The sequence below is a fragment of the Lissotriton vulgaris genome, chromosome 6 (genome assembly GCF_964263255.1).
Source record: "Lissotriton vulgaris chromosome 6, aLisVul1.2, whole genome shotgun sequence".
In the NCBI taxonomy this organism is placed as follows: Eukaryota; Metazoa; Chordata; class Amphibia; order Caudata; family Salamandridae; genus Lissotriton; species Lissotriton vulgaris.
The window spans coordinates 1684600872-1684672960 of record NC_141694.1 but is presented as its reverse complement, the minus strand read 5'-3'; positions in this window follow the sequence as shown (position 1 = coordinate 1684672960).

The window sequence follows — 72089 nt, the reverse complement described above, 5'->3', positions numbered from 1 at the left end:
TTTGTGGGTTTTCAAGCTGCAGGGCTTCTAATGGTGGCATAGGGTGCTGCAGCCTTTAGATGCCTTACCTAGTAACAGTGCTCTTGGTACCCCTGGTACCTTTTACAAGGGGCTTTTCTGTGGCCAGAGATGTGCCAATTGTGGGTATAAAGGTAGATTTTAAGGAAAGAACACAGGCCCTTGGAACTTGAATGGCAGAGACCCAGTGCACATCACGTCAAAATGAATCAGAGATCTGGCAAGAAGTGTAGGGGGGTTACTGCAACAGAAACCCACTTTCCTACAAAGCGCTTTTGAAGAAAAGTCACTGAGAACCTGGAAACCAGCCAGGAACTCATGAAGCTGTGGCATGACCAGAAGGCCACTCTAGTAGAGTTTCAACCTGGCTAAATAGTGTGGTGATAGAGCCACTGGAGCCCCGGCCTTGTAGGACCAGTGTACCAGGTCCTATGGGGTCAAGAATGGGAAGGTCACCTACCTGGTGGGCCGCCAAACCCCCAGGAACCTTCTGAGGATCCTGCATGTCAACCGCCTCAGGTTTGTGAGGTCCAAAGTCAACATAGTCTTGGTGACAGTTGGCGGTGAGAAGGAGGGGAGCGATCCTCTCCCAGATCACATCTTCTCCAAAGAGCAAGATGGCTCAGTGGACGGTGTGAACCTCTCCTCCCTGTGGCACCACGCCAGAGAGAGAATGCCATGAGTTGACGGAACAATTCTTCTCCATGTTCCCACATAACCCCGATCTCATCACTTTGAGTGCCCCATGACATAAACACAGAGGACAGCATGCCTGTCAAAACATCTACAGGTTTTCAGCCAATGTCACAGATGAGGTAGTTACATCGCGAACCATTACAATACAAGTTGTAACAACGACTTGCTGTAGGGAGCAGAGGGTGTTGGATTTAAAATTCAACACATTCCCTACTGTTGCACAGACTGGATTTGGAATAGTAAATTATACTATTCCAACATCCAGCGCCCCTTGCAGCAATTCAATATAACAACTTGCGTTATAATGGTATGCGATGTAACAATCGCATTGTAATGGCATGCGATGTATTGCATGTGTTGTAACATGGCATATTCACCCAAGACTGCCCCTTCAGCCACTATCCCAGAACTCCTGATCTGTGTGGATTACTGGAGGTTCAACTGTGTCACTAAGACTGATGCACACCCCATCCCCCGTTCCAATGAGCTCACTGATCAGCTACGAGCTGCCAAGTTTCTGAGTACTACGACCTAATGTCAGGGTGCTGACAGGTCACCTTAACTGAGCGGGCCAAGGACAGGTCAGCATTCTCCTCCTATGGGCCATTTTCAATATAGAGTGATGCCCTTTGGGTTAAAGAATGCCCCGCCACCTTCCAGAGGGTGGTCAGTTGGGTCTTGACTGGGTTGAAGGACTTAATTGCCGCCAAGTTAGATGACATTGCGGTCTTCAGCTCCAGCTGGGATGGCAACCTGCACCATCCCTGAGCACTAATTTAAGCCCTGCAGAGTGCAGACCTGACTATCAAGGCCATTAAGTGCCAAATAGGGCAGGCAGTAGTTGTGTACTTGGCTCACAAAGTCGGTGGGAGTAAAGTGCTGCCTCGCCAGCCCAAGATACAAACCATCCTGGTTTAGAAACCCCTAAGACCCAGACAGAGGAGAGAGCCTTCTTAGGCCTCACCAGATATTACAGGACATTGTTTAAGAGATACAGCACCATTGTTGACCCTTTTAGACATCTGACTTCTAAGAGGCAACATAAGAAGGTGAACTGGACAGACGTGTGACAGAAAGTATTCGACACCTTGAAAGAAGCCATTATGCACAGCACAAGTGCTCAAGACACCTGACTTCTCCATGGCATTTGTGCTGTTCTCTCACAGCTGAATGGTGACGGCTGGACCAACCCGTAGACTTTGTCAGCAGGAAGTTATTTCCCAGGGACCAGAGGTGGAGTGCAATACAAAGGGAAACATTTGCAGTAGTCGGGGCACTGAAGTTGAGAACGTACTTGTCTGGGACTTACTTCCAGATTCAGACAGACCACAGACCCCCTCAGGTGGGTGCTGCAGATGATGGGTGAAACTCCCAAACTGTTGTGGTGGTTCATTTATCTACAGGGAATGAACTTCATGGTGAAACATTGCTTTGTGCTGACCACGCCAAAGTTGATTGTTGTTCCAGGTTTTTCTGCCTTAGCGATGAGAGCTCTCATGAGAGTGAGTAGTTCTGCCTGTTTTCTGCTGAGGGGGGCACATGTTAGACCAGACATTCTTGGCATGGTATTCACACAGCATGTTTGCCTTCACTCCCCTACTTTTTCTAAACTCATTTATGTTGCCTTTAGGACTCTGTGCATTTTCCCCCTGCTACCAGTCGTAAACTGCTTGTGCTTTCACCTAAACATGGTAAAATTGGCATACACCGAATTGGCACATTTAATCTAAATATACATATATGTCCCTGGTAATTGATACTACATGTAACAAGGGCCTGTTGAATAATCCTACATATGGGCTGCAGCACTCATCATGCCCCCACTAAAGTAGAACTGTAAAAACTACTGACATTTAACTTCCTGCCTTGGGCACACTTTATACCATATGTTATGGACTTACATGTGAGTTAAGTATGCCACTTCAGAGTATGCAAGTGTTACCATGTTAAAAGGAGAAGCACAAACATGTTATCCTTGGTTAACAGGAGTAAAGTGCACAGAGTTCTACATCAAGCAAAATTATAGGGGCCAGCAAAAGGTAAAAAATCTGGGGTGACCAAGCAGAAATGGCTGATTTCCTAAACACAACCTCCAGTTAAACAGAAAGAGGAAGCTATGCATCTGTCAAAGTTTTTTAGAGTCCTGTTTCTCCTCCCCATAAGAGCAATGTATGGCTCAAAATGTTGCCCTCAACACGGAACTGAGTGAGAATAAATCTTATGGTTACTCAGACTCGACATCATCTGCTCCAACTCGCAACAATTATCCATTAATGATCTTACCCCTGTACTATGGACCGATCACTCACTTATAAATTTCTCTATCAAGCTAAACTCACAGCACCCCAGACCCCCTAAACAATCGAATTTGACCAGATCATGGACAAAAATACAGATAGACACTTTCCAGAGACATTTCATTCCTCCCCCTGCCACTCAATCGGTGAATCAGATGGCAGTGGACTTACACAAAGCCATTGTAAAAACCCTCGACATAATAGCTCCCAAGCGCCCAACCAAATGCCCCACAAAAAGCAGTCCCTGGTTTACCCCGGAACTGAAGAGACTAAAAGTAGCTACTAGGGCTCTAGAAAGGCGTTGGAGAAAAACCAAAAACTCAGACGACAAAGCCAAATACAAAACCGCACACCATGAATATATGGCGAATATAGCAACAGCAAAAAAAAAACTATCTTGCCGACAAAATAAATCCAGCAGGGAGCTGCCAAAAAACACTATATAAAATAGTGAAAGATTTCACGAACCCCTTACCTTGCCAAGCAAACGCACTTGAATCCCAGGAATGGGCAAACCAGCTATCCGTATATTTTAAGGACAAAATAAATAATATATATATGACCTTCCCTAACTCCACCCCCAACACAGATGCTCCACATCCCCTATATCCGTCACATATGGAAAATCCGACACCCACCGTGCAACTACTAGAATTCAACCCTTTTACTACAGACATGGTAATAAAGAATCTAGGAAAGATTAAATCTGGATCCCCAAATGACTCAGCATCATCACAAATTCTAGCCAAAATAGGACCAGCTATAGCGACTGAACTTACCACTATTTTTAACACTTCTCTCGCACAAAGTACATTCCCAAGCAGCTGGAAGGAAGCAACGATTAGGCCCATCATCAAAAAAAACAATGCTGACCACACAACTCCTTCAAATTATCACCCAATAGCTCTCCTCCCCCTGTTTGGCAAAATGATGGAGGCAACTATAAACTCCCAACTAATGAAACATCTAGAAGACAACAAGATACTGGACGCCACCCAATCAGGCTTTAGAGCCCACCACAGTACGGAAACAGCTCTACTCGAAATAGTAGATAATATCCGCCTTGCCATTGATTCAAAGAAATCAGCAATTCTGATTCTGCTGGATCTCTCTGCAGCGTTCGACACCATCTCCCACACAGTACTAATAGAGCGACTGGTGGGGGTTGGTGTCGGGGGCATGGCGCTGGGCTGGCTACAAAGCTACCTGACAAACAGGAAATCTAGAGTTAAAACCGGTCCCTTCCTGTCTGATACTACAGATAACAACATTGGCGTCCCCCAGGGCTCAATCCTGAGCCCAACGTTATTCAACGTTTATATGTCCCCCCTAGCCAAGGGATCATGGCTTCCAAACAGTCTCATACGCTGACGATACACAGATCCTGGTCACCATGGGCCCCGACCCAGGCGACACCAAAATCAGATTTCGGTCCTGCATGGTGGCCATCAAAAAATGGATGACTGAGAATTTTTTGATGCTTAATGCAGAAAAGTCCGAAATAATGCTGTTCGGAAAGGCACATCAAATATGGGAACAGGACTGGTGGCCCATTGAACTTGGTCAATGCCCCCCCCCTAAAGGTACAGTCCGAAACCTAGGAATTACAATGGATGACCAACTTACTATGCAACCACACGTTAACAAAGTGGTACACACCTGTATAGGCCTTATGAGAAGCCTTAGAAAAATATTCAAATGGCTTCCTTTAACTAGCAGAAGACCACTAATCCAAGGCTTAATAACTAGCCGGCTGGATTATGGCAATGCATTGTTTGCGGACATAAATGCTTCTAATATAGCTAAACTACAGACCATTCAGAACAGTGCGGCAAGGCTAGCACTGGACCTTCCACCAAGAACCCCGTCTGCCCCCTGTCTGAATCAACTACACTGGTTACCAGTTAACAGACGCATAAAGTTCAAGGTCTGCTGCCTAGTCCACAAATCTTTAAACGGACAAGGACCAGCATATATCAGAGACAAACTGCACCGATACAGTCCAACGAGAAATCTTCGCTCCTCCAACCAACTACTGCTAAAGACGCCTAGAGTCCGCACAGTGAGGAACGGGGACAGATGCTTTTCAAAAATTGGTCCTTCATTCTGGAACTCACTTCCCCTAGATCTGAGAGCAGAACCCAATCTGATTATCTTCCGTAAGAACCTAAAAACTCTGCTCTTTAAACCTTAGTCATCCACTTCCTATACATACTGGTTCTGTTTTATCCATCTGTCAGCGCTACGAGACCTAACGGGTGAGCTATGCGCGATACAAAAACAAAATACAAATACAAATACAAAGAATATAAAAACTATTATTATGACAGCCTGTTTTGAGGAGTGGACTGATGAATTATTACAAAAGATGGACAGTGAATGTATTGCTAGGTTTTGCTATAATGTACAGAATATATGTTGTCATAGATTGCTGTCAATTCTTCCATTCACTTCATATGATCTTGCTTTGTGACAAAAGGTGTAAAAAAATAAAATAGAGTCTAAAAAGGCAATACACCAAAACATCTATGTGCTGGGATTGGATTCTATCTGCTACCAGATTATGATCTCTGTGGCGTAAAAACACCTCTAGTGACCTATCTTACCTCTTCCTCTATTGATGTTACCATCTGAGCTACAAGATGTTCATCTAATTGTTGAGGAAGATACTCATTCTCCAAGGCTGGCTCTTTTCATTTAGATCCTGAGTATTATTAAATTATCCTATCACAAGGATAGGTAACAAGAAATTCTTGTTTTCAAAACGTTTTTGCACAAAGATGTAAAAATATGTGCATGTGAAAATGTATTACTTGGAGGAACACAGAAACTCTTTCAATGCAGCAAATCACTCGAAAGTGCCTTATGATTCCCATATTCAACCAGCCTACATGGCAAGGATTTGCTGAAAACGATTACTTCCCATATAAATTGTATGTTCTATACCTACTTGACCAACTCCCTACATACTTGGCTTCCATTTCCACGCTGATATTATCTGAAACGGACACATCACACCTTGATAAACCCATATCTGCAGGCGAGATTGTCGAGGTTGCCAAGTAGATATACTAGGACAAATTGCCAGGACCAAACGGATTCCTCATTAGCACAGCCATCTTTGGATTTGTTTGAGGGTGCCTGGGTCCTTGGGTGCTTCCCACCATGTTAAAATAAGCGAGGCTCATATTGTAACCATCCAGAATCCAGATTGTCCCCCAGAGAGGAGTGATTCATACCGGCTAAGCTCCCTCACTAAAAATGAGGTAAAAATTCTTGCTAAGGAAATAGTGACACACCTTGCCACAGTCATAACTAACTTAATACACTCCGATCAAGGCGGCTTCATGCCACATCAGACTTCTAGACATAACATCCACTGCATCGCTAGTGCCCTTCCAATGAGACATAGAGTGGCTGGACTCCTAGCATTCCTGATGATTGACTTAAAAAAAGCCTTTAATAGCATCTCCTGGGGCTACCTCTTTATACTCCTGGGCTTTAGATCAAGCTTTTTAGCTTACACCCATATACTCTGCACCAGACTCTGAGCCTTGGTTTGGGTGAGAGGGACATTGTTGCACCTCTTCCCATTGAAGAGAAGGGTAACACAGGGCTGCGTCTTTATCTCATTAATGTTTGCCATGGTGATCAAGTCCTTGGCCCTAGAGATCTGACAAAGTGAGTGGATCTCCGGGTTGCGAGAGTCAATAACCTACAGGACAAAGCATTGATATAGCTAGACGATATCCTCGTTTACTTAAACAACCCATTACATTCTGGCCCTGTAGCAATGTAGATATTGGAGGAATTTGGTCAATGGTTGGGGTTGAGAGCCAACGGGTCTAAAACAATGATCTATCACCTAGACCCCACAGATATATACATGCCTTGGGTTCAGGCCACTGGGATCAAGGTAAATACACAGATTATCAGATATATGGGGATTAAACTCACTCTTGTTGAAGAGATAGCCATAGCAGATATTGTACCTCCACTGTTGGAATGTGCCCATACAGAAACATACAACTGGGTATCTTTTCAACGGTGGGTATAACAGTTTCGCTAAAAATGTTTATCCTGCGAATATCGTTCACACTTTACAAACCTACACTTTTGTCCTCTCACAAGCCTCTTACACACATTGATGTCTCTTTTGAGAACAGTCTTACGGAACAAGGATCACCCCTGGGTCTCACCACTAGCCCAGTGCTGCAAATCAACATTTGATGGTAGCCTAACAATGATTGACCCAATATCCTATTACAGAGCCGCACACTTGACTGCCATTTATGAGTGGATGTATTCCACCTGAGTCTGATTTATATCAGATTCATCATATGCAGCTGAGCTGTGAGCTAAGGGCAAGGGCTCCTCAATCCAATTCTTGTATGGAGGGAAATGTGTTGCCTCTTCTTTTGTAAACATATAATAGGTTTAAGTTTTAGATTTCTTTTCTATGCTATATTTTGTACATAAACATGTAAATATATTTCTCCTTGGTACATCCTACTTGCCCCCTTCATTGGTTCCTTGTTGTAATCCTTTGGAATGTTGAAGTTCTAGAGGTGACAATTATGACAGTTGACTGTGAACATGCTGAGGAGATTGGACATGAATGTTGCTCCTGAATAAACTTGTCTTCTTCGCCACTTGTTTCGTTGGATTATCTATAATGACAACAAAACTCCTGTGAGGAACACCCCCAGAAGCAAATGTAGTGGTGGGAACATAGAAGGCCTGAACAAACAAACTGAATCAGCCAAAAAGTCGACAGGTCAAACTCACCTGTGGGTCGGAAACACCTTCCTGGTCACCTGTTTGGAGAGTTTTAGGGGATGGAGCCGCCTGGGGATCTCACTGCTGGGCGATGTAGTGGATGATGGAACATAACAATTCTTTTATGATATTTAAAAGGAGACTGAACTCCTCCAAACGCAGTTTCATCATTACCCTCAAATTTGGCATGCTTTCACGCACTAGCTCATCTAGAAGATGTTCCTGGTTTTAGACACCTGGAGGCAAAGTTGATTATGCCTCAGCTCCCCTCACGAGGGAACAATTCCTGTTTGAACAGAACCCTGGACAATAACTCTCCAGAAGCCTTCAATGAGTTCAAGGAAGCCCGGGAAAAGGATATCAGCGATCTCAAAAAGGAGAAATGGACTTTCTCACGTCAGGCCCTGCATGAGGATACAATCGCCACCAGATTTCATTTAAAACCCTTCACATATCTACATAGAATTTACGTGATCCATGAATGAATGTCAGAAACGATCTGAGAAATTGTATACTCACGCTATGTGGTGCCCTAGGGCTATATTTGACTTAACTAGTTTATAACTCAAAGCTCCATGAAAAATATTTATTTTGAAAAGTCACTTATGAATCCCACAGGAATAGTGCAAACAAAAGTGCCTTTCATTGTGTCCTGCACAAACCTCTCCTGATCTTTCTCTGGTGGTTTGAGCCCTTTACTTTGGCTGTGGCAATATTCTTTGGCTCCTTCGGAGTACATCATTGAACTCTGTGCCACCAGGAGGTTATTAGGCAGAAACAGGGCATACCCTGATCCAAAGTCTTGCTGCCTGAAGCAGCATTGGGACCCTCTGCTCTAACCCTCTGGTGAATGGCAGTTTGCCAAGGAATCATTATGGTGATTATTAAAATACCAAGGACTATGGTAATGCTGACACCCTGACTCCAAAGGTTGGGGCGACATTTCGCCCCAGACCAGAGCACAATGTATTATGCTATTTGGCAAATTTTACTCCACATTCAACAATGTATTCATTGTATTCCTGCGATTCTCCTATTTTTTTGTGTTATAATCTCTCTCAAATTGTAGTCCTCTGGTGGAAATATGTGCCATTTTTCCAATTTTCTTATGTTCCAAATGTGTCCATCGGGACCTCTATGTAAGAACACGACTGAAGGAAGCACTGTTCATCAAAGGCAGCGTTTATTCAAATAAAACCCAATGCATTTCGGGCTAAAGGCGCCCTTCCCCAGGGGTCACTGCCACAAACGTTCAAAATCCTCCGACCTCATCTGTGTATCAAGAAGTGAACAGTGATTCAGTCGTGTTTATACATAGAGGTCCGGATGGACACATTTGGAATCTTTTTGCTTCACTATGGAGTCCTTTCTGTCACCCCTATTACATATCTCCCGGCTTGAGTTTTGAAACTCCATTCTTGCAGGCACACCGCAGATGCGCCTCGCTCCATAGAAAGCTATTTTCCACTTCACAGACTGGTTTGGACCATAAAAAATCGACCACATTTCCTAAATTCTTCAAGAGATTCACTGGCAAACTCTACATGCCAGGAACCCCTTCAAGTTTCATTGTTTAGCTTGGAAATCAGTAAAGATGAACAGATCTTCCTAAATACTGACTTTGTCCCGCATCGCGGCAAAAACTCCAGGGAGTGGAGGAGCTGCCCTTTTGTGTGGGGAGCAGGGTCGTCGCCTGTTAGCGACTTGAACCATCAGTGGGGGCATTTCAGCACACGCACGGGACTCCCAGGACCAGAAGTCCGTGCGCCAGCCCACCTGTGTTAGGCTCCGCCCCATCAACACCGGCCCTTAAAAGACAGTAAACCGGTTACGCAGCGAAGCCCGGACAAAGGGCGGACAGTCTGTGACAGTCCGGGACCGGACGTGACTGGGCTGGACCAGAGACTTTGACCTATTCTTGCTGTTGGCTATCCGTTAAGTATGGGCGGAAAATCCGTTACGCTCGCGGATTTTGCGGATTTTCAGTAAATTCGCAATCCGCGAGATTTGCGAATTTCCCGCAAAATCCGCAAATTCGCACGCAGCAGATTTTTTTTTTCTTGGTGATACAATTTTGCGGCGCGCGGCGTTTATCATCGTTTGCCGAGTTGTTTTTCTCGATATTTTGCGAGTGCTGCGCCATTTTGGATCTTGCTGCGGGATCCCGCGGGAATTTGGCAAGCGCGATTACGTAATCGCCGCTTGCCAACTTTTGCAGCGAGCGTTTGTCAACGCGAGTACGCCGAGATCACGTCTCGCGGTACTTCGCAATTGCGAGCTTTGAGATGCGGCGAGCAGCAACAATCTCGCACACGCGAAAATATAAAATTTGCAATTCTGCACAAGAAATCCACCAGCAAGCAGCATAAACCTTCTTGAAATGATGATTTTTATCTGAATAACTCCTTAGGTTGACATTTGCCTGCACTTTTTTTGCGAGGAGTCCATTTTGGGGAGGGGGTAAGGGGGGTGGGAGGAAGGAAGTGCCCCACAGTCTTCAACTTCCTGTTCCTGTCCAGCAGGCTCCTCCCAGTGCTTTGTCCATCTCCTGGTCACTTTTCATTTGGATCTGGAGCTGGAAGGATTACTTTTTGTGGATGCTGCTGGATATTTGGATTTGAGGCCTTTTTGACTTTCTTTGGATCACTTTTGGATTAGAAATTTTACAAGTAAGTTTGTTTGGGGCATTACAGTTGCTGCAACTACAATTTTGGAATTTTCGATTTTTGGGCTGTTTTGGGGCCTTTTGCCCAGGGGTACTCGGTGGTGGGTGGACTGAGTCTTTCTGTGGGGTGTCTTGAACTTAAACATCATGGAGGGCATGGATGGATTGGGATTGTGCTGATTTTTCAGTGATTTTCGTTTTTTGGGGCTGTACTTGTGGCCTTTTCACCAGGGGTATTTGAGTCTAGCATGGGCCTAGTCTTTCTGTGGGGTGGCTTGAACTTAAACATCATGGAGGGCATGGATGGAATGGGATTGTGCTGATTTTTCAGTGATTTTCGTTTTTGGGGGCTGTACTTGTGGCCTTTTCACCAGGGGTATTGAGTCTAGCATGGGCCTAGTCTTTTTGTGGGGTGTCTTGAAATTAAACATCATGGATGGCATGGATGGAATGGGATTGTGCTGATTTTTCAGTGTTTTTCGATTTTTGGGGGTGTTCATGGGGAGGGACAGGCCATGTGGCTGGGGGCCATTTTGAGTGCTGCTACAGGCCCTGGCCATGTGCTGGGAGGCAAGTGGCCATTTTGAATGCAGGCATTGTTGTTAGGCCTGCAACCATTGTGCCTACTTTTCAACCTTTATGCCCAGGGGTAGTGAGTCTTGCATGGGCCTAGTCTTTCTGTGGGTTGTCTTGAATTTAAACATCATGGAGGGCATGGATGGAATGGGATTGTGCTGATTTTTCAGTGATTTTCGTTTTGGGGGGCTGTACTTGTGGCCTTTTCACCAGGGGTATTGAGTCTAGCATGGGCCTAGTCTTTTTGTGGGGTGTCTTGAACTTAAACATCATGGAGGGCATGGATGGAATGGGATTGGGCTGATTTTTCAGTGTTTTTCGATTTTTGGGGGTGTTCATGGGGAGGGACAGGCCATGTGGCTGGGGGCCATTTTGAGTGCTGCTACAGGCCCTGGCCATGTGCAGGGAGGCAAGTGGCCATTTTGAATGCAGGCATTGTTGTTAGGCCTGCAACCATTTTGCCTACTTTTCAACCTTTATGCCCAGGGGTAGTGAGTCTTGCATGGGCCTAGTCTTTCTGTGGGGTGTCTTGAATTTAAACATCATGGAGGGCATGGATGGAATGGGATTGTGCTGATTTTGCAGTAATTTTCGTTTTTGGGGGCTGTACTTGTGGCCTTTTCACCAGGGGTATTGAGTGTAGCATGGGCCTAGTCTTTTTGTGGGGTGTCTTGAACTTAAACATCATGGATGGCATGGATGGAATGGGATTGTGCTGATTTTTCAGTGTTTTTCGATTTTTGGGGGTGTTCATGGGGAGGGACAGGCCATGTGGCTGGGGGCCATTTTGAGTGCTGCTACAGGCCCTGGCCATGTGCTGGGAGGCAAGTGGCCATTTTGAATGCAGGCATTGTTGTTAGGCCTGCAACCATTTTGCCTACTTTTCAACCTTTATGCCCAGGGGTAGTGAGTCTTGCATGGGCCTAGTCTTTCTGTGGGTTGTCTTGAATTTAAACATCATGGAGGGCATGGATGGAATGGGATTGTGCTGATTTTTCAGTGATTTTCGTTTTTGGGGGCTGTACTTGTGGCCTTTTCACCAGGGGTATTGAGTCTAGCATGGGCCTAGTCTTTTTGTGGGGTGTCTTGAACTTAAACATCATGGAGGGCATGGATGGAATGGGATTGTGCTGATTTTTCAGTGTTTTTCGAGTTTTGGGGGTGTTCATGGGGAGGGACAGGCCATGTGGCTGGGGGCCATTTTGAGTGCTGCTACAGGCCCTGGCCATGTGCAGGGAGGCAAGTGGACATTTTGAATGCAGGCATTGTTGTTAGGCCTGCGACCATTTTGCCTACTTTTCAACCTTTGTGCCCAGGGGTAGTGAGTCTTGCATGGGCCTAGTCTTTCTGTGGGTTGTCTTGAATTTAAGCATCATGGAGGGCATGGATGGAATGGGCTTGTGCTGATTTTGCAGTGATTTTCGTTTTTGGGGGCTGTACTTGTGGCCTTTTCACCAGGGGTATTGAGTGTAGCATGGGCCTAGTCTTTTTGTGGGGTGTCTTGAACTTAAACATCATGGAGGGCATGGATGGAATGGGATTGGGCTGATTTTTCAGTGTTTTTCGATTTTTGGGGGTGTTCATGGGGAGGGACAGGCCATGTGGCTGGGGGCCATTTTGAGTGCTGCTACAGGCCCTGGCCATGTGCAGGGAGGCAAGTGGCCATTTTGAATGCAGGCATTGTTGTTAGGCCTGCAACCATTTTGCCTACTTTTCAACCTTTATGCCCAGGGGTAGTGAGTCTTGCATGGGCCTAGTCTTTCTGTGGGTTGTCTTGAATTTAAACATCATGGAGGGCATGGATGGAATGGGATTGTGCTGATTTTGCAGTAATTTTCGTTTTTGGGGGCTGTACTTGTGGCCTTTTCACCAGGGGTATTGAGTCTAGCATGGGCCTAGTCTTTTTGTGGGGTGTCTTGAACTTAAACATCATGGAGGGCATGGATGGAATGGGATTGTGCTGATTTTTCAGTGTTTTTCGATTTTTGGGGGTGTTCATGGGGAGGGACAGGTCATGTGGCTGGGGGCCATTTTGAGTGCTGCTACAGGCCCTGGCCATGTGCTGGGAGGCAAGTGGCCATTTTGAATGCAGGCATTGTTGTTAGGCCTGCAACCATTTTGCCTACTTTTCAACCTTTATGCCCAGGGGTAGTGAGTCTTGCATGGGCCTAGTCTTTCTGTGGGGTGTCTTGAATTTAAACATCATGGAGGGCATGGATGGAATGGGATTGTGCTGATTTTTCTGTGATTTTCGTTTTTTGGGGCTGTACTTGTGGCCTTTTTTTCACCAGGGGTATTGAGTCTTGCATGGGCCTAATCTTTCTGTGGGGTGTCTTGAACTTAAACATCATGGAGGGCATGGATGGAATGGGATTGTGCTGATTTTTCTGTTTTTTTTCCCGATTTTTTTGGGGTGTATAACTGAACTGATGTTCCTCTGTCTTCCATTGTTTTTAGGTGCACAAGACTCAAGAGAACCACCAGTGCCAGGAAGAAGTCCTGCAGCGGTGTGTGTGTGCAGCATAACGTCACGCGACGTCACGTCTGGCCTCAGACAACTCTACAATTCGTGCAACTGCGGCCTGCTGTCTGACCTGCTCTGAAGAAGATGGCCCCAAAAAAAGGTCTCTGTAGCTCCTCTAGCAAGAAAGTTGCTAGTAAGGAGCAGAAGAAGCAAGTTACCAAGGAGGCTGGTGTGCCAACCGCCACGTTTTTTGGGAGCAAAAAAAAAAGTACGCCTGCAGCAGCAGGATCTGCTGGGGACCAAGCTGGGAGCAGCACCCCCGCTCCATTGGGTTCAGTGCCTCCACCACCACGCCAACTTAAGTCAAAGCCCTTGAGTGCTTCAGAGGCAGTCAGTGTACTTCTCCAATCACCATCGACCAGTGATGTTGGCTCATTGCAAGAAAGTAGCAGCAATGTCCCTGAATCAACACAGCTTGTTGTAAGTCATCTGACAAGTGTTGAACAACCACATCCGCAACAACAACACCATGTGCAAGTACAAGCCCAAGTACATGTGGAAGGAGAGGCAGCGCAAGGAGATGCGCAAGCAGAGGTGCATGGAGGGTCACAAGTGCCCACAATAGTTGTTCCTCCCGACATAGGGGCACATCAGGAAATCGACAATCAAGGCGAGGTATCATTTGAGGAAGCCACTCCTCCTGATGATCATTCATTGTCTTTCACATCCCTAGCAAGGAAGAGATCAAGGGTGAGGTCTACATCTTCTTCAAGCACACCTCCTTCTGATGATCGGGATGAAGATTGGGAACCACCAAGGCTGTCTGAGAGTGAGGCACACCATGATCTGACAAAGATACCCAAGCGTAAAAGGAAGGTCGTCGAAAAACTCATACCTATGGAGTGTGATGAGGCTCAACAAGAAGTGACGCATACTGCTGCTGATGAAGCCCTTCACGACGACGATCCAGTCATCATAATGGTGACTGTAGCCCCAGTGGGCATGCAGCAAAGAGACATTTTGACCCTATCCCGAGAAGCTGCTGAGCGTGATGATGATATCGACGAGGAGTCAATGGAAACACAACAATCATTGGATTTGGAGTTAACTAGTACACCAACACCTACCGCTTCCATATTTCTTCCTCGCAAGAAGGGAGTGGGACCTCCATCCACCTCGACCTCAATTAGTGGTGGTGAAAGTGCAAAACGTACTGAAGTTCGGCAATCCACATCCTCCACTTCATCTGGCATTAGCAGCAGGACCACCACCACCAGTATCGCCGCCTCCTCCGGCCCCCAAAGACATTTCAAGTCTCCAGTTTGAGGCTTCTTTAGTGTTCACCCAAAAAAGGAAAACATAGCCATTTGTAGCATTTGTAAGCTTCGAGTTAGTCGTGGTAAGTTTGGCACCAACTATGGTACCGGAGGCCAGAGAGGTCATCTTAAGAGAACGCACGCTGTCCAATGGCTTGCGCACCTAGATGCGGTCAAGGAAGCCCGAATTGCACGTAATGAAAACGTTGATTTTTCATCTGATGATGACGAGGAGGAAGAAGACGATTTAAACACTTCACTTACACCCAGTACCCCTGTCAGCAGCACACCCCATGTGAGCCACACTAAGAGTGTGGGAGAGAGTGAGACATCAATGCGAAAAAGTTCATCAGCGAGCGTAACTGGGTCGAAGATATCATCTTCATCCCGTAAATCCTTGGTCCAGGGCAACATTAAAAAGATGTTGTTTACAGAAGCGCAATATGAACGCAACCACCCACTGACGCGTCTGTATAACACTAAGCTGGCTAAAATGCTAGCTCTGGACCTTCTCCCTTTTTCTTTTGTAGAAGGGGTTGGTTTTCTAGAATTAGTGGCAGCGCTCTGCCCTAAATGGAAGGTTCCCAGCCGGTTCTATTTTGCCCGAGTTGCGGTTCCAGCACTACATGAAGATGTTCTGGAGGTGATTGGGGCAGCTTTGCAGAAGAGTGCTGTTCACACTATACATCTGACAACAGACATGTGGACCAGTGGCGCAGGCGCTGATTACATGTGCATCACTGCACACTGGGTCTCTTTTTCAGGGGCTAAAGCAAAGCTAAACACAGGTGTTGACCCGGACATTGTTTTTAAAGCTGCTCGGAAACATGCAACACTAGCCATGTTTGGTTTGGAGAAACGTCACACAGCAGAAAACATTTTGGATGTCTTTAACACAAAGGTCCTTAAGTGGCTGTCCCCAAAAAAACGCCAGGTTGGTTATGTTTCCACGGACAATGGCGCCAATATAGTTAAGGCCATGAGGCTGGGTGAGTATTTCAGAGTGCCGTGTTTGGCGCACTGTATAAACCTGGTTGTCCAAAAATTCTTGGGTAATAAAGACAGTGCAGCGTACAGAGTATTGGACACCTGCCAAAAAATGTGCAACCATTTCAGCCATTCTTTTAAGGCCACGAAGCAGCTGAGGAGCCTGCTATATCAACGTCAAATGCCAGTGAAAGCACTCATCCAGGAGGTGGTAACACGTTGGAACTCAACCTTCTACATGCTTGAGCGTCTGTATGAGCAGTATACGGTACTCGATCAATATTTCTTAACAGAGGGTACAGCTCAGGAGGACCTGAGGATGGGTGCGGCGCAATGGAACATAGTTCAAAGCCTGACACGCATGCTTCATCCTTTTGAGTTCTTCACGCGTGCAGTCAGCAAGGAGGACTGTAATTTGGGAAAAGCTATCCCATTGTTGTACATGCTGGAGCACCAACTGAAGGAGGTGTGTTCTGTGTTTGAAAAAGATGTAAAAAAACAAGACTCTTTTGTTCTGGCTGAGAAATTATTAGAGCTCCTACAAGGTGATGAACGTCTTAAAATGATCCACTCAGAACAGCATTACATTTGTGCTACTATTCTGGATCCACGCTACAAAAAGGCGCTGGCAGGCCAAGCATTCTTTCCTTTTGATGATGAACATGTTCCAAAGTACAAACGTTGGCTAGCCTTGTCAGCCAAGAGGTTTGAAAGAGAACGGCAGAAAATTGAAGGAAAAGGCAGTACAGCAGCATCAGCAGGCCATCCCCTGTCAAAACAATCCACTTCTGCACCTGTGGCTGTGGCACAAGTGACCTCTCAGCCGTTAAAGACACCGGCAACCGGATCATCTGCACCAGACACAACAGAAACATTGGAGGCTGAAGAGGATTGGCTAGCTCAGCTTGGGTTTGGTTCTCAAAAGGTCAGAGGCACAGCAACAGCTAAGCAAAGTGGAGGAACCTTGGATGAGGACCTTGAGTCGATGGTGAAGGACTATCTGAATGATTCAACAGAGGTCTATGTTAATGCTGACCCATTGGCGTATTGGCATGGGAAAAAAGAATTGTGGCCACAGCTCACCAACCTGGCTTTAAACTACTTGTCTTGCCCACTCGCAAGCGTGTCTTCTGAACGTGTTTTCAGTGCTGCTGGTGGCATTGTAACTTCCAAACGGAGCCGCCTCTCGCCCAAAAATGTGGAGAGGTTAACAATGATCAAGATGAATCAGCACCTCATACCATCAGATTTCAGAGTACGAGAAAGCGCGCCGGATGAAGACGAGGTGGCCAGCAACATAGATGAGGGAATTTCTACTCTGTCAGGTGACACTGAGCTCACCCTGCCTGAATTCGCAGAGTATGATGACGAAGCCTTATTCTTATTCCTGGACCGTGATACCGAGCCCTGAAAATGAGACAACGAATCAATAACTTTCTTTTTCGTCCTTATTCACTTTTATTCCTGTGTGTCTGTCTTTCTTTGTTGTGCACAGTTAATATAATTCAAACTTTAATCAGATAATCACAAAAACAAGCCCATCAGCAGAACTGTCTTCACTTGTTTGCTAATTGATTTGAAGGTACCGCAGTCTGCATTCCTCAGGTTCACAAGTTCAGAAGAACATGCTCCTCTATCCTCCTCCTCCAGACTCCTATTTCCATCAAAGCAGAGGGCTGGTTTACGCCCAATGAAGAAAGACTCAGCACTTGTGGAGGTGTTGTTCTACCTCTTTGCAGGTGAGTTGACGGCTCTGGGGCCATTGTTGGGAAGCTCTAATACCGGATAAAAGTGGTTTGGACCAAATCCGAGGTGCAAATTTTTTAGTGTTTTTGCTGACTTGCTTGCCTTTGAGGTGCTCTTAGGGGGGGTTCCGTCTGTTTGTGGGTGAGTTTCGGGGTCTGTCAGCACTGCTGGGACACTCTAATCTTGATTGCATTTGCTTTTCAGGAAATCCGTGGTGGCAACCCCGACTTATAGCCTAGCTACGCAGCGCGTTTGGACCGAAGGCCGAGAAATATTGTAAGTATGAGATTTTGCTTTTGGCCTGTTTGGGGGTGTTATGCTTTTTGGCGGGTGGGTTGGCGGGTCTTGGGGCATTCCTGGGAAGGTCTAATACCGGGTAGAAGTGGTTGGGACAAAATCCAGGCCGATTTGTTTTTTTTTGCTATTTCTGACATTTTGCTCAATGTAGCGTTTTCGGGGGCCTGTTTGGGGGGCTTCCTGGTGTTTGTGGGTGGGTTTCGGGGTCTGGGCGCACTGCTGGCTATATATACTTTACTTTGCAAGAGGTTTGAAGCAAATCCATGGTGGCAGAGGGGAGTTAGGGCCTAGCTGCAGAGCGCGCGTGGAGTGATTTGGGAAATTTGGAAAAAAATCACAAAGTCCCCATTTTTGTACTTTTGCTCTTTGGCTGTTTGGGGGTCTTCTACTCGTTTTCTCCTGGGTCGACGGCTCTGGGGCCATTGCTGGGAAGCTCTAATACCGGATAAAAGTGGTTTGGACAAAATCCACGCCAATTTTTTTTTTGCTATTTCTGACATTTTGCTCAATGTAGCGTTTTCGGGGGCCTGTTTGGGGGGCTTCCTGGTGTTTGTGGGTGAGTTTCGGGGTCTGGGAGCACTGCTGGGACACTCTAATCTTGATTGCATTTGCTTTTCAGGAAATCCGTGGTGGCAAACCGGACCTATGGCCTAGCTACGCAGCGCGTTTGGACCGAAGGCCGAGAAATATTGCAAGTATGAGATTTTGCTTTTGGCCTGTTTGGGGGTGTAATGCTTTTTGGCGGGTGGGTTGGCGGGTCTTGGGGCATTCCTGGGAAGGTCTAATACTGGGTAGAAGTGGTTGGGACAAAATCCAGGCCGATTTTTTTGTGTGCTATTTCTGACATTTTGCTCAATGTAGCGTTTTCGGGGGCCTGTTTGGGGGTCTTCCTGGTGTTTGTGGGTGGGTTTCGGGGTCTGGGCGCACTGCTGGCTATATATACTTTACTTTGCAAGAGGTTTGAAGCAAATCCATGGTGGCAGAGGGGAGTTAGGGCCTAGCTGCAGAGCGCGCGCGGAGTGATTTGGGAAATTTGGAAAAAAATGACAAAGTCCCCATTTTTGTACTTTTGCTCTTTGGCTGTTTGGGGGTCTTCTACTCATTTTCTCCTGGGTTGACGGCTCTGGGGCCATTGCTGGGAAGCTCTAATACTGGATAAAAGTGGTTTGGACAAAATCCACGCCGATTTTTTTTGTTGCTATTTCTGACATTTTGCTCAATGTAGCGTTTTCGGGGGCCTGTTTGGGGGGCTTCCTGGTGTTTGTGGGTGGGTTTCGGGGTATGGGCGCACTGCTGGCTATATATACTTTACTTTGCAAGAGGTTTGAAGCAAATCCATGGTGGCAGAGGGGAGTTAGGGCCTAGCTGCAGAGCGCGCGCGGAGTGATTTGGGAAATTTGGAAAAAAATCACAAAGTCCCCATTTTTGTACTTTTGCTCTTTGGCTGTTTGGGGGTCTTCTACTCGTTTTCTCCTGGGTCGACGGCTCTGGGGCCATTGCTGGGAAGCTCTAATACCGGATAAAAGTGGTTTGGACAAAATCCACGCCAATTTTTTTTGTGCTATTTCTGACATTTTGCTCAATGTAGCGTTTTCGGGGGCCTGTTTGGGGGGCTTCCTGGTGTTTGTGGGTGAGTTTCGGGGTCTGGGAGCACTGCTGGGACACTCTAATCTTGATTGCATTTGCTTTTCAGGAAATCCGTGGTGGCAAACCGGACCTATGGCCTAGCTACGCAGCGCGTTTGGACCGAAGGCCGAGAAATATTGCAAGTATGAGATTTTGCTTTTGGCCTGTTTGGGGGTGTAATGCTTTTTGGCGGGTGGGTTGGCGGGTCTTGGGGCATTCCTGGGAAGGTCTAATACTGGGTAGAAGTGGTTGGGACAAAATCCAGGCCGATTTTTTTGTGTGCTATTTCTGACATTTTGCTCAATGTAGCGTTTTCGGGGGCCTGTTTGGGGGTCTTCCTGGTGTTTGTGGGTGGGTTTCGGGGTCTGGGCGCACTGCTGGCTATATATACTTTACTTTGCAAGAGGTTTGAAGCAAATCCATGGTGGCAGAGGGGAGTTAGGGCCTAGCTGCAGAGCGCGCGCAGAGTGATTTTGGAAATTTGGAAAAAAATGACAAAGTCCCCATTTTTGTACTTTTGCTCTTTGGCTGTTTGGGGGTCTTCTACTCGTTTTCTCCTGGGTTGACGGCTCTGAGGCCATTGCTGGGAAGCTCTAATACTGGATAAAAGTGGTTTGGACAAAATCCACGCCGATTTTTTGTTGTTGCTATTTCTGACATTTTGCTCAATGTAGCGTTTTCGGGGGCCTGTTTGGGGGGCTTCCTGGTGTTTGTGGGTGAGTTTCGGGGTCTGGGAGCACTGCTGGGACACTCTAATCTTGATTGCATTTGCTTTTTAGGAAATCCGTGGTGGCAAACCAGACCTATGGCCTAGCTACGCAGCGCGTTTGGACCGAAGGCCGAGAAATATTACAAGTATGAGATTTTGCTTTTGGCCTGTTTGGGGGTGTAATGCTTTTTGGCGGGTGGGTTGTCGGGTCTTGGGGCACTCCTGGGAAGGTCTAATACCGGGTAGAAGTGGTTGGGACAAAATCCAGGCTGATTTTTTTTTGTGCTATTTCTGACATTTTGCTCAATGTAGCGTTTTCGGGGACCTGTTTGGGGGGCTTCCTGGTGTTTGTGGGTGGGTTTCGGGGTCTGGGCCCACTGCTGGCTATATATACTTTACTTTGCAAGAGGTTTGAAGCAAATCCATGGTGACAGAGGGGAGTTAGGGCCTAGCTGCACAGCGCGCGCGGAGTGATTTGGGAAATTTGGAAAAAAATGACAAAGTCCCCATTTTTGTACTTTTGCTCTTTGGCTGTTTGGGGGTCTTCTACTCGTTTTCTCCTGGGTTGACGACTCTGGGCCATTGCTGGGAAGCTCTAATACCGGATAAAAGTGGTTTGGACAAAATCCACGCCGATTTTTTTGTTGTTGCTATTTCTGACATTTTGCTCAATGTCGCGTTTTCGGGGGCCTGTTTGGGGGGCTTCCTGGTGTTTGTGGGTGAGTTTCGGGGTCTGGGAGCATTGCTGGGACACTCTAATCTTGATTGCATTTGCTTTTCAGGAAATCCGTGGTGGCAAACTGGACCTATGGCCTAGCTACGCAGCGCGTTTGGACCGAAGGCCGAGAAATATTGCAAGTATGAGATTTTGCTTTTGGCCTGTTTGGGGGTGTAATGCTTTTTGGCGGGTGGGTTGGCGGGTCTTGGGGCATTCCTGGGAAGGTCTAATACCGGGTAGAAGTGGTTGGGACAAAATCCTCGCGGAAAAGCCTTTTGGCACTTTTTGTAACTTAGGGTTCGTTAAGGTTAGCCCTAGCAGCAGGATTGCATGTGTTTCGGGGTGTTCTAGATTTTTGCAACTGAGTTCTGGGGTCTTAGAGCACTCGTGAGAATGTGTAATTTTGGTTGCAAGTCATTTGAAGAAAATCCATGGCGGGAAAGGGGGGATTTGGCATAGTTAAAGAAAGCCTTTGCCACTATTCTTAACTTAGGGTTCGTTAGGGTTAGCAGTATTTCTATTGCATGTGTTTGGGTGGGGGGGTTTTTGAGTCTTGGAGCGATGCTGGCTATGGATACTTTTGCTTGGTTGCTTGCAAGTGGTTTGAATGCAATCCACGGTGGGTAAGGGGGTACTTGGGCCTACTTTTACTTTCAAAGTACGTTTTGTCACCAGTTTTCTGCTAGGCCTTGTTTTTTGAGATTTGATTGGGGGTCTTCTACATTTTTGCGACTGGCTTTAGTAAGGGTCTGGGTGGGAGCACTGCTGGGAAGATCTATTTTTGTTCTAAAACACAGTTTACAGTACACCTAGCTTGAGGGGAAAGATCCGCTACATTAATTTGCCCATACTTATTTATCCTTCAAAAGGTGACTCAGACAGAGTACGCACTTTCAAAAATATTGTACTGTCTACTAGGAAAATCAAAGTGTGACCTTTTGCACTCCACAGCCTACATACCTTATATTTATTTATCAGTGGTGTTGTAATATTATATCACTTCCTGTTTTTTGTTGAATAATTACAGGCCGGGTTTCAGTCTGTGCAATGGGGAAAAAAGGATGGAGTCAGGCTTCACATTAGCGAGCCACAATTCAGCATCAGGCAGGCAGTGGACAGGGTGTCTTCTGGTCACCAACATTGATAGACGAAGCGTCAGCTGCAATGGAGGAGTGCCGCTAATGAGAGGAATTTTTTTCTGCATGCAACTTACTTACCAAATTCAACAGGACAACTACAACAACATACAGATACAGTATCCTTTGTGTTTTTCTAAGACTGTGACTGCATTTCTTGGATCTCTCTCTGCTTCTAAATTGATCCCTTAACACATCACTTAGTCCACTCCACAATCACATCTGCACCACACATAGACATTTGTAAGTGCTCCTACGTAATTCGCAAGTCGCAGCACACCCCAGCCCGTAGAGGACTGGGATGGCCCCAATGATGAAGCATGTCACCAAGGGGCAACCCTAGTGAGTGAGGGGACACCTAGAAAAAGAGCAATTTCTCCTTTTCTATCTACTATACCTTCCAGACCAACCCCATTGAGTGTTGTGAATGGATTTATAGTGACCAGCAAGGCTCTCAGGTATCTGGCAACAGAGACCTTATGTTGAATATAGTTATCAATAATTCCACACACGCCCTGTACTGTCGCATTCTTTCTTCCACAGTTGTCGAAAGTACTACTTACTTTTCACTGACATGCATGCAGTAGTGCATGCACTTTCAAAGATTGATGGATAGGTTTGTACCCAAAGATTTGTTTATGTTCAATTGTTTGTCCATGCTGTGTTTTTTTTACAGGGTGTCTTCTGGTGACCAACATCGATGGACGAAGCGTCAGCTGCAATGGAGGAGTGCCGCTAATAAGAGGATTTTTTTTCTGCATGCAACTTACTTACCACTTTCAACAGGACAACTACAACAACATACAGATACAGTATCCATTGTGTTTTTCTAAGACTGTGACTGCATTTCTTGGATCTCTCTCTGCTTCTAAATTGATCCCTTAACACATCACTTAGTCCACTCCACAATCACACCTGCACCCCACATAGTCATTTGTAAGAGCTCCTACGTAATTCGCAAGTCGCAGCACGCCCCAGCCCGTAGAGGACTGGGATGGCCCCAATGATGAAGCATGTCACCAAGGGGCAACCCTGGTGAGTGAGGGGACACCTAGAAAAAGAGCAATTTCTCCTTTTCTATCGACTATACCTTCCAGACCAACCCCATTGAGTGTTGTGAATGGATTTATAGTGACCAGCAACGCTCTCAGGTATCTGGCAACAGAGACCTTATGTTGAATATAGTTATCAATAATTCCACACACGCCCTGTACTGTCGCATTCTTTCTTCCACAGTTGTCGTAAGTACTACTTACTTTTCACTGACATGCATGCAGTAGTGCATGCACTTTCAAAGATTGATGGATAGGTTTGTACCCAAAGATTTGTTTATGTTCAATTGTTTGTCCATGCTGTGCTTTTTTTACAGGGTGTCTTCTGGTGACCAACATCGATGGACAAATCGTCAGCTGCAATGGAGGAGTGCCGCTAATAAGAGGATTTTTTTTCTGCATGCAACTTACTTACCACTTTCAACAGGACAACTACAACAACATACAGATACAGTATCCATTGTGTTTTTCTAAGACTGTGACTGCATTTCTTGGATCTCTCTCTGCTTCTAAATCGATCCCTTAACACATCACTTAGTCCACTCCACAATCACATCTGCACCACACATAGTCATTTGTAAGTGCTCCTACGTAATTCGCAAGTCGCAGCACGCCCCAGCCCGTAGAGGACTGGGATGGCCCCAATGATGAAGCATGTCACCAAGGGGCAACCCTGGTGAGTGAGGGGACACCTAGAAAAAGAGCAATTTCTCCTTTTCTATCTACTCTACCTTCCAGACCAACCCCATTGAGTGTTGTGAATGGATTTATAGTGACCAGCAAGGCTCTCAGGTATCTGGCAACAGAGACCTTATGTTGAATATAGTTATCAATAATTCCACACACGCCCTGTACTGTCGCATTCTTTCTTCCACAGTTGTCGAAAGTACTACTTACTTTTCACTGACATGCATGCAGTAGTGCATGCACTTTCAAAGATTGATAGATAGGTTTGTACCCAAAGATTTGTTTATGTTCACAATTGTTTGTCCATGCTGTGCTATTTTTTCTTGTCTCCCGAAACCTTTCCCAAAAACCCCCGTACCCATCCATTTTTCAAACCCTAACCCTCTTCCCCCGGGCTGTGTGGTTTTGATTGATGTGTGACTAAATTACAGCAATAAATCCACACACTTGCTGGGGAGGATAAGGTGATAGCAACATGCTGGTGAAGAAATCCGAGGATATATTCTTACTCTGCTTGACAAAGACCCATGGCTAATGTCAAAGAACTTCAACCGAATTAGTAGTTATACTTTACCATTTGTTAGGCTACAATGTGGCACTGTTCTAGTGTACTTCTGTCACCTGCTATATTCTCTATTGTATCGTTGGATTGCTCAGGAGGACAAACCAGATTTAATTTTCTTTTTTTTCATAGGCATGCAACTGCCACTGTGTCACACCACTAGTACCACCTCTATGAGGAAATTCTATCCGCCCAGGATTGCCAACCTTATTCGCTGTTTCCCGTGGAGCCAGCCCTGGGTCTAGCCCTACTTTCAAACACAAATTACAGGAAAGATAAGCGTTTGGTGGTTTGGGAGTATAATGGAGTATTAGGAGAGACGAGAGACTGACGGTAGTACTACTAAAGTCCTAGGACTCTTGAATTCACTTCACTTACTCTGTGAGAGGCACTTAGTGTTGAAAACATTTGGGCATTTACACTTAAAGGAAGAAAATGGAACTAAACTTTCAGGAAAACAAAGTCACTGTTAAACCCCCACCCACCAGGCAAGCAGTAAAAAACAGGTATGCTCAGATAAAGTTTGAAAAAGTATATTTATATCCCTAACAAAATAATCTCCCGCAAGACCCTCCCTAACCCCAACGATTGTCCTTCAAAAGTCCCCAAAAACCCAACTCCCAATTCCCACCCCCCAAAAGTCTCTAAAAAAGGGGCAAGGGACACTATGGGTGGATGCTGTTTACTTTTTGGGCCAGGGCATCATGCTCCTGCTCCTGGCGGAGCAAGGCGTGCTCTACGCGAAGCCCCTCCAACACGTTTGTAAAGTGGTGGAGCTCCTGCTGAAGGCGGGACACCATCAGGGTACTGCGGCACTGCCCTGCAGGTGCAATGGCTGTGAGAGGCAGCTGTTGTCCTTGCTGCTCGGCGGTGGCGTTTGGCTTTGGCAGCCCGGCTCAGTCTGGGTGGAGCACTGTGCTGGGTGGCAGCCTGTGGGGGCACGGAGGCCGATGCAGATGACGTTGTTCTTGTGGTCGACTGCACACTTTCTTCGTCCTCCAGGGCCACCAGCCGCCGATATTCCGCAACAGTGGCATCGATCCTCCGTTGCCGGGCCGCTCTAGCCAGCTCCTTCCTCCTTGTTGGTTTGGAAGGAGCATCTATATGAAGAAAGAAAGACATAGTCTGTAACCAATGCTCTTTAAGATTAACTCAATCATTCAGCAGAAATTTGTGTTGCAGTACAACTAGCAACTTGCAAGCGCATTACATAACTATTGAGGCCAGTATCTATCTAATCTCCCACTTCTTCATCCTTGCTCTAACATTAGTGGGAGTTTAAGGAACAAATTCTACGAGCACTATGGACTTCCATTGGAGTCGACTATGAAAGTACACCAGTCTTATTCTTCTTCTTGTCTCTTGTTTAGGAAAATTGGTACGTTATCTTCTGCAAGCCGGCATAATGCCAGCGCAGTGAACTTGCACCCGAGAAAAAGAGACGCACGCCATGATGAGTGACCTAGACTTGCGTTGCATTACTGTACCCGTCCAGTACATGCAGGTGGTGAAGCTCTTACTTTTCTATTACGGGTGGCACTGAGAATACTCTGTTACAAGGGCTACTGCTTAATTAATTTAACTTTCACCCTACAGTGCAAATGAGTACTAGAAATGGAAAATTGAAGAAGATAAATAATCTGATTATCTATCACTTCACATGGGATGTTTTTGCTTATATATGGGATGACTTTAGGTGCTTTGCTTTTTATTGAGTGACCAGTGATACATCCACACATGAATGACTGAGTACTACTAAACTTATTAAGAGAGGTAGGGAGTGGCCACCGTAATAACCAGATCTATGCTGTGCTTGCAATACAAACTACTGCTACTATTGATGGTTGTATTTGGACAAAATTAAAACTTCTTTTCCTTGCCTTTCCTACACTGGAACGGACGTGCGGGTGCAGTGTTACATGCTCTTCAAAGTTACACTTAGTTCATCCACTGACCGTCTACTCTCTCTAGATCATGGGTACTCACAAACTATCTCTCAGGGGCTAAATTTACAGTGTAGTTTGTGGCCGAGGGCCGCACTGGTGGGGGCGGAGTCAGAGGGTGCGAGGCTAAAGCAAAACGAAAACTTGTGACCATGAGGTTGCACACAGGTCCCTGCAGCAGATGCCTTCATCCACTGAGCCACCAGACCCAGCATTTACATACATCTCTCTCCCTCCTGCTCTCCCTCCTGCTCTCCCTCCTGCCCTCCCTCTCCATCTCTCTCTCCCTCCTGCCCTCCCTCTCCCTCCCCCTCTATCATCTCACTGTTTGTGTGTCTGTCTGTGTCAGCCTTCAGCCCGGGCTGAGACCGCTTCCTCAACGAGCACACACAGACAACCACACCAAAGTACCTGACAGGTCTTTAAAAGACCATTAACATATTATTGAGGCTTTGTTTGTTGTAGCGCCCCTGCATCTCCACCCTGACAATCACTGCTTGCCCGGCCCCACAGAGCAGAGGCTTTGTTCTATTTCACCTCTTTGTGGCCCTGCATCTCCACTCTGCTCTGTGGGGGCCGGGGGAGCAGTGATTGTAAGAGTGGAGATGCAGGGGCGCTAACAGGTGAAATACAACAAAGCCTCTGCTCTGTGGGGGCCGGGGAGCAGTGATTGTCTGCAAGGTCTGCGCACCGCCAAGGAAGGCTTGCCGGGCCACCACCGGCCCGCGGGCCGTACTATGAGTACCCCTGCTCTAGATACACATATGCTATCTAAGAGTCAGATAGTAGCATGATCCAGGTATATGGACACATACAGTTTCTGTGTCACCCACCCAGGCTGTTGTCCTTCCACCCATCATTGCTTCATCATTCACCCAGCCATGCATCTCATATTCTTGCCTTCCCAGCCACGTCTTCAATCTCAATAAGTAAGGAATATATAAGAGCTTACCTCTGGCCGCCACCACCACCGTCTCAACTCTCACAGCCGCCGCCTCCTCCCCTGAAGAATTGCCCTCCGCCTCCGTGTCGAGCACCACCACCTCCACGCTGGCCCCGCCACCAGATGTTCCACCTACAAAGTACATTTAAGAATGTTAGAATAAAGCACTCACTAGTATTTGGTCTAGAAATGAAGACATGTGAAAACAATGTAATTTGTGACTGTCTACTTTAAAGTTAAAAAAAATGTCCCTTTTTCCAGGGAAGGTTGTCTTGCTGCACTTTTTGGCACAACTGATGAAGGCTGGTTTTTTAACACGCACCATTTTTCTCCACACAGACAGAAGATGGACTTCTAACAACAAGATCAAGTTGAAACCAGGTGAGAGCTCGGCTCGACCACAAGAAATGTCTTCAATTAATCATCAGCACTAACCACTTTTCCATTATCAGTTAAACGTTTAGTTTTATTATGACTTCATTTTAATAAATGTGTTTACTTTTAATAAAGCTTTTAAACTTAAATAGACTCTGTGTTTTTTTGTCCAGACTAGAGTGACTGAGCGAAAGGTTTTGCAATTTTTGCAAGCATGAGTCCAGATAGAACACTTCAAAAGACATTATGGACAATCCCAGAGGACTGCACTAAGTTGATAGAGCTATTGCTGACTAGAATGGGAGTTTCGCCAACCGTGCAATCTTAGTTAGCTACACAGACAGACTAATAAGAATAATCTAGTAATACCACAGGGATTCATAGTAGAGGCAGGATAAGAATTTAGATACAGTCTACAAGAAGATCAAAGACGATTTTGAAAAAATCAAATGAGGAACGCTAGGAAAAATAGGTACTAGTCTAAAATGAAAACTTACTGGGGCCAGCAAAGGAGCCCTCGCCTGCCCGATCCTGGCCCTGTTCAACAGCATCCGCCGCCTGCTGCTCCTGTGTCCTCCCCTCGCCCCTGGGGGGAGCTGACGTACAACATGAAAGAAAGAACAGAAAACATGGATGATTGTTGCTTGTCAATGTCAACCAAATCAAACATTTCAAAACAACAATAACAAAATATTTCCGCGAAATTACATTGATTAGGGTTAGTTTTCATTGATTTGCAGACCTGCGACTTCTAAAGTCACGTAACTCACTAAACAAAGTACTGAAAGGTTCACCTAGGACTGGCAGGCAGCAGTCCGCAGGCAAGACGCAAAGTGACAGACAAACTCCATTGTGATTTCAGTCAGATCAGTGACAACACTAACAGTTGCCTGCTACATAACCAGTCATTTAAATAGTCAAACTATCAATCCACCGCCACTATTTTTCTTATTGTCAGGGGTACAAAGGAAGGGGCAGATTTAAGCCCCTTGCGGCTCTTTTGCTCCGTTCTTGCGTGACTTTTGTGACGCAGCAGCTAAACAAAAGAGGCGCCATGGTGCGGCGTATAATATTATAACAACGCAACGCATTTGGGAGATGCATACCGTTATAAAGCCCTGCGCCATCAGGGGACGTTCCGGCGCAAGGGAGGGCATTCCTGCGCTGGAACACATCCTAAAAGTGGCTGAGGGAAATCTACAAAATTTCAATCAGTCACCTTTAGGACAAGGATGCGTCACACAAACCCTGCACCTGCTTGAAGCAGACGTACGGCTTGACCCAGCATTGGGGAGATAGGGTACCCCAGAGCATTGCTGGAGCTGCGCCATCGTTGCGACGCAACTCCAGCAGTAAAGCTTCGGTGACGTTTTGGGCCCATGGTGCGCCGCATTGCAAATACGGCGCACCATGTTTGGTGGTGGTAGCGGGCCGCACAATTAATGGCGCATGCCTGCTACTTTGCAGGGATGCGACGGTAATTGCAATTCTGCCCCTTAGGGGCATACTTCGCCAGATCAAATGCGTCACGCAAAACTACCCTTGCGACACGGCAGATGCACCTCATTTACAATGCGGCGCGCCCTGGCGCAAGGGTAGGCACTTGCGTGACACATCTCGTCACGTAAGAGCGGCGCATCGCTGGAGTCACGTCGCCACGCAATGCAACTCCAGTAATGCTCAGGGCCACCCAATACCTAACATGCTGTGTCAGTCCTTACGCCTGCTTCAAGCAGGCATAAGGAATTGAATTGACGTAGCAGCGTCGCAGAAGTGCCTGCGTTAAATCTTGTAGATTTCATGCAGGCACTTTTGCGAGGCGCACAGCCGCCGGACCGCGCCCACCCTGCGTACTAGGAACGCACCCATTGTGGTGCAGGCCCATGGCTTTATAGCGTGACGCATCTCCCTAGATGCGTCACGCTGTAAATGACTCGCAGGGATGCGCCACGTTTACGTCGCTGTTGCTTCACGCAAGGCAACGTAAACGTGGCGCAAGGGGCTTGTAAATGTAATCTGCCCCCTAGTGTCTAGCATTACGCTGTTCTGTAAAGTACACTCATACATAATAGTTACTCAGGCCAATGAGACCACAAAATAGAAAACAAATAAGCATAGTAGCAACGCCACTGAGAAGGAGAGCAGTGCACCTGAAATGCACAGAAGATTTTGAAATATAATTTAACTACAATGTAATCGTCATCAGCGGCATTATTGGCTTGCTCCATGTAAAAAAAAAATATTTGCAATACAACAACACAGAGCAGGAGAAAACATAGTAGTGAGTGATATAGCTACTACTACTCACCAAGCCCGGGGATCTCCAAGCCGAGCTGGTCCAGCAGGTCGCGCTCCCGGTCCAGGAGGTCCGTCCAGCGGTGGGTGACCTGGCTGTAGGTGCGCTGGACCCCGGAGAGTTGGGACATGGCCCAGCACACCTTCTCCCACCGCTTCCGGCGCTCCCGGATGTTGTAGCCGCCGGCCGCGATCCTGCCGCCTCCCGCGATGGTCCTGGGCAGGCGGCGCTGGACGAAGTAGACCAGCGCGCCCACCGCTTCCGGCGCTCCCGGATGTTGTAGCCGCCGGCCGCGATCCTGCCGCCTCCCGCGATGGTCCTGGGCAGGCGGCGCTGGACGAAGTAGACCAGCGCGCCCACTTCCTCCGGGCTGAAGATCTCCCGTCGCGTCTCCTGCTCCCCCCTCACTCGACCGCATGCTGTCCTGGCACGGGGTCCAGGACTCCTCCTCCCCGCCGCCGCTGCGGCCCTCAAGTGCCTGGGCAGCTTCACGGCGCCTGGCTTCACCATGGTCTGGGCAGGTAAGGTAGGAAGTAGAAAATTAAGAAGGAATAGGATAGGGAAGAAGAAAAGAAAAGAGTTTAAAAAAGTAGTTTAAAAGTAAAGAAAAATAGCAGAAAAGACAAAAATATACAGCTAGGAAAAGAGAGGGATAGATAAGAAGCAAAATCGTTAAAAAAAAACTGAAAACAAGCAAAGGATGGCAAAGATAGCAAGAGGATTAAACACCATGCCCAGACACAGGAAATTAATGAAAAACAAGATGGCCGCCGCCTGTTCACGAGCGCGAAAGTAAGTTCCCACGAGATTTTCCTTGCGATCTCATGCGAACTTGTACTCGCAATGCGCTTACTTCGCGAGATTATACATAGCGGGCGGAAACGGAACTACGTCACGCAAACAAAATGGCCGCGCCCGTACTCGACCTTGGGATAAATTTGCGTTTTGCGCTGCAAGCGGCTCACGAATACTGCAAAAAAACTCGCGAAACAACAAGCCGCAAAAAAATATAAAGCTCATTCGCACGAATTGGCGGCTTCCGCGGTCGGTTTCGCACGACGCCGCGCCTCGCGAATAGCGCGAAAAAAACGAAAAACGATTTTTGCAAAAGCAAAAGCAATGAGCAGGTGCAAAAGGTCAACCTCATCATTTGTAACGGTTCCCTGTAGTGCTTCCTGAGGGGGCCCTCCAGAATTCGGTTGCCTGCTTGCAACTATTGTGTGACCCTGCTCTGACCTTAACTGTATGCCACAAAGGTCCTGATTTACAGGTAAGGGAGCAGACAAGCAGGTGCCAGGCTGGAACTTCAAATTCAGTGACACATTAATTAGCCCCTAATTCATTATTGTCAGTTGGGGCAGGGCAGGTGTTGTTAATAAACTAACCCCAAATTAATTCATGTCAGTTCAAGCAGGGCAGGTGGGCTTGCTTTCCCCCCCCCCATCTTCTAAAGTGATGATGAACTAGAGGGTGGCATTGATGTAACAGAGGGTGGCATGGGTCAAAGAGAGGGTGGCAGTGGTGAAACAGAGGGTGCTGGGAGGCTGTGATGATGAACCAGACATAGAAAAAACATATTCGCGACCGTTGCGAACCGACAAGTAAGTTCGCAATTGCGAACTAGTGCCAAATCCTCGCGAACTGGCAGAAACACTTGCAAACACAAAACAAAAAATCCGCAAAATTTGCGGGAATTCTCGGATTTTGCGGATTGCGAGTTCGCAAATCCGCAAAATTCGCGAACGCCAGATTCGCAAAATTCGCCCATGCTTACTATCCGTGCCCCTTACATAGTGAGATTCGAAATATTTTAAGACTGTATACATATATACACTTTCCGTGTGTATTTTAAAATTTAGTGCCAATTACAGGCGGTTTTTTATCTTGTGCAATTCTGAAAGGCTTTAGTTCGGTTCTTTTCTTTTATCTATAATTGTTAAGTATGTCTAAACATAAGGCTCTCCTGGTACCCCATACTCTGGATAACTACCTAGTGAAGGTTGTGAGTAAAATTAATAGCGAGAGGCGGCAGTCGCTAGGGATAAGTAGCTCATTTCCACCACCGCCTGCGCAACCTTTATCAGTTTCTCTGGCGCAGAATGTTAGCAGTGTTATTAGTAATCCTGACATCTTTGTTAATGATATGCCTTAGCAAAATAATCCCGGCATAGTTGACCTAGAAGAGTCTTTAAAAACCATGGCACAGCACCCACCCACACCTATGCCTAGAGTGGTCAGAGCGTGTAGGAAAGTTCAGACCAAACGTGGGGGGTCTCGTTCTGTCAGAAAAAGAGTAGTCTCCCCACTTAAAAACCCAGATAAGGTTGATGACATCACGGTGAAAGATGATACCGTTAAATTGGAGGCTGAACCAATTAAAAATTTAGTAAAGATGATTGATCTGAAGAATAAGGGTATTATTAAACCTCTTGTAGCTAAAATTGATCAGCTTACCGCAGAGGTTAATAGATTAGGAGGACTCCTTAATACATCTGTGGAGGGAGTGGCCAGCTCACCAGCCCTAGTAACAAGTAACTGTGATATCCAGGATGTTCCCCATGGGAGAGGGGTAAGTGGCAGTGAGAATGTTGTACAGAACCCCCTGCCCACCCAGCCTCCAGCCGGTAATGACAGTCAGGCTGTAGCAACAGCCGTAAGGAAGGAGGACTGGACTGAGGTGAGACTTAGGCGCGCTACTAACCTCCCTCCAGATTGCGCACCATATGTGGTAGTCTTAACTAATGTACCCCCGTCCGAGAATGCGAAATTCCAGGAAACACACGATTCTTTAAAGAATAAAACGGTTTCCTGGTTGCATAGACATTGTGACAGCAAAATCTTCTCTAAGATTTTGGCTAATCGATTAAATACACTTATGCCATCTTTGTTTTTTATTAGACAACACTACTGATCATGTCAAAAAAATAATAGCTTTGCTGGACTGGGCGCAGGCCTCGGAAACTCCAGTTGTGGTGGCCCTGTTGGACGCTGAAAAAGCATTCGACAGGGTCACGTCAGGGTTCCTATGGTCTGTACTAATTTGGATGGGATTTCCACAGTCATATATTACTGCAGTAAAAGCTCTTTATTCTCATCCTAAAGCAGTCATTACTGTAACAGATACTAATTCCGAAGGTTTTCCCATAACAAGGGGGACAAGGCAAGGCAGTCCTTGCTCCCCCCTATTGTTTGCCTTATACCTAGAACCCTATCTTCGTAAACTATGCACTGCAGCAGACATCATTCCTGTCATAATCGGCAAGAATCGTTTTAAAGTATTTGCTTATGCAGATGATGTCGCTATTACCACCACAGATATTAGACTGGCACTCCCAAAAATAATTAGTTTAGCTGAAGAATTTGGAGCACTCTCTGGCTATAAATTAACTATAACTAAAACTCAATTGATCCATTCTGAATGGGGGAGACCAAATGAAATAGCTTTTGCTCCAGAAGCTCAATACCTGGGGATAACTATTTCCCCTAAGATTGACGACATTATACGTCTTAACATCGAGCCCGTCTTAACATCTTCAAACAGGGTGCTAGAAAGGTTAAATAATTTACATTTTTCTTTGTTCGGCCGTGTTAATCTTATTAAAATGTTAATCTTTCCGAAGTTTTTATATTTATTTCGAACAATTCCTCTGTTAATTTCGTCATTCTACTTTACAAAAATTGATAGAATGGTATCTAGGTTCCTCTGGGGCTATCATCGTTCAAGGCGTGCTTTAAAATGGTGTATTCTGCCAAGAACAAGAGGTGGGTGGAGAGTACCTAATTTCCGGTTGTATTATTGGCTTATTTTTTTAAGACATATGGGTATATTACTTTTTAGGGATGTCATTATTGAGGAATCAGTATATCCGTCAGTTTATGATTTACTGCTAGGTGAAGAAGTAACACAATGTTTGGTAAAGGTCATAGAACCTAGTTATTATTAAAAAAACAAATTTAAAATTGGATTAGCGGCATTTACCGTTTGGCGGCAAATAAGGAGGAAAATAGTAGGCTTAAAAGAAATTCATTATTATTCTCCTATTCTAAATAATCATAGTTTACCAGCAGTTTTTCATGACCAAATTATCAAAAGATGGTATCAATCTGGAATTCATGTGCTAGGAGATTTATATCAAGATTCTAAATTTATCTCTTTTTTCAGATCTCCAAGTTAAATATGGTTTATGCAAATATGAATTTTCCGAATATCTCCAGATTCGGAGCTTTTTGGAATTTAAAGGCCTTCTAGATCATAGCTGTATGAATATAAACTCTATTTTAGAAACAAGTAAGAAAGTTAAAAAAATAGGTTTAGTTTATGCTACTGCCATAGATCAAACCGAAGATGATCTCTTGTTAGCAGAGAGCAAATGGCAAAGGAAATTTGAACTCGAGAATGTTGACATAGGAATATCTATTGAACTATCAATTAAGATTCTTTTTAATGGCTCACTCAAAGCCAACATTACATGTCAATTTTTGATCTGTATTATTCCCCTATTAAAATAGCGAGATGGAAAACAGGTACAGGTGATAGCTGCAACTGATGTGATGAGACCGGGGCTGATTCTATTCACATGTTTTTTAAATGTATGAAACGTTCCCGGTTTATTGCTGATATAGAATTTTTCATTAATAATAGCCTAGGAATTGATGTAAAGCTAACCCCTGAATTAGTAATCCTTGGCATTCAAACGGATCACATCGGTACTAGATCTACAGCCGAAGAAGCCTTTTTGTTTATTTGTATGTCAATTTTTCGTTTTTGTATTACCTCTAGATGGATCGATACTGAACCCCCAATCTTTCATCACTGGCGATCTAAATTGCTCTCTATATATCGATTAGAAATGGCAGTGTATAAACTTAAAGGGATAAAAAAAAAAGGTCACAAGGTATAAAAATATGGGAGCCTATAGCCAACTGGATTTAATATGATTTAAGTACCTAATCTGAATTGTTTGCAATCTAGAAGTATTATTTATCATGTGATATCTTTCCTTTTTTTCTTGGTTAATGATAATCTCATTTATCTTTGTTTGATTCTGACATTTATTTTGCTCATTGTACGGCTGACTGTTGAAACAAATGTTAAATAAAAATAAATAAAAATTTAAAAAGACATTGTGGTTTCCCAACTGCTTTCTCAGACCAAGTTTTGACCACCAGAAGGGTTAATTGGATAGGGAGCTCTAGGAAAAGTTCTATGGGTGATTGTGTTATTGTAAATTTTAAACACCCTCAACATGCTGCCACTGTACTTTTAAGAGCTGCCTCCTTACCGGTCACCGATAATAATGTGTGTGCCCGCTCTCTAGGTTTCTTTTATAGCCACCTTAATATTAACCCCCATGGCAGTAGAGGAAGCAGATCTTGTATGGTTACCCATAGGCTATACTCTGACATCACAATGCAAAACCGATTTCACGCCCTAAATTCTCTGGATACGAAGGACTGACTTGTACAGGCAGGACAGTTTGAACCCCAGGAGATAATTAGAACCTATGGGGATATCTGTAAAGATAATACTGTGGCCCCAAAGCCAACCATTACAACTGAGCCACATTGGGTGGCGGATATAAGGGTTCCAACTGAATGTGGGGACACATGTAATACAAACCAGAATGAGAGGGGGGTTCTATATAATGGCCTGATGTCAGATAGTGATAGTGCAAAAGGCAAAGGCACTACATTTATCTGTTGGAATGTGGCAGGATTGAAATCGAAGGAGAGGGATCCTGGATGGCTACATTTTATTAATGCTCATGATATCCTATGTTTTCAGGAAACATGGCGAAAGGATGATGTCAACTATGAGGGATTTGTCTCTTATAATTTACCAGCACTGGGTTTGGGACCAGGTAGAGCCAAAGGGGGTCTTCTTATACTCGTATCGATTTCTCGCCCTATTGTGGTTAAAAGATATATACCTGTGGGCGACCTTGTGCAGATCCTCTGGCTTATTGATGGCAAAGACCGTAATATCCTATTGATGAACTATTACAACAATATTTTTGATGGTACCAGGGTTAAAGTAGTAGCAGATGTGGCTGGCGCCATTGAAAATTTATGTTTGGAAGTGAATGTTGTATTTGATTTCATCTGGGTAGGGGATTTTAATACTACTTTATGCTAACTGTCTTCACAGAAGGTTTGTGGGGTCACTAACAATGCTGGTTGGGATGTTATGCATTTTGAGCACAACAGCTATGGGGAAGCATTGCACAATCTCATGGGTTGCCATGATTTGGAAATAGTGGAGTGTTGTGAAGATGAAAATGATTTACCGATTCCCACTTTTAAAAACTGGCATACTAGTTCTATAATTGACCATGTGATTGTGTCTTCTAATATTATTTCCTGCTGTGCTCCCCCTAGAATTGAGGTAACTACACTAAGTGATCATAATTGTATTATCCTGGACACTACTTTTTGGGCAGGAAGTTCAACTGATGTAGGAATCACAATCACCAACGTGGAACCACATAGGCCCAACGGTATAAGGTTAAGATGGGCAGGAGAAAGGGCCCATGATTTAATTAGCTCTGTAATTAAGGAGAGCCTGCTGGACATTGTTTTTATTTTAGAAAATAGATCTGACCCTGAAAATGTTTTATCACATTTTAAAGAAATTAACATTGCCATCGATGTAAAGTTCACTGGATGTAACAGCGGGCAACGGAGAAAAGGACCGGGTTGGTTCAATCATCATTGTACCGCTGCACTAACTGACCTTAAGCAGGCATTAGCAGTAAAGCCTAGGGACAAAAATCTAATAATCAATTTGAGAATGGAATATAAATCTGTGCTCAAACAGAGGAAGCGCGAACTGCAGCAACAGGCTTGAGATTCCCTTAACCAAGCAGCTGAGTTATCAAACTGCACCTTATTTTGGGCCACGGTTAACTCTAGTTTTCTTAGGGATGAGAAAATACCTGAGCTAACCTCAAATGTCTCAAGTGATGGGTGGATAGCACATTTTTTAAATATGCTTGACTCTAATAAGGTTACAGATGCCTGCTCTAAGAGTTGGCCTGTTTTGCCGCTGGATATTTCTGTTAGTGACGTCGAGTGCGGCATACGCGCTAGTAAAGGAGGGAAAGCCCAGGGCCCGGATGGGGTGCCTATAGATGTTTACAAAGCTGCACTAGAGGTCTGGGGACCCCTTTTGACTACCGTTTTTAATGCAGCTGTGAGTTCTGAGGCCCCTTCATCTTGGGGTGAATCGATTATAGTACCTATTTATAAAAAGGGAAGCAGGTCTGACGCTAAAAATGATCGTCCGATCTCATCAGTCAAGGTCATGAGTAGGTTTATGCTCGTGAGATTAGAGGAATGGGTGGAGCAGGACGGCATACTGGCTGACAGCCAGCTTGGATTTAGGAAGGGTCGCGTTACGCTCGATCAGTGCATCAATCTTGATCTACTGATCAGGAAGTACACCGAAGCGAAACCTGGCTCCTTGTACCTCTGTTTTGCAGACCTGAGCAGCGCATTCAATATGGTAGATCACTCTCTTTTGTGGCCAACCTTGTTAAAGTCTGGAGCACCAGAAGGCATAATCTTCTTCCTTGCAAGGTTGTACGAGAAATTGAAAACTAGTGTGCGCTTTGGGACTAGAGGAGAATGTACTCCAAAATTTATGGTTAAAAGAGGCATTAGGCAGGGCTGTGTTTTGGCCCCCCTCCTATTTGTTTTATTAATAAATGGAATTGATGCTATTTTAAAAAAAGTGAATGCAGATGCCCCCCAGATTAAAGGTGTCCCGGTACCGGTGTTATTATACTCCGATTACGCTGTTTTACTCTCTAGAACACCTGTGGGGCTACAGCGCTTAATGGATAGTTTTTCTTCCTTTATTAAAGATAGAAAATTAGTAATTAATAAAGGGAAAACACAAACAATGACCTGTGGGGCTAAAGCTAAATTTTTAAACACTTTTTTTATTGATAGCGAAAAGGTGCAACATGTGGATAAATTTTGTTACCTAGGTATTACCTTCTCTAATGACAGGAAATGGACCAATGAATTTAATAATATCCGGAATAAAATGGCAAAGAATGCCCATGCTATCTACAGGTTTGCTACAAAGGTTGGGGACCGTCGTACCAGGGATATGCTCAAGATTTACCAGGCTAGATGTGTCACTATAGCACTGTATGGAGCAGGAGTATGGGGCCACAGCTGTGTTCATAAGTTACAGTTGGAGGAAAACTTGTTTGTAAAGAAACTTTTGTTTCTGCCCACCACAGCTTCAACTGAATTAAGTCATCGTGAACTAGCCATTGATTATTTAACTGAACTGTTATCCCTTAGGCCAATGATGATCTGGCGGTCTATTTGGCTAAAGGATGAGAAGTCCTATAATAGATCTATTATTGAGGACTGTTTAAGGTTGGACAAATATCAAGAGATACCCTGGGTTAAATATGTTGTTGACTGTTTTTCAGACATTTTTAACTTGCACATTTTAAAGGACCCCAGCGCAGCAGCAACGATTTCTAAATCGGAAATGAAAAGTTTATTCCTGACATATGCGGGGAGGAAGCGGGCAATTGCAACCGGATCGATGTCCACTGTTATTTTTTATAAGAAGTATAATATAGCGGAAGGTTTTCCTTCTTACTTAACCATGGTGACTAGGCACTCACATAAATTTGTGCTAACCAGACTTAGATTTGGGATGGCACATTATTTAGTAGCCCACCCAAATATTAAGAAACATCCGTCTGGGCCTTGTAAGTCTGATGATGTATCCACCCAGAACACTGTGCACTTTCTACTGTTTTGTAAACTGTACACTCATTTTCGTATAGCCTTTCTGAAACCTATGTTTGTTAAATACGGCGTATGTACAGTTGAACAAGCTATGATTTTAATTTTCAATTTACAGTTGGAAGATATCTGTTTTTATATTGCAATGTTCTTAAACCGGGGCATTAATTCCAGGAAAAGTATGTGTTTTAATGAACCTTGACTATTAACACTAGTTGTCTTATGCCACATGTAATTTTTTATATGTGTTCTTTTATGAATTATGATTATTAATATTAATTGTAAACCTTAGATGGAACTGTTTAATATGTACTGTTATATTTGTTTGTGCTTTTATGGTCATCTACATGCACCGAATAAAGCTTCATGAATTGAATTGAATTGACTTTGTCAGGAGGCATACCAGTCGGAACACAGGATTGATTGAGGTGACTAAATTCAAAACAGCGACTCACTTGACAGGGAACTTACTTGACATAGAACTTAATTCATTATTAACGTCAAATCCCAGCATTCACTCCTCTCTTCCAGGAAACTACTGTAGAAGAATCAATTCTATCTTTGTTGCCAAAATTGATCAGATATGTTTCCATTGCCTCACATTGCAAATAGCAATTTCGACTGTTATATCTGATATTAATTTCTCTGTCAACTCTTTTGTGCTTGTTTTTTTAAATTTTTTATTGCAAAGCCCATAAACTTCTTCTGGGTCTGAAGACGGGTTTCAGACAGTGGCATAGCACAACATGATGGAGCCCCTCTGCAGAATGTGATGAGGGGTTTCTGAGTCTCCCATATCTCTCAGATATTCATTCAAATTGGGCTGAATGGGGCCCTCTTGAAGGGTCGGGAGCCCCTTGACGGGTTGAGGACCCCTGTGCACCTCATGTGCTGCAGGGGGCTGCCTTACGCCCCTGGTTTCAGAGCAACACAAGGAGCACGAATGAAAGGACTTACTGAGAAGCGCCATGTATCTTTCTTAAAGGAAAAACTGTGCCCATCAGAGGATGAATTGAAGGCGCGGCTCTTCGTTTGCTGAACTGCCCTAGCAGGCGTGAACTTCCCACTCGGGGCTCTCGCGCCCGGCGTATGCAAATCACGCCTTCTTTGTTCCTAGATTGTCTTACGATGTCGTGCTCAACGAGAGATGATGTCACAGCTTCCACGGCCAGGGCAGGTGCGCGGGTTGTTAGGGGATATTTTCTGTTCCGAGGACCATGCCGTTTAAAGATTAGAATCCATTTCCCTAAATGCAAAACTTCTTGTTCCTAGGGGAAACCGAAAAGGAGAAGCTTCTTGTAGAACAATGCCTTGCCTTGGGTCACAAAGAGCGACTCAGAAGTTCCCAGTCCAGAGTAAACACACTTGTGGTTGTAAAAAATCACCGGGGAAGAGGTGTGGTGGAATGCCTCTCACCATGAATATTTAGAAGCAAGAGACGTACTTGGGGAGCGGCGGGGTGCGGCTATAGTGGGGCGAGAGACACACAGAGGCTGAGCTTGAACCACATCTTTTGGGCAGCACAAGGTGAAGCAATTCAAAATCGCCTTTCTTGATTTTTTAACGCTATCGTCGTGCTGTTTTTCAGTCAGCGACAGACATACTGCTGGTGCATTGCTGGACTGCTATGGGTCTCAGAAGGAGTCCACAGCAGAGCCCTCTGTCGGTGTCTTTCCTGGGAGTCAATTTGTAGCTGGAGAGCTCTCTGAAGGATCCATGGGGCGACGTGCAGATTAATATAATTAAACACATACATACATAAATAAATAAATACGCACACAAACATACATATAAATACTGGAACGAATTCCCAGGCATTGTCACGGTCAATTTGTATTCAATTGATATTATCCTACAAGAAAATGGCCTTTTGCAAACATTATAGATTTGTTTTATTTATGAATATTTGTTTTTGCACAAAACCGATTTAGAGGAGTCTAAAAACACTTAACAGGTTATTTCAGTAAGCACGAATGTTTAACAAATAAAATATAAAGTAGTTAGTACATAAGAGCAAGGAAGTAAGAGTGAAAAGTCAACCAAGAACATTTTAAATTGTTGGATATTGACGGTAAAAATCAATAAGATAAAACAGAGAGAATACAGATGTTAGTTTTAAGGAATGGTAAGTCACGAGAGGGGGTAAAAAAAGAAAAGAAAGGTCAGAGATAAGTTGACAAGCGCAGTTCCAACACACCCCATCTCTTAGACAACTGTTTATAGTGATATCAATACAAAAGAAAGGGGCATTTTACCCTCTTAGGACTCCTTCATCCAGAGTGGGGACCACAAGAAACCTCTCTCTATATGAGCCATGTAATCGAGATATGTCGGCTGTTTGTGTTGTCTGCTGTCTCCAGATATAGCTGTATATTATCTACATATTGGTCGGAGATTCCATGACTGCGCAAAATATCCTTCTAGGTTGGAGTGTGAAGAAACCTAATAGAGCATTGAGGGACAGCATAATAAAGGGAACTGGGATATAATTTGATCAATTATTTACAATATTGACATGTTGGCATTTATTTTCAGTAATAACTTAAAACAGCTTATGACACACCGGCCCCCTTTCAGGAGGCCTTAGGGCAGACAGGGGCTCCTAGGCTACAACTGTGGTGGATGAGGTACTCTGCAACTGGCTTCCTGGGGTTCGTCCTACTATGGTTCTGCAAAGTCTGCCAAATTAAAACGTTTCTGTACTTGACTCTGAGGGTAGCAAGGGAGAGTTGTCAAAGGCTTCTCAGGGAGGTAGTTTGGGGGCACCATGTGATTGGAGGAAGAGAAATAAACTGACCAGCTTACACCACCACAGACATACTTTTTAGCTGGATTTTGAAGATACTCACACCTTTTTACCCACAGAGGACTAATGACACCTACATGTGCCCACAACCATTCAGACTTGCAGTTGAAACCACAGGCCTTTTTGTACTATTAAGGTTTTATCCCAAGCTAAGAAATAAAGAAAACTCTAACTATACACATCCACCTGCAGCTGGCCACACTGAATGTACTACCTGCAGACTTTGTTGCAGACCCTTCCCACGAAGAGAAGCAGTGTTAGCTCCCTTGAGGTGTCTCCTCTCCCCAGTTTATTACTATATGAGCAGTCATATGTTTTATGGCTCTATAAAAAAATGCTCTGCAGGATGACATTAGTGACAAAGCACTAGTTCTAACGTAGCACATATAAAAGACTGAGGAGCATATTCTCCAGGAGTTATCACTGAGTTAACAGCACTTTATCGCAGCCAAAGTCACAATAAATTTATCACCCCATTCACAAGCTGGTGCTAACATCCCATATCACCAGTTTACCTGCGATATCAGCCGCAAAAACATCGCCACAGATGACCCCCGCAACTATCGCTAATGAGATGCAGAGTAGGCATTCCCATGCCAAAAGCCCCAACAACACCACTCCGCAACATTCTCAACGACCAGCCAGATCGGCAATACGACCACAAAACATACGATAAGGCACGTTAGCAGCAGGAAACTAACACCTGCTCTGACCTGGTGCAAAGTCGGGCCACAGCCGCCACCGCAAACGGGAACCCAGCCCAGAGCCACACCTGAAGGGAAACAGATGCCATGTAGCCACCGAACATGCGGGCCTGACACCCACCACCACTACCCCCAGGAACCCCCCGGACACCCACCTCCCCCCCAGACCAACACTGAGGCAGCGCAGACAAAGACAGCGACCCCAGAAAATGCACCAACCTCACAGATCCAACACCAGAGAATGTCATTGTCCACTACAGGCTCAAGGGGACAACCCACCTCTGCATCCTGACCACCATTGGCAACCGGCTGATGGTACCAACACAGCGGACAACCAACATCCCACCTCAAACAAAGCTGCTGGCCGTGAAGCACCTGTTAGCCTCTGGTACCCTCCAGCCAACAACCGCCCTAGTTGGCGGAGTCACACAGCCAGCCCAATTTAAGTCCCTCACAACGGTCATGGATGACACCATCAGCTTGGTACCCCACTATCTATACTTCCCACACACTGAGCAGGAACAGCCAGAGACCAACCAAGGCATCTACGCCGCAGCTGGCTTCCCGCATGTGTCAGGGGGCAATTGACTGCACACATGTCCCACTTGTGCGCCCTTGCAACACTGCACACAATAGGCGCAACAGAAAGCGCACGTATCACACCAATGTGTTGGCACTAGTGGACCACCGGGGAATCTCCTCCAACGTCGTCGCCAACCCCCAGGTAGTGTGCATGATTCATACACCTCTAACAGTCCTTCATCAACCTGCGCTACCACGATGACACCCACGGAAATGCACTGCTCGTTGGCCAATACCAAATGCACACACCACACACCTCTACTGCACAATCATGCAACTGACAACACAGGAAATGCATAAATCACAAGCTCACATACAACATGCATACCCACCAGCCACAACAGCACAACTCACTGTGGGAACGTGACCCAGCAATGTACATTAGCCATCAACAGCATGGCACCTCAGCCACACAATAGCAGAATGTCAGAAGAGGTGGGAACCAGGCATGTGTGAAGGAGGCAAGTGACCGATGAATGAGAATGTACACAATGCCAAGTATGGTGTGGATGTGTGGGCCAGACTGCAGTATGCAGGCCACACACACATATCCATGTCGACACACACAGCTGGAGTTTGGAGTATAGTGGATAGTGGACGAAACCATGTTAACCCAGCCAGTGGGGAAGATCGCAGGATGTAGCTTGTTACGTTCCCCCCGTAAACATGAGCGGAGTGGGCTGGCCTGGCGTACGTCAGGCCAGATTAGGGGTGTGAATAAAAGGCACCTAACCCTGGGCGTGGTCCTCTTCCGGATTGCCCAACATCCCTGCCCGGGTTACGCCTCTCACCCTGCCACGAGGCCGACGCTGTCGCCGTGAGCGGGGTTGCCTGCAATCCTGTGTGCCTGCTGCACCCCGGGACACTGGTCCCAGAACCTATATTATCCGACCCTGGGCACCCAGGCCTCAATGCCCACTTGCTGACACCGGCGTGTGGAAGAAGCTGAAGACCTGGCTGTTCGAGCAGTAGCGGCACCCCCCCCCCCCCCCCCCCCTGCGCCTTGAGACCCTACGGGTATGTAGCGCGCTTTATAATTGTCATTGATTGATTGATTGATTGATTGAAAGAGGGCCCACCACGTTCCGGTGCATGCTCCAAGCCTGATGCCCCTGACCCTGGCAACCTGCTACGACCATCACGGCCTCCGCGAGCAAGGCGCGCAGTACTCCTTTCTCTTTTACGTACTCTACCGGCTGACACAGCGGACTAGTAGGTCACACAATTGGAACTGAGTCTTGATTACACTATGGCAGAGGACGATGTTTATGGCTGACCTGAAATCACTATACTCCCTTCGATGTGGTGCCATCAAGTCTGTGCATGGCATCACAACCACACGTGCATGTAGGCCCACGCAGACTACTGCCTGCGGCCTAAGCTGCGTTCGAGTAGGACACACAATTGGAACTGGGCATCGATGTTTCAAAGGCAGACCACATATCAATGCATGCAAGGAGAGGCATAAGAGGATGACGTGTTGCATTTGGGAGGAAAAAAGAATCATTAATACGGAGTTGATCGAACACTACCGACAACTGCCCTGGTGTCACTAACTCTGTGCATCGCGAGCCTACAACACATGGCTGTGGGCCACTGCTGACAGGAGCCTCCGGCCTACACTGCGGTCCAGTAGGTCACAGAGTCTTGATTTAGCAATGGCAGAGTTCATAACAGTGTACCGGCATCATCACAGACTGCAACCCCTCTCAGCCACGGTGCCACTAAGTCTGTTCCTCGACATTCATGTACACTCTCTGGTCGAACATTTGTGGTGTCTGAGTCTATGGACTAGGGGTAGTTTTCATCCTCATGCAGCTTATATCGAATTGGTGGTGGCAACGAGGCTGTCGCTTTCTACTCCCCCATTTGCTGCTAACATCAGACCTCTCCATCATACCCTGGAGGACACCTTCCACTGTCCCCCGCAACCCCCTGCCACATTCCCCTTGGACATCGACGAGGACCTGCTCAGTCCACATGGCCCTACCTCAGTGCACCACAATGTCACAGTCCGGTGGCGCTGTGCCTGTGCCAGCCGCCTTGCATCCGGGGCCACTAACTCTGCAGCTCAAGTCAGGGTCCCTGTTTGTTTCAATATTTGATGGCCTCTGAGACGATGGCCTTGGGGTCCTCAACGCCATGTGTCCTCCGGCCTCAACTGTTGTCCACCAGGGCTCACACATCCAATCGAGTCCTGACTGGCTTGGACGTGGCATCACCGCAGGAGGCACAGGCCGCCATCGCCAGGACCACCTCCAACCGCCATCTGCCAGAGTCGAAATAGTGGTACTGGCAGACTAACGGAGTTGCTCACACCTGTCGTGGATGTCATCATCTGCCTGTTATCCTGCTCAGCACTCCAGGTGCCACTAACTCAGTGCACCGCAACCCATGGACCGTTACTGATTGAGTTTTGTACTGTGGATAGGTTGCACAGCAATGTCACCTCAGGCAGTGTGGGAGGCCTGGGACGTTGATGTGGAAGACGATGCATGTCTAACACACCCCACTGCGTCTGCATCAGGAATATCCAGAAGGGACACAATCCTAGTCATTTTCATCACATGAGTGCGCTCAGCTCTAGTGCCCCAACCTCAGTGCACTGCAACGCATGTACACTTCTGTTTGTATGTTGGGTGACCTCTGTACTTGCTCTGGCTCCCTCCATGTTGCTCAGCAGTGGACTCTGTTATGCTGGTGTTTTCAGTTTCCGTTTCACCGGTGTCCACTGTTCAGGTTGTTGCCAGCACCAACCACTCCGTGCGGGCTGGCTTACACTCACCCAACACACATCCAGCACAGGCCTCACTGTACATGTGGCCCTGCCAATAAAGGGTCCTGGTCATGTGCCCGTAGCCAGTTCAACATGATATCTGCGTGTGTCCCTGTGGTCTTGTTGTATGCATGGGGGACCCGGGCCCTTACAACATTACTATGTGCTATGAACAGCGGATACAAACATGTCACCGCAGGAAGCGGGTTAGAGCTTGGAGTTGTAGCTTTGTCGTCACCCACTCAATTCGTAAGGGGAGTGGACTGGGCCGTCATACGCAGATTCAACAAGGGTGTGTGACTGATGTTTGCGTTCCCCTGGGCAGGGTTCTGTACTGGGTATGTGCATCTGCATGTGTCTATGGCAGTGTGGGTCTCCTCTGTGGGGTGTAGGGGGTCCCTGAAGGAATATGGACACCCACGTCTGTGATCTAGTTCGCTTTCCATGGGTTCGGACCCCACCAGCACCTGTTTGGCCACCTCCTTTTGGCGTTTTAACACCTGGCATTGGGCTGCCATGTGTGGGTCGGTGAAGTGTTGTGAGCCAGCCATGCTTGCAGTTGCTTCCTGCAGTGTAGTCTGTTGCAGGGTCTGTGTTTTCCTCTGAGTAGCTTGGCTGCCCTGGTCCTGGTGGTGGGTTGCGTGAGAAGTCCAGGGGCAGTTGTAGGGCGTCGGTGTCGAAGATGTGGTGGTCTTCTCCGGCATCACTGATGTGTGGTCTTCTGTGCTCTGCTGGAGGTGTTGTGTGTCCCCCTGAAATATGAAGGGGAGATACATGTTGACATTGTGTTGTCATGTATGTTGGCGCATTGTCTTGTTTACATGCAGACTGTCTGACAATGTACATTGTGACTGTTTGGGAGGTGCAGAATTTGGATGCGGGACCTTGTACCTTTGAACTACATGTCGGATGTGAAGTTGTATCCGTATATTTCCATTTCACAATTTCCAGCTCTGTCAGATGTAGTAGGCCTGTTTCTGCGTGTGTGCGGATCCAGTTGTGTCCTCTGTTATGCAGAGTCGTGGTTGCGCAATTTACCCAATTGTCGTCAGTGTGGGTGTGCTGTTCGTGCTAAGTGCTGGAGTGTGTCACAGAGATCAGGGACATGATCCTGGGTCCTTGTGGGTGTGCAGTGTGCTACACCTCGTTGTGCATGTGTGCCATTGGGCCCATCTCCCCCCGTCCCCCCAGTCCCTGGTCCTTACTTCCCCTGTTGATGTTGTGTCAGGTCCTCCCGAGCTGTGTCCGCACTCCCGATTCTTTGCACCATCTCCACACTGTTGACTGTGGCCTCTGTTTCCTCCAGCTCCTCCTGTTGCACAGGACTCTCGCCTCCTGTCGCCGTTGCTGCCTTCCTGTTGGCAGCGGCTTTGTGCCTGGTTTAGATTTTCACATCATGCCAGAGCCTCTTGGCCTCCGCCAATGGCCTTCTTGACACTCCGACTGCATTCCCGGTAGCCTAATTAGGTGTCAGTTGATGGTAGTGTTCTGTCACCTCTGTGATGCTGATCTCGTTTACCTGCGCACTGCACCCGGTCTTCCTCTCCCTCTTCTCCCTGGCCTTCCCGACCCCATTGTTCCTTGCTGGTGGTCTGTGGGGCTTGTGGGGTACATGTCGGCCTCTGCGCTCGGTCAGGGTGCATCCAAGTTGCTACGCACTTTGGATTGTTTCTGGTGTGTTGTTTTTGTAGCTTTTATAGTACCTTTTCCCGCCAGACAAGTGGGATTTGCAGGCCTGCCGCTGGTTTTTGCTGCTTTTTGTACCGTGATTGGCCTCATCGCAGGATTTTCTGCGTTCGCGTTTTGCATTTTTGCGGTGTGGCACTGATTTTAACATGAATATTTGACGCATTATCTGGAGACTATCGCATGGTACCGTCGTGTTGAGAATGCTTCGTTGACACAGTGTAGTTTTTCTGCGATAGACTGCGATGTTGAAAGTTGCGTTAAGTTACTTTTGCAATGGTTATCACACATTCTGAAGAATGTGCCCTGAGACAGAATAGTTGGGATAACAGCTACTTTCTGAGGATTGGGGATTTGATAGTAATTGATGAAGTGTGGGGGGCAAGATCTCAGAACTCAAAAGCCAACCAACAGATATAATAATAAAATATCAAGACCAGTGCTTATCTTTTATGGAAAAAGAAAGCTTGTTAATCACACAGCAAAACTAAATACTAACAAAATGATACCACCATAATTACAGGGTGGTAATACTTTGCATTTAACAAGGAATGCACCTCCTTCTCCCTAGTACCTCTCTCATTCTCTCTATGGCCAAGTTTTCTTCTCTATAGTTCCCAATGCTATACAGAGTAGGCAAGGATAAGGCACAGTTTTGTGAAGCAACTCAGTTCAATAAGTCTTGAGCAGCGTGGTAGTCTTGCCCATGTGCATCAGTCTCTGCTTTCAGTTGCGTTGCAGTTCAGGCTGTATGGAGGGCACCCTTATGAAGTTGGCCTTTTTTTCTTAGGGGCCACAATGTCAGCCTTGTTTGAATCAGGGCTCAGGGAGCAGACTCGCTGGGCAAGTCTGCACAGTCACACCAATCTATGGCAGAGGTGGTCCTTGTGGCCGTTGCTGCCAGCCCAAGAGAATTCTCTACAAAGATGTCTCTGTGGCACTTGTGGCCTCAGGCTGACCCTGGCTTCCCATCTTGGCAACAATGCAGTTTTCATTTTTGTCTCCCAGTAGGTGATGTGCCAATGTCTCAAGAAGACCATGAGAGGCTGCCGGGAGGGACAGGGACCTTCACTCTGGTGCAATCGATATGCAGGTCACTCAGTAACTGCACAGAGAGGCAGGGATGGACCCTTTTTTTTTATCATGGGTCACTTCTGGTGCACTCTCGTTCAGCTTCTTCTGGGTGTTCTACACACTAGGAACACACTGGCCCTCTCATCCTGGATAGTCACTTCTCCTGCAGGGTGAGCGTCAGGAGACATACAGACATCTAGGCTCTTTAGGGAGATTCTCATCTATTCCAGCAGAAAGTGTAGACTTCAGGTGATCTCCCCACACTTTGTGGAGACTGGTTGTCAGGCCGAAACCTGCACTGCTTACACAGCAGTTGTTTAAGTACTCCTTTTATTTGTCAAGAAGAAGATGGGACTGGATCAAAGTGGGGTGGTTTCAATGCCACGTTTATAGACATTTCCAGGCAAGGGATGTAGCTCCATTGTCTAAAGCTTCAGAATCGATGTTGGTTGGTTCTCTTTCAAATTTAATTTCAAACTCTTCAGACATTGCCTTTGTACAAAGTGATGTTTCTCACAGGAGGTAACAATCGGGGGGGGGAGAGGAGTTTAAAAAGCATGAGCACAATTAAATGTACGTTCTCTGCACCAGGCTCTCATCAGACTTCCTGAAGCAGTTATCATAGACAAACAAAAGTGCAGACAGTGCCTAGAAATATCCTCAACTTGAGCAACAGAAACTTCAGTCCCACCTCTCACTCCTACCATCCACCAAATAGCAGTGTTCAGGAAGAACTAATCAGCAGTTCTATGCAAAGAGCCTCATGGAATGTCTAAAGAGGGCACTGACTCCATCCTCCTTTATTTGGTGTCTGAGTCTGCCCCCTCTAACCACAGGTCTATAACCTGAGGGCAACCACCTTTGTGCAGACTGTGGGCCATGCTCAGTGGGGTCTGGCTATCTGCAGTGCGTTGGGAGCAGGGCAAACCCACTGCCTTGAACACCCGAATGCCATTTGGAATAGGGTGTGGGGCACCAGCACTAGGTTGGGCATCTGCAGGGATTTGGGTGCCTGCTGGGGGTAGGGCGCAGGTCTGCCCAGAGGTTTGGCACCTGGGGGGTGGTTGGGCACTGGCATGGATTTGATGCAGGGCTGGTAGGAGGCCTGATCTTGGAGCTAATCACAGAATCGTGGTAACAACATTCGGTACTACAGTACCCCGTGAGGACCCCAGTAAGGTACAATGGTACAGTTACTGGCACAGCAGTACAAAAAGGCTATTTAAAACAAGCATTTTCAATGCAATAGGTCTCGCATTCACGCGAGTTTGAGCTATTGGCATTGTAAATGGCAATGCCTTTTATTTATGTTTTACAAACCAAAAGATAGATAAAAGGCATTGTCATTTACAATGCCAATAGCTCAAACTTGCGTGAATGTGAGACCTATTGCCCTGCAAATGCTTGTTTTTAGAGCGCTGTGCTTTTCACAAGCGCTACTGCCGACATGTTAACAGTAGTCCACATATAAGGTCCCAAAGGCAAGACCTATTGGCTATGCCAATGCTTGTACTGCATATGCTTGCAATAAGAAATAAAAAAATATGTAGCCATCGCACAAGCTTGTCATGGCATACTGTTTGAATGCTGAACTGCCATAACATCGTTCAGCCAGACTCTTCAAAGACAGAAGTAATGATGAATTATTATTGTATGGGGGGCTCGACCGAGCTTATTGGCCACGTGTGATGCTTTGAAACTATCCTTGAGAAAGAATACTACAGGAGCCACTCAAAAGCAAGTGAAACTATATCCACTTACATGATGTGGAAGACTAACCGCCTATTCAGTGGAGCCTTCTCATTTAAAGTTCAGCAGAGAGATAATAAACAATTCTCTTTCCCGTTATATGTAAAACGCTCTGTTGCCTGTGTGGCTGGGTCTGCGCTATATTAATTCTACAAATAAATAAATATTAAAATACATTGCTTTGTCTCTTTCAGGTCGATGTCAAACCATTAGCAAACCTCTATATAACGAAACCAATGCTAATGATCACAACGAAAAAGATTTAGATTTTGTTTTATCTCAAATAGGCTACTTACATTAAAAACACACACACACAAAGCAGCACAGGTACAGAATGAAGAACAAATCCATGTGTCTTTCTTATGAAGAACAAAGTATTGGTTTCTTGGTAGCACATGCATCTCAAAGATTTGTGGCCAACTGCAAATGGTTGTTAATGTATGACCTCATCTAGGACTCCTTGTGAGTTCTGCAAATAAAATATTTTATAATTGCCAGCACTGGTGAAAAAAAATCGCATTATCTTGCATTCAACACCTTCAGGATTGATGACTCTTTGCTACTGACGTCCATCCACAGCCGTGGCAACAGCACAGTGTTTATGCCCAGTATTTATTATGTTTGTATGTTTCCACATACCAAGCAATGACTGCTCTTGGTTTGAAAAAACCTAAAACGACCTGAAAGTTCACTGCGCGCGCACACTAGCACTTGAACACTGCTCCACTCTTAGTTAACAGGCACATATTCTGAGGCGCCACAATGAAGATGCAACCCTCCGTCGTTTTTGAATAAGCTGAACATGTTTAACCCTTTCAGTGCTGCAAACGTCCAACGGTCGTCGCGTGCACTACCTCGCTAGTGCTGCGCACGACCGTTGGACGTCCGAATCCCGTTAGCGCGATCGAACGTCCGCACTGGGGTGGAATTTTCGACACGCTAAACGGGTTAAGGGCTTTCACACCGGTTCTTATTCAGGAATGTCATTAGAAAGAGACCTTTCAAGAGAGGAGTCTGCTGAACTCGGCGATGACAGCAGCCGATAGCATTTCAATGAAGGAACAAAATGCTATGCACACTGTCCTTACAAATCACAAAAACCAGACCATTTTCTTACATAGTACATTTACCTCTCTAAGCCACACTCAAACAAGCCTATGTTGAGCTGCGCTAGGGTGCCTCGAGCTGCTGCAGCGGACCCTGGTGTCTTTAATCCACCTCGTATTCCAGTGAGGGTGCAGCACACGTCACAAAGAGCTGACGCTGCTTTTCTAGCACTTGTCCGACCTGTACCTTCACCTCATCGTCCAAAATAACCACCTGGGTGGCAGGAAGACTGACGAAGGGCACCCGGTGCGGGTCAGTCATCTCTGTTTGCAGCCTCCAGACTTTGCTATAATGCTCGCATTGTAATGACAGGGGAAAGTGAAAGCGCGGCATGCGCACGTTGTAGGCACGCCGTGAGCTTGCACTTCGCTGTCCGGGCCCAAGTTCAAAGACAAGCTGTGAGAGTGCACATTGGCTGTCCGGCCACGCTGGGTAATGGTGATGCGACGTGATTGAGAAGCCTAGCCATGAACTGGGACTTGTCAGGGGATGACTGCTGTACCACCATGCCAAAAAGGTGAGGCAGAGGCGGCTGTGAGTCGGCTGTGGAGATTGTGAAGCTGCCGGCTACCAACAGAGCAACGACTAAGGTAGGTCCACACCAGGAGCGTAAGGACAGGGTTTTTAAAAGTGGCTATACAGAATAATTCCAGCGAGCTAGAACGTGCAGGGTGGGGTAGGTTTGCTTGCAACTAATGAAAGCTTTTAGAAAACAAGTAGAGCTGAGGACTCGAGGTAAGCGCAGGGGGGGGGGGTGCACGTGTCTGTGTGCGTGTGTGTGCAAGGGGGCTGGGTGTGTGTGTGTGTGCGCCGTTACTGCATGCAAGCCAAGCAGAAGCAGGGGCTATGTGTGCGCGTCTGAGAAGCTCGTCCACAGACCCAAATCGGCGCGCGCACCGGTCTGTCTCCCTTGGGAGGCAAAACAACAACAATAGGTCTCGCTGGCGAGCCCTAACAATTAGAAAGGTTGAGTCATATATCAGACCCTGCAGTCATCCGCCATAGTGCATACTGTGGGAGAGGGAGGTGGGTGTTGGCTGTCTGCCAGGGGTTTATCACAAACCAGTGATGTGCACAGTTGAAGCCCATGTGCAGGGGGTGTTGGAAACACACCGGGTTGAGTGCAAGGCCTGGCCAAATACGTCATCAATTATTTCATTGAAAATGTCATGAGAGATATAATATGTGAGTTTATAAGCGGTGCATGACTGAGGGGAATGTTATAGTTAGGTGACTAAATTGCTGGTACATTTCATTGTTTTTCAGTTTTTAAATGCTGGTTCTTATCTCATTTCAACTTTTAAACACCTAACTATAACATTACTTTAACCCTTGTTTTTTCAGTGAATATATTCCTACATAGAAAACAATATAATGTTCCAAGGCTGCCTTTGAGGGGTTCTGGCTAGATCACAAACCACAAGATAGCAAGCCAAGTGGTTTGTAAATGTTAGCATAACCCCAAGATGGTAATATAGGACTATATTACACTTGTTACGCATTAAGTAGTTTTTATCTTATGTTTATTTTGGGTTACACAGCTTGAAAAAGTTTTTATTTTCAAAGCACAGCTAACAATTGACAATGAAAACGGACTGGAATTAAAAATGTTGGGATTTGTTTAACTTTCTTGAATACTTTGTTGATTAAACATTTGGCAATGATGAGTGTCAATGGATTTACGTGATTCTGCAATGTTTACTGCAAATATCAACAAAATGTTTCTCGCTCAAATGGAGGAACTCAGCCTTATTTCTGGCTAATTTGAGTAAGAAGCTCCTTTATATGAATAGGTTTCCCAGGAAGTGTATAGGGTTGAAATGTTTGGTGGGCTTGACATTTTTAGATAAAGTTGAGTATTTGCGGCTTTTGACTCCTTACCACACGATCTAGCACTAATTAATAATCGAATTGGTGGTCTACACCCAGGATAGCTATAGCCATAGCCAGAAAGGTTGGTGTGAGCGGTTTTCTTGACTGTTTGTGGAACTGTTTGATGGTCAGGTGGGTCGTTTTTTTAGGGTTGATTACCTGATATTACCACAAACGTTGCCTACAGAAAGCACAAACTGCATGCAGTCCCCCATACCTTGCAAAAAACCTATAGAGCATGTCTATATAATTTCGAATCTGCCCCAATTTTCAGAATGTGGGCCACTTTTTAAGCTAACTGATTTGCAAATGGGGACCACTTTATTTTGTTGCATGGTCTTATTTTACTTCCCAATTGAACTATGTTTATATTCACCAAGTGAATTCAGTAGTCATGCTATTGCCTTCCTACCTCTTTACAATTTCTAACAAACTCAAAAAGTAGCTTGGGAAATTACCATCTCATGTGGAATCTTAAAGAGAATGCAGACTTCCAAGCATTAAACTGAGGCGAAATTCCAGGTTCACAACTATATTACAATGCAGTGTTTACAACATGTGCAAAACAATGGATGTGATACTACATCTGGTAATACCTCATGCTGTAATACCACATCCAGAAAATTATACCATTCAGAAAGGTTGCAGTATGAATAAAATCATTGATAACATCACAAGAAAATAGCAAAATCATCAAACTGGTGGTAAATTGTTGACAAGCACCACACAAGGGCCCTAGCCTAGCATATACATTCATATGCACTCAGGTCTCTGCTTAATTTGAATCAGTGGTTGCCGGTGGGGCTCACCGGCACTAATGTTTGGGAACCCAGCACATATTTTTCCTCATCAGACATTGATGGAGAACAAGTGAGGTGAAAAAACACAAAAGGCAAAGACGGAGGAAGAGACAAATTGAAAAACTGTTGCAAAGGGAGAAACAGGAACTCGCAAGACTTAGATAAAGGAGCAGGATTTGTCTGGTAGTGGATTAAAGAGGTATGAGGTGGATTAGGGGCTAGGCAGCCCTGGTATTCGGCACACCAACATTTAATAGCACCAGCTGCAGGCTTCTTAGTAGAGTTGTGTGCACCGGTATCTATTTATTTTTACAAATTGACCTCTAGCTCATGGGCTTTGCAGCTGCACACAGGAGGAGATCCCACCATCTGTTTGCAAAATAGCATGAGAAAAGGCAAGAACTGGCCCAAAAGTTTCAAAGAAGTGGTGGGTGGAGGGGCCAACCCTAGGATTCAAATTACAACTCCTCTCCATGATCTCAGAGTATATTTTCCAATCTCACAGGTTTCATTTCGAAACCATAAAGTAAATTATTGCATTCATTGGGGAGTAACTCACTACCCACAATCAAAGCAGCCTAGCAATAACATCCATGCTGAAGTTTCTGTCTGTACTACATTTCTGTGCTACAGGATCCTTCCAGAATAGGGTGGTATCCTAGGACATGACACCTCACAGGCCACATTTTTCCAACATCCTTTCAGAGAGAATTGGGCTAAACCACATATATTATTCTCTTAGAAAGCCAATTCACTGCATTGATATAGAGGAGTTTCTATGTCCTTGCACACTTACTAAATCTGATAGGTGCAATAGATTGTACTCATATCCACCTGATTCCAAGAATGGCATAGGCATACGTGTGCTGAAACAGGAAAATGAAATAATTTGCTGCATGACTGAACACATTATTGTGATGTTTTCATGCATTTGCGTGTCATGACAACAGTACCTGATTTCTGCATACTGAACAGATTCATGCCTGACTGAAGGAGGCATCACAAAGGCCAATGTCGTGGATTCTGGGTAAGAAAGCCTGTACATGCATAAATTACAACAGACCGCTGTAAAAGACGTATGTCAGCAGTCATGTCTGAAATATACTCCTATTGCAGGCTGTTGCTTTAGACCTGGGTTTGTGACCTATGACCTTTGGCATCTGCCTTCAGGCAGAAAACATAATATGGGTTTTGTAATGCAATTTCTTGATGCTATAACATTTGTAGACATGCTTTTATTATGTTTGGATATGCTGAGAAAACCAAAGGTTACAGGGACTTTATAGTTAGGAAAAAGAATTAAAAAAACGTTAGAAATTCACTAAAAATATAAAGGTTACAGGGATGTTGTAGTGAGGATGAGAATTCACTGGTACAAAACCAGTGAAATTCAGCAGTTATAGTTTCCTGAGCTAACTATAAATTACGCCCCGCAATGCACTGCCTATGACCTCACATATTAAATCACTCATGACATGGTCAGTGACATCACTGAAGACATTACTTATGACATCTCAAATGACATCACTGATGACATCATCAAGTGAGTGTAAGTGTTTTCAAGAGTTTATGGGTGTTAGACATATATACTAACCTTCTACAACAGTTAAATTAGTATACTTGGTGCACTACTACTGAGTGATACTACTTCTAATGTATATTATGTGAGTGGTTGTGTGACTGCATCTCTGTGTGTATGGGTTTGTAAGTGACAGTATGCATGTATAAGAGGGTGCATGTGTAGCTGTGTGGTTGAGTGACATGCTGTGTGAGTGGCTCTAAGGGTGGGTAAGAGGGTGTCTGAATGGCTGTTTTCGTGAGAGACTCAGTGTGTAAGTGGCTGTATGGGTGAGTGAGTGGCTGTTTGAGTGGGTTTTTGGTTTAAGTAAGTTGGTGTGTGAATGGCTGTATGGGTGAGTGAATGAGTGTGTGAGTACTTGTATAGATGTTTGAATGGGTATGTAAGTGGTTGTGTGGGAGTGTGACTGAGAGTGTTTGTGTTGAGAGGCTGTATGTGTGAATGTGTGGATGTGTGAGTAACGGGACCCTCTCCTTGGACAATTGTGCCCCTGGGGACCCCATGCCCCAGCCTCTAATGTGGTGCCCTGTCCGTGGGGGGAGACTGAAGGCCCCCACGGTCCCTGTCGACTCCATGATTCCTGGGGAAGTTGGCATTACTTTTACAAATAGGAAGCTGCTAACAAGCAGCTCCTTATGTTTAAAATCGATTGTGCTGCGATTTGAGCAAGCTGGAGAAAAATGCTCTTGCTTGCCCAAAATGCAGTACAGTTTTGCTATGGCTTGGCAGGAGCAGTTTTGCTCCCACCAAGCCATAGCAAACAGCTATGTCCTGGGGTTGGCAAACCAGTACATAGTAGGAGCTGGCCCTGGAGGGTGGCAGTCCTGATGCCCATATATGACTCCAGGGGAGGGCACGCAGCTTACCCCTCCTTCCTTGATTAAGGACCTGCCCCACAGAGGTGGCGGTCCTTTGGCGCCCCAACCATTTCTTAAAAAACACTTTGAATCTGGGTGTTGTTGTTATTTCCTGGGGGAGGTCTTTGAGGCCCCCCAATATCAAAAATTAAAAGTCCTAAGTAGATGGTGGTCCCTGGGGCAGAGAGGGTCCATAAAGCCCCCCCCATTATATTAGACCAGGGGAGGAGGCGATTTCCAGGACTGTGGGGGAGGCCATAAGGGCCTCCCCCGCACAAATGAAGTAAATAGCCCCAGGGAGATGGCGGTTCCCGGGGGTACCACATGGGCACCCCTCGTATCTTTTTAAACCATGCACCCAGGATTTGGACCACCCAGGGGCATGTTTTAAAAGATGCACAGGAGACCGTGCGTCTTTTTTAAAAATGGTGCCAGGAATCTGCATATCCACCTGCAAATTTGGGCAAAATTTAAAAATAAATTGCTTTTAACGTCCAACTGGGTCACTGTGGGATCTCCCCACCATATCTGCTGGGTCAGGGTATTCCTACCCTGCCCCTTTTCTTTATTTTTGTGTGACTCAGCCTCCGGTTGAAGTGTTGGCAGCCAATAAAATTTCAGTAAGGACCTCGAGTAAGCTGCAAGGACTCCGTCCCCAGATATCTATATTTTTAAAACTTTAGTATTTCTAGAACTGCTGCATTGATTTACACCAAATCATAAACACCATGCTTTCTAGACCAGCTGCTAGCTTTCAGCCAAATTTGGTGTAATTCCGCTCAGCAGTTCGAGCTGTAGTCGTGTTCAAAAAATAAAAAATCCCCAAAAGCATAACATGGAGAAATCACGTTTTGAGACCCCCCTCTTTTCTCGGCTCCCACTTGACAGATCACCCCGAAACTTTCAATACAGCGCCTTTGCTATGGAAACTTTAGTCCTAACTATAACTACCTTCTGGCTATCGCCAGGGGTGACCCGGTCGAAACGCGTCATGCTAAGGAGGTCGTGGTGGAAATAAACAGCACCTAAATTTCACAAGCCAACCTGTGGTCTGTACCTGTTCTTCCCTTCGAGCCCCGAGGGGATATGGATGTTTGTTGCAGGACTTGGTTGCATATATATAAATATATATATGTGTGCATGTGTGTCTGTGTACATATACACAAACCATATATATATATATGTGTATATATATATATATTTATAAATATATGTGTGTGTATATATATATATGTATATATATATATATATTTCTTATATGTTTGTGGTTTTTTTGTCTTGAAATTTTACTGAAACTGATCTCTATGTTAATGCATTTGAGCATTTCTATATTTATGTGTTCCATTTATGTCTAATTTGGTTTTTGGCCCCCTGGGATGAAGGCACTCATTTCTGTTCTTCATTCGAATTCTTCTTTGAGCTGTACATGCTTCGCGGCTCCCCTATATATATGGGCAGTACTCGTTCCAGCTGGAACACTAGGTCATCGTTCTAAAGTTTAATATTCGCATCAACTTCTGCACTCAGCATTTTGTTTACAATGAGTTTTTTACATACATTTACATTCTTGCACGTCATCACTTTTATCATGTCATCCTAGTTTATTTAGATGCACTTGCACTGTCATATAGCTAATTCTTTTCTATATACTGTGTTAAGTTAGCATGAGCTTATTAAATGTTTAAACACTATTTTTCCTTTTTGCTTCATTTTGCACACGACACATAATTGTTGTTTTAGCTTTCAACCCAGAAGAGCTTTGTGATTTACTTGAGAAATAATATGTCATTGCTCTGATATCAGTTTTGCTCGGTACACTGTCTGAACAGTGAGTGCTGAAGGCTCCAAGGATAACTCGACACAGTGTTGTTGTGAGGTCTGATCTTCGCCCCTCATAGACATAACACACATGCTGCTGCAAAAATCTGGCTCTAGGCGGGTTTTATATTGTTGCGCTGAACACACACGTAACACACTTGATGGTGCTTCGCATGCAGAGAGCTGGTGGAAGATGATGTGATCCTCTGCCACTGAGATTTTGAGGTATGGGCCCGCCCTGCTAAAACCCAAATGAGACCTTCATAGATATAAAATACTATGCTAAATAGGGAGGGTGAGAATTAGGTGTTGTTAATTCCTATTAATTTCAGCATCTTAGTATGCTGTCACCATTCGCCTTTTATGGACTAGTAACAAAGCTGATAACTTTGTTGCTTATAATATGCTTGCTAGTATTGTATAAGATACTGCGTTTGAGAACCCTGCATTAGTAAATAAATATTTCAAATATGCACGTGTCCTCATTTACTCCACGTTCTGGTTTGAAATGATTATATAGCGAAAGAGTGTTCATGTGTTCCACGATACCTGAGGTAATCTAAGTTCATGTTCTGGTTTGTCTAAACATTGGGAGATTGTTATGACCAATGAGACACTGTAGCTAGCTCGGTAAGGGGATTTTGGGTACTGAGGTGAGTTTTGGGCCATCCTAATTCACCGAGGTTCAGGTCTCTATGCACAGTTCTGTAGGAGAACGGAATTCCCGCTACAGCACGTTCCTGCACGATTGCCACACTGCACTTTTTTTTTAACCCTAGGCAGATTTTTATATGCTACATATTTGATTGTTGTGAGTTGACACAGTTAGCATTATGGACCAAGGGCCCGGACAACCGGTGAATATAACGTGTAGTACATTTCTAGTGTTTGAGTTTGTAGATTCTTGTTCCAAACCTGATTGCTGCCACTGTGTTGTTTCAATGTGCGCATAATGTGTTTTATGTGCCAGGATACAGGTACTGCATATGTATTTTTGTCTTTTATTTATCACCTCATCTGTGATTACATTTTGTGGCGTTACCTGTTTCATGTATTTAGGTTTTCCTAATATTTGCACTATGCAGACATATATTGTTTAGGATTTCAATCTATAAACTTTCATCATACATTAGTAAAACCATGATGAGCATTTAACTTGTTTCTCATTTCTCAAACATAATCGCGAGTCTGTCTATGATGTCTACTATCATCAACATGTGATTTCAGTGATTAGGGCTATGTCTAAATGCACACTTGTTTAAAAAAAATGTTAATTGTAAAAAAACCTTACTTGTTAAAAGAATGTCATCTTCACGTAGCCCGTATGTGATCAAGGGAGCAGGTCGACGGCTGAAACGCGTCATATGGACTATGTAACTTAATTAAGCGACACATCAACTGGAGTCTGTGCCCGTGCTGTGTTTTCTCATCTTGAAAACTCGGGAATTCTTTGGATATATATATATATATATCCAAAGATATATATATATATATATATACATATATATATATATTTTCTGTCACAAAGGGAGCGGCACACCAAATTTCTGTTTACAGCCTTTTAATCAAAGCTTCACCCCACCAACGCGTTTCAGCCTCACAGGCTTTGTTCACGGTAGTGTAGTCAGGCGGGGATTGCGGCAATTGTTCTGGGCACTTGCTGTTGGCAGTCACGATTCTCTCCCCCTGCCTCGCACATCAGTCCGTCGCGGAGCAGAGAACACAATATATATATATATATTGATCCTTAGCAATAGTCTGTATATGCCTTATGAGAAATTACATTTGTATTGCTAGAATTGTGCTTAGATATGTATAATTCTGATGCCTTAACATGAACATCTTGAAAAACAAGTATTGTCTGTTCACAATTGTTTTGTTTGTACTTTTTTCACGCCCATTTCATTCTGTTTTATATTGCAGCAAGAGAGGAGAATTGCCATGCTAAGGGTGACTCTGAAGGACAAGTCTTAGATTCCTTTGCACATGGAGCTGGAACCAAGGCGTGGTCTGCAGTCACAATAGGTACCATATGAAGAGCTCTTTACAGCAGCAAAAATTTAACAGGATTCAGTTAGTTAGTTTTTGTAAGATGTTAGCTATTACCACACTGGACGATGATAGGACATCATCATAACAGGAAGCTAGATACAGCAAGGCACACATCCAGTCCTTCCCCAGGATACTGGTCACTATGGGCCTGATTCACAAAGGGCCTCCTCACTCGTGGCAGGGGCCCTGTAGTCATGACTGACTGATATACTTGTAAACCACTTGATAGCCAAGGCTTCTTGGCGCTGAGGTGAGTTGATGCCGATGCACAGGCTCACCAGTCTAAGAGCTTAGGGGAAAAGCCAGGTCTTCACCAGTTTCCTAAAGAGAGACCTATTTGGTTGTAGTCTGATCATGGTCGGGATGGAATTCCACAGTTTGGCTGCTCTGTGGGAGAAGCTCTTGCCACCACATCTGGGGGACCAGTAGCAGTCCTGTGACTATGTTGCGGCGAGTACCAGGAAAATAAATTGTGAATGTTTGTGGCTCCCCCTCCATATAGAGCCTTGTGTACAAGACAAAGGGCCTAGAATTCTACTCACTGCCGGACTGGGAGGCAATGAAGCTGTTTGATACTGGCAGACATAGGGTGATGTTTAGGGCGATCAAGCAGCATGCGAGCTGCCGCATTCTGCAAGGACTGCAGTTTGACCGTCTGGCCTTTGTCTGTTTCCAGGTATAGGGCGTTGCCATAGTCGATTCTTGAAAGGACAAGGGCTCCTATGACCGTTTTCCTAAGAGTTAATGGAATAAACAGCAGAGTTTTGCGCAAAACTTTCAAAGTAAAGAAACAAGCAGAAAATAACTTATCAATTTGTTTTACAAACTTTAGTTCATTGTCGAACATGAATCCGAGGTTCCTGGCCTTACTGACAGGAATAGGACAGTTCCAAGCCTCGGAGGGCCACCATGATTGGCTCCATACAGATGTATTCTGGCCAAACTCGATGACCTCTGTCTTTTCAGTGTTGAGTTTTAGAAAATGTTAGCTCATCCAGGCCATGATTGAGTTTAGACATTTACGGGCACTGACAAGTGTAATGTTCACCCTTTGCGTAACTGATACCACTATCTGGGTATCGTCAGCATATGAGACTAAAGCGAGACCATGATTTTTGATTAATCTTGCCAGAGGGGTGACATATATATGAAACAGTGTCGGTGACAAATCTGACCCCTGTGGGACTCCACACGGGAGGCAAAGTTTTCCTGAACTGAGACCATCCCAGTGGATCAACTGTTCCCTGGATGCCAAAAAGGAGGATAGCAGGGTCAGAGCCGTCTCACTAATGCCTACTGCCTTCAGCCGCCGCAACAATAACGCATGGTTCACGGTATCAAATACTGCTGATGGGTCAAGCAGGATCCGGACGGCTCTCGCCCCAAGCCCCCCCCCCCCACCCCCACCCCCACCCCACCCAAGCCATCACTTTCCGGATCTCTTCTGTGGCCATAATCAGGGCAGACTCAGTGAAATGGCGAGACCTAAAGCCGTGTTGGGTGAAATCTAGAATGTGGTTACTATCTAGATAGTCAGTGAGTTCCATGTTAATGGCTTTTTGTAAAATTTTGGTTGTAATTGGTAGACACAATATTGGTCGGTAGTGTTTCACATCAGTGGGGTCGAGAGTGGCTTTCTTCAGGGTAGGCCTGCTACAAGCCTTTATCCAAGACTGTGTAAAGACCCCGTAGCTAATGACCTCATTTAGGAGGGGAGTCAAGAAAACATTAATTTCCCCGGGAACGAAGTGCAGGATATAAGGGGGGCAAGGGTCCATAGGTGAGTCGGACTAAGTCTGTAATGGCAGATCCTTTACTTTCTCTGCCGCTAAAACAGAGATTCGTGTCAGACTGCTATGTGAAGGATTGTCCTCCGACAAATCTTCACTGTTCCCCGATGGATTAGATGCTGTTGTATGAAGTTCATTATTGACTGTCTGTACTTTATTTTGTCCACAAAGTTTTGGTCAGGAGTGAATTGGCTGTATTCCGGGCGCTTTGCTAGAGCTGTCACTGTTTTAAAGAGCTCCTTCGAGGAGTTTTTGGCTGCCTGAATTTTTGTTGTAAAGTATGCAGTTTTTGCAGTTTTTATTGCTGCCTTATATTCCTCAAGGGTTAGATTGTAGTCCCTTTTGTGTTCATCACTGTAATCCGTCCTCCAAAGGCGTTCAATGCGTCTACATTTGGCTTTAAGGTCTGAGCTCTGCTGTATACCATGGAGAGGTCGCTTGACTTCTTTGAGGGTGCTTGGTTACTTCAGGAACGAGCCGATCTACTGATGACCTTATCCAGTCATCAAAACTACTAGCTGCAAGTCATGGAGGAGTCTCCAGATTCAGGGAGGAATCACGGCCCTGAGAATTGTCACTGGGGACTCGTAAGGGACTTCCTCTGATTCCAGTCAATGCAACAGGTGGTTATGCCCATGTGTCAAATTTTCTTAACACACATCTGGTATTTTATGGAAAGTTCAATGTCTGGAAATTTACAGCTTACAATAGTAACATTTAGAAAAAGGACCCAATTATTTTTTTCAGGAATGCTGTTTCCCAAATTAGTATTCACCGGCACTCCAGTTTTCAATCAATCAATCAAATATCAAGACACTTACAACGTGCACTACATACCTGTGAGGGTCCCAAGGCACGGCGGGAGCGGGGGCGTGCTGCTAGTGATCGAAGAGCCAGGTTTTGAGGAGTCTTCTGAAGGTCAGTAGGTCTTGAGTCTGGCGTAGGTTGGTGGGGAGGGTGTTCCAGGTCTAGGCGGCGAGGTGGGAGAAGAATCTGCCACCGGCGGCCGTTCTTCGGATGCGGGGGACTGTGGCAAGGTCGAGGGCGGCAGAGCGGAGTAGTGTAAATCACAGTGTTCCACACTGGGGTCAATATTTAAAGCACCTTTCTGGCATAGTCCCTGGGGTGCACTTTGTACATCGCCTCTAACTTAATCTGAGCTCCTTTATACAGAATATTTCAACTTTATGCTATCGGAATTCTTAAGATTCCTGTCTAGAACAAAATATTTGGAAAGATATTTTTCACAAGACTTAAATATGTCGTGAAAGTAGATTTGTCAGTTCCTTATTGGTTAAGCTCAGTGGAAATGCATTGCCTTTATAGTTAAAAAAAGATACAGATAAGGGTGGACTATTTAAAATGTCAAGTTTCATTATTCCTGTGGCCCAGGGTTGTATTTGCTGGATTCATTTAGATTAAGTGACTGTCATTTTATATTCTGTGGCTGCCATGAAAGTCTGGCATTGACCTGTACCTCCTGGACCTACGTTGGGCACCCCTGGCTTAGAGAGTTCCACTTTGAGTAATTTAGCGCAATCTCATGTATACTAAAGAAGGCATAACCGCCTGCAAGACGTGTTGATTTGATCGAAGGACAGATATCAACCATGAAAAAATCCCTTTCAGCTGAGACTCTGGCAATCAAACGTGTACATCATTAACACATGGCCTCAGCATAGTTATAGAAACCTTTACATGCGGCTCCTTATCTTAAATAACAAATTAACTTGTCTATTCAGTGCGAGTACTGACGGGTTTCGATTCCCTCCGCTGTTAATGGTGGCATACTCAATAACCAGAGTGGCATATCATGCCACATTGAAAAGAAATCCTTCCACTTAATATTACACATGTTATTACTGAACGATCCTACAGCGAAGGAAGTGTTGTGCTATTGTTCTCATTAAAATTATAATGACAACCTTCCTCATCAGTGCATATCTATTTTACAAGAAAGGGATATGTCTAGAAAAATTCAGTGTAGGTTAATAACACCTTCACCCAGCAGTTTTCTTTTCTTCTGGCTTGAATAGCCCTCCTACTGACCTTTAATGGTCTATTAGAGTTAATTGCATTAATTGCAATATAATTGATTCGTAAGTGCTATGTGGCAAGATCATACAATATGGAGAAAAAAAAAAGTCATCCAGACATCTCAAAGATCAAAAAGATTCAGAATTCCCGTACATTTAATTTTTGATATTAGCCATTCAGTTTAGACATTAAGATTGCAGGGTCTCTTGTTCGCTTTTTGTGAGGTTTTGACAGAACTGATGCATTTACATCATGTAACCGAGCACATGTAGAAATATAAAATTAAAAACATAACTGGAGATTGCTAAACTTGTTCATTTAACTCGAACTGGAAGCATGACTGTGCGTGGCACAGCCATTCAATGGAATGAAATTAGTATTATGTAATAAGGAGAGAGAAATGAAGGCAGCAAGTTTTAGTCCCATAGGATAGGTAGACCCAACATTGAAGAAGGAGATGGCATGGGGCGTGACCCATCTAGTATGGCACACTCGGCCCCTGATAATCTGAACAGAAACGAACCTCAACAAATTCTGGAGAAATCTGCATATGCATATGGTTGCATGCAAGCAATAAGGGACAACGAAGTGAAAACATGCCTGTCAAAAACCAACATCTTAGAACGCTCTAGTTCAGCAGACAGAAGTTAGTGCTTGGATGCCCATGTGGTTAAGCACTATGCAAATCAAATCAAATATCAGAGCTACAAACTGTGCGAAGGTGCATTACAGGAAGTAGGGCTTGTTGCCTCAGCTTGACATAGGTTTCAGGCCCTGCCCCAGCCCCATCTGTACGTGGGTCATTATCCAGAATAATAATTTAAACACCAAAGTCCAGGATGTTGAGATGGGAGGAAGGGTTTCCATATCCAAACCCTCTTTGAATTGCAGATCCTCAATGCACTTCCTTCACGAAGGAGAAATATGGAGTGATTTCAGCGATCTTAAATCCCTTTAGAGAGTGATGGACTTTGAAGTATACAGGGCAGTTCTAATGTATTTTACGGTTTGACTTTTTTTATTGTTTTAAAGCAGGTTAAACTCCCACCCACACAACCTTCAGGTCGTGGGGAGAAATCAAGAGAAAGAGAAGAAAAGAAAAGACAGAAAAATAAGAGACACATTAATGATACAACTCAAAGAGAGCCCCCTCCCCCGCTGTCCCAAGTTCTGCTGGGGTACCATACTCCACCAAGCCTGGCCCATCTTCAAAGAGGACCAATCTGAGTCCAGAGCGACATCATGATCACAACCAAGGGTCAACTGTAGGATATCTAAGTATTGTGAACGTGAGAGCGTCCTGAAATCTTTAGCTAGGAACAACATGCAGGAGCCCCATATTCTAGTCTTCTCTCTAATCGATAGGGAGTTTGTCCATTCCTAAAAGGTCCCAGAGTCTAAGAAGCCGTGACCTATGGTCTGGGACGTAGTTTGTACCCTAAAGCGATGTGATGACTTGCCTAGCTGCACGTAATGCCAATGATATGGCCTTCCCCCTGGGCAAACAGAGTGGGTAGATCTGTCTATTAGGGAAGCCTAAAAGAATATACAGAAGGAACTGCAGAATGCCCATGTTGATCATGATGTTGGTCTCCAACCTTTTCTGTATAAAGAGCTACTTATGTTCAATCAAAATCATCCAGAGCTACTATTATTAGAATGTTACTACTGATCAGATAAGTTAGCATTTTTGTCTCAAATATATACATTTACATTTTCGTATATATATATTAATTCAACCAAGCAAAAGCTTCTAATTTAGCAGGCTGGGCTGCACACAGGAGAGCTACTTATGGGCAGCTGGAGAGCTACTTGTAGCTCACAAGCTACTCGCTGGAGAAGCTTCTTGCCAGTATCGCTTTAGTTTTGGACATCGCAACAGTAGATGTGGTAGAGTGCCCATGCCCCCACATTTCCGCCAGCACTTTTGCAATTTTGCAGTGTTTGTTGAGTGAATTTTGTAGGAGTGTAATACCAATAGTGCACACGTTTTAGCACAGCCTCCTTTTCCACTACACTCTCTGCGGAGGGGCACACTCTTTGATATACACTGGCTCATTCCTCATCAGATAGCGATCGAGTTCCAACTCCCACCTTTTTTGTGTAGGGAATTTTCTTGGAAGGAGGAGGGCACCTTAGAAATATATAGATCTCAGATAATAGGTGTTTGTTGTCTTTCTTAGTTAGAACCCATTTTTAAAAGCAGATGAGGGGTCACTAGCATGGGGTTTAATGGTGGAGTGCGAGACCCAGTGTCTAATGTGCCAATTCCTTAAGCTTTCCTTTCCTTTGACCCTGAAGTTTTCTCGTAGTTGTTCAAGGGATTGTAAAGCCTTGAACTTCATAAAAGTCCACAATTCTTTTACAGTTTACTTCCTGCCATTCGTTGTATGCATGTCCTGACACCACAGGAGGGAAGTTAGGGTTTCCTATGATGAGATAAACATGGAAGAGAATTGAGATGAGACCCCTCTTACATGCCACCCTTCCCAAACTTGCCATGTAGCCTTGGTGAGAACGATTTAGATTTGAGGAGTCACCGGTCATGCTTGATCAAGTGTCTCTCCTGGAGGATACATATGTCTCATTTGGAGTCTTTGAGCATATTGAGGAGAGCCATATATTTCACTGCTACATTGTGGCCTGTTAGAAATGGGTGTCTCTAGTTGGCAGAGGTAGGTACCTTTGTCCAAATAAGGACCCTTGCTTGAAGTCAGGGTAAGGGGGATAAACTTCTAAAATAACACTTTTTACAAACAATTGTTTAATACTTTTTTTAAATATCTCCGGAGTGCTGGTCTCGATTCTTGTTCCTGCCCGCCTCGGTCCGACTCGGTAATTCATTACCATTGTGCGGAGGGCGGACAGGTGAGGGCCAGGCACTTCCGGGAGCGGTCAGCGCTCTAGCTCTCAACTGGGGGCTATTTAGGCGGAGCCTCTCGACAGCGCAGCTGCGGTGGAAGACGGTGGCAGTGTCTTCACACCGCTAGCTTGCTGAACGAGAAGAAAATCAATTGAGTGACTGGCTGAGCGTTTTCAAATACTAGCGCTTTTTAGACAATTCCCTTTTATAACCACTTGTGCACGATTTTAGCGAGAGTGCAGCTCTAAATTGTTTAATACTTTTTTTAAATATCTCCGGAGTGCTGGTCTCGATTCTTGTTCCTGCCCGCCTCGGTCCGACTCGGTAATTCATTACCGTTGTGCGGAGGGCGGACAGGTGAGGGCCAGGCACTTCCGGGAGCGGTCAGCGCTCTAGCTCTCAACTGGGGGCTATTTAGCCATCGCCTTACAGGAAGCGCGCAGCGATTGCGCGCAGCCTCAGCACAGCCGAAGACCAGCCAAAGAGCTGCCCGTCTGCGCCCGTCCGCGACAGGACGCGTCGACGTGGCGGCGGTTTTAGCACCATGCCGCCTATTCGCGCCGCAACACGCACCAGGTATGAGGCTTCTTCCATACTACAACTAAGGCAGCCCACTTCCCCTTGTTACATGGATGATGAGAGGCCCTGTTTTGAAGGACCCTTTTCATGCCGAAAATGCCATTACTCCTCCATGAAATCCATTGACTCACACAAACCGAGTATGTCACCTGATGACTTGCATTGTATCCTCATTAATGTGCGATCTATGCCTAAACACCAAATAGAGATCTGGGACTTGATACACTCCCTGACTCCAGACATCTGTTTTATTACCGAAACCTGGTTAAAGCCCCACACGATATCCGCCATTTCCCTGGGAGTGCCAACGGGATACAAACTCCACCATTCAGACCGCCCTGAAAAAACAGGTGGCGGCATCGCTATTATCTATAAAGAACACCTCAAATTGGATATTCTAGATAAACAATGCTGCAAAGAATTGGAAATAATGGTCTATAGAATAACTTTCCCCAACAGAAAGACCAGCAAGGGAGCACTTATATACAGACCTCCACTCACATGCCCCAGATTTTCTATATCTTTTTTAGAGATATTAGGCCCACACATACGAGCCAATGAGGACTTCCTTCTCCTCGGAGATTTTAACATACACACTGACCAACCTGAATCCACGGGGGCCAAAAGTCTGTCTATTGATTTGACAACCATTGGCCTCACACAAATGAACCAGGGTCCCACACACGAAGGTGGACACTGTATCGACCTGATATATACCAACTTTGACAATATATCTTGTCACAAACCCACCCAATTAGATTGGTCTGATCACTTTTTATTACAATTTACTATTTTTAAAGTTAATCAAGGCTCCTATAAGAAATCCTCACCCCCTACTATACGCAGACAGTGGCACAAACTTACACTGGAGGCATTACAAAAGGTGTGGGAAAAACCTGATATTAAAGACACTGAGGAAGTAGAACATATTCTTACTATGTTTCAGCAATCTCTTACGGTAGCCATTGACAAAATTGCTCCTTTGAAAACTTTTAAACAATTCCCTGTGGCCAAACAGGAAAAATGGTACACCGAGGCTCTCAGAAAAGAGAAGCAAGAATGTAGGAGGATAGAGAAGAGATGGAGAAAATCACATTCAGAGGATAACAAGAAGGCATACCGTGCAGCCCAAACAAACTATTACAAACATATTAAAGCTGCCCGCAAAAACAACATTGCCCAACAGCTCACGGAAGCCGGCAACTCCGCTAAGGAACTCTATAGGATTCTTGAAACATTTGTTAAGCCTACGGCTTGCGTAAGTCCAGATGACTTCTCACAAAGTCTATGCGAAGAAGTCTCCTTATACTTCGAAAATAAAATAGAATCCATATATGACAAAATCTTAGCATCTCAAATAGGCAATGACACTCTGACTGTTCTCCCCCCTACCGAAAACACTAAACTCACGCTGACCACATTCCCTCCTATCAACAATGAAGAGCTACTCACACTAATGACCCATGTAAAATCAGGGTCTACGGATGACCTCATCCCTGTTAAAACCCTAACCTCCCTCAGTACCTTGTTAGGTCCACACATCCAAGATGTAATTAATCAGTCTCTGAAGAAGGGATATGTTCCAACTGAATGGAAAAGAGCGGTGGTGAACCCCATCCGTAAGAACGCGGCTCTCCCCTGGACGGAGCTCTCCAACCTCCGGCCCATCTCCCTCCTACCGTATCTCAGCAAGCTGGCCGAGAAACATGTCAACGCACACCTGTCAAATTACATCGAGGCAGCGGGCGGCCTAGACCATTCACAATCTGGTTTTAGGCCCAACCATAGCACCGAATCAGCCCTCTTGTCAGTGACAGATAACATCAGAATGTCACTTGACAGGGGGAGCTCAGTGATTCTGGTGCTATTGGATTTGTCCGCTGCCTTCGACACGGTGTCGCACAAAATTCTTCTCGACCGCTTGAAGGGAGTGGGAGTAAAAGGGACCGCCCTTGCGTGGCTTGAAAGCTTTCTTGCAGATAGACAACAGGGTGTCAAACTAGGCTCCCATAAATCTATCTGTAGGAAGCTCACTAAGGGTGTGCCACAGGGCTCATGCCTGAGCCCCACGTTATTTAACGTATATGTGGCCCCCTTAGCGGAGATTATAAGATCTTACGGGTTCTCCCCAATCTCTTACGCTGACGACACCCAGCTGTTGTTTCCCTTCCAAACTATCACACCTGCAGTCATGCAATCCTTTCAAAATGGCATGAGAGCTGTGGCAGGTTGGATGGCCCAGAACTTCCTCCAATGCAACGTGACTAAAACCGAAGTCATGTTGTTTGGAGGGGCCACCCTGCTCTGGTCTCCGGATTGGTGGCCACTTGAGCTAGGACCTGTTCCTGCGCCCAAACAGACCATTAAAAACCTGGGAGTACGACTGGACCAAACACTGATTCTAAAAGACCATGTCAGTCAAGTCACGGGAACGTGCTTCCGAATAATTGGTCTTCTACGGCGCATTTTCCCCTTCCTGCCAGACATTCACAGGAAAATGTTGGTACAGGCACTAGTACTCGGGCGGGTAGACTATTGCAATGGTCTACTCATCTCCGCCAACCAAGAACAACTATGCAGACTGCAGGTGGTGCAGAACACCGCAGCAAGACTCATCTTGAATGCCCCCCCCGTACCCCGTCACGCCCTCTCCTTTCCCACCTTCACTGGCTCCCAGTGCAACAACGGGTCAATTTCAAACTTTGCTGCATAATGCATAAATGCATCTATGGGTCCGGTCCCAAATACTTAAAAGACATTTTTGTCCCCTACTCTCCTGGACGTGCTTTGCGCTCCAGTAACACCATGTTGATGCATGTACCCAAAGTCATCAGAGCAAGACAGGGTGGCCGAGCACCCTCTCTCAAAGGCCCCTTGCTATGGAACTCCCTCCCACCACAACTGAGACACATCTCAAATCTCTTTTGTTTCAGAAAAAAACTAAAAACATACCTATTTACCCAAGACTAATTCTCCTCTGCTCCCTACACTGCTATGTCCCTCAATTAGCTCTCTCGACTCATACAGAAGCTACGCGCGGAGATACCCCTTCGGGGCTGATTCAGGCGCGCTACAAGAATATAAATAAATAAATAAATAAAACACGTGCTCACCCCCTTGGTAGCGTGGCAGAAGCAGACAGGCTTATCTCAGACCCAGGGTGTAAAGCATTTGTGAACCCATACTGTAATACAGTGAAAACACTACAAATGGACACCACACCAGTTTAGAAAGATAAGTAATCTTTATATAAACTAAACTTGACCAAAAACATCAAAAATCCACAATATAGTAAAAAGATATGACTTTCGAATGGTAGAAATAGTTCAGTTCAAAGCAAATTGCAGATGCAACACTTTTCACACAAAGTACCTTGGATGTGTCACTCAAACAACAAAAACGGCCACAGTGAAGGTGATGTGTCAGTACCTTACACTCAGGGAAGGTGATGTGTCGGTTCTTTGCTCCGGGGAAGGTGATGCGTCAGTTCTTTACTGCAGCGCATGGGAGGTGATGTGTCGGGTCCTTACTGGAGAGGAGGTGATTTGTCGGTTTCTTACTGCGTGGGGAGGTGATGCGTCGGTTTCTTACTGCGTCCCCCAACAATGCAACAGACTTGGCACCTCTATGCAATGCGACGATCTAGGACGATGCGTGGATTCTTGCAGCCGCACATCAGAGCTGTGTCAGAATCGGTGCGGTGATCTCGGACTTTGGACATCGTTGCCCTCGATACGGCTTGCAGTGATTTCTCGAGCCGCAGCAGGCGCTGAACTAGACGTTGCGTCAGAAACAGGCATGGATGCGTCACACTTCTTTGATGTTACGTCGATTTTCAAGCTACCAGTGGAAAACAGTTCTCTAGAGGTCGAAAACAACAGCAGGCACCTCTTGCAGGTCAGAACTCCCAGCAGGGCAGTTCAGGGGAGCGGGTGGGGAAGTCTTTGTGTCCTTGAGACTTCAGAACAGGAGGCAAGCTCAGTTTCAAGCCCTTGGAGATCTTCCTCAAGAGGGAGACACAGCAAACAGCAAAGTCCTTTTCTCTTTTCCTTGGCAGCAAGTAGCCACTGCAGGCCAACCCCAGACAGCAAACAGCACAGGGGCAGTATTCCTCCTCAGCTTCTCCGGCTCTTCAACTTGGTAAAGGTTCCTCTTGATTTCCCAGAAGTGATCTAAAAGACTGGGTTCTGGGTCCCTCTTTTTATACACAAAAATCCCTTGTTCTCTGAAGGCAGAGAGTGTCTGTACCCAGCCAAAACCAGTTCTGTCCTCACTGTTGCAGCTTCCTGGCAGAAGGCTTAGAGAGTATTGTTGAAGGAAGACCAGGCCTATTCAAGTGAAAGCAAATCTCCTCCCCCTACTCTAAATGCAGCCCATGTGTATTTAGCCCAGCCCTGACTCATCAGGCTCTCTTGAGCCACTGCTCCTCCCCAGCCCCAGACACTCCAAAGCCAGACATGCAATACACAAACCTAGCAGAGGCACACTGGATGGCTAAGCAAGAAAATACCTACTTTCTAAAAGTGGTATTTTCAAACACAGAATGTAAAAATAACCCTCACTAAAAGATGCATTTTAACATTCTCAGTTCAGGCATATCAAACTTTATTTTCCTACCTGGTTCCCGGGAGTAGTTATGTTTATAAGATGTTATAAACAAACTCCCCATTCTATCCTATGGGAGAAGGTAGCCTT